Here is a 72,089-nt window from a genome sequence, read left to right on the forward strand (position 1 = left end):
GTTGCCTGACTTTTATAAATAGCTCTACAGGTCGCTACAGGTGGATGAGTTCCCTTTGTCCAAGCATCTTGAACGCTTACGTCATAGAGCTGCGCCAGCGTTCCAAGTCAGCCGTCTTTCTTTCTGACGTCATACTAAGGCTGCAACAGTATCCCGGATCTGTCGTCTCGTATTCTGATGCCTGCATACCCTGGTCGCCATGTTGGATCGCCATGTTGGATTTTTGAATTTCCCACCAGTTTATACTTAGGGCAACAACTCTACATCCATAGGAGTAGGTAGGAAAAATCATAATTGGAATTTCCCACGAAAATTTGAATTTTCGGCTTTTTATACATAGGGCAGTTTGCCTTTGTCGGGGTGGGACGAAGAAATCCCCTGACTCTTTGATGTCGTCATTGGTGACCTAAATGCATCTGAACTCCCACTGTTATACACTAAAGCCATGTCATTTGCCGTCTTCATGACGAGGTAACATCGAAAGTCATTTGGCTGTGATTCTTATGAGTCAGAAAAACTTAACAAGAGTGGTGAGGGAGAACAGAGGAATGTTCTCGGTGACAGAGAACAAATGGAACACATAGGTAAGGACAAGTATTTGAAACCTCTGCTTGATATTGACCATGGAGCGAGGACAGAGTTAGGAAATAGGGACATGCAAGACGAGTTCTCAGAAGAAATTCAAAAAGGCGTGTAGTGGCGACTTACGACGAATTAGCTAAGAGATTTGCGAAAAGAGTAAACAAAATGTAGAAAAACGAGTTCACAAATATGTAATTGGTACACCTGTTCACGAGTGAGCTCGTCAGAGGACGCAGTAAATGTTGTGCATGATTTAACTGAAAATGAGAACCAAAAAACTAAGGATAGTCAAGCCATTTTCTGAATATGGCGAAAGAAACAATGGCTTGGAGCACGGCACAGGATAAGGAACTAAGAGTAGTGTCAGAACCAAGGAATCGTGATGGAAATACATCGATCGAATTGCTGAACAAGCAATCTCGGAGTTAAATTTGATGAACGAAAATTTGAAATTTGGAGAGGCAAGATGGACTCGGGCGTAGTACTGTGACGCAGCTTGAGCAGGAGAACCAAAAAGGTTGAAAAGGAGAAACAAGAATCTAAGGACAGTAAAAACCATTTATCACGTTTTGCTGAAGAAACAATGGTATAAAGCATTGAACAGGGTAGGGAACTAACAGAACTACTTGAACAAATGAATCGTGATGGAACTAGAATGATCTAACTGCTGGACAAGTAACGTCGGGAGTTTAATGTGAGGAAAAAGAATTTGGAGGGGCAACACGCACACGGGCATTGTATGTGACGCAGCTTGAGCAGGTGCCGATGGTATCAAGTCAGTTCATGACCGCAGAATTTCAACCGGAAAGACAAAAAAGGTGCATTGGCGGGATGGAGAGACGTGTTGAGGAGGTGGAGAAGGAGATAAAGAACCGACTGAAGGCTATAGCGAAACAGTTAGCTAGCGAAAATTGCGAAATGATGTGGTAGGGAAGTCGGCTATCATTTCCAACAGTGTCGGTCACCAAGTCTGCGGAATTTCAGTAGCTTGCCGCCTTTAAGGAGCAACAGGGGCACTTCAATAGACTTGAAAGCGGGAGGAATGAACACCTGTGCAGTGGTATGTCGAAATTTAAGGCAGAAGAAAAGCATCGCCTACAGACGACGGTGCACGAAATAGCATGCAAGTCGTGGATTATAACGTGCCCCTAACTGTCAGTATAAAATCTGCATTTAATAGTGCAAGAGATCGCTTTCCAGTTATCAGAAATTGAAGACAGGATAAAAGTAGCATGAGAGATACTAAATAGAGCACTATGGAAGGGGAGGAGTTCGATTATGAGTTTTGTCTGTTCAAGGATTCCGAGTCTTCAGCAGTACATCGTTGCACCCAAATGTTTGCGTTCAGCAGTTTCACAACTCCCTTCCCCCAAAGTGGTCAGCTCATCACTACCTAGATTGAGTGAGCGGTTACCCAGACAGTGAAGTCTTGAAACGATTACTATCTGTAATCGACATGTTCTTGATATGCAGAATTTAGGAAGGACTTTCTTGGCTGCGTACTACGACACGCTGTGAAAGATCAGGTTAAACAGAGAATGATAGGACTATAGGCCAATTAGGGAACGCTCTCATGAATCATTGTCTATTTATTTAAAGAATTCATGAGGCAAAATATGTAACTCGATGATCCGATCACTCATCTGTCAAGTAGCAGTGTCAGTTAATCGTAAAAAGGGAAGATAATCTGGTTAAGATTCCAGGACATTAGAAAAACGGCAGCACTTAAATTGTCTAAAATAGGAACGATGAAGAGAAGGAAGGGGCTGTAAAAAGTGAAATGAATTTTTTGCTGAATGCTTGTAAGATTTTCGTGAAATTTCCTGCTCTGGGTGAGATGGTTAAGCTACTTTAGGATTTATCCAGGAAGCTTAGCATTTTTGTGTGCCTTTTTGTCAGTGTGACCCACGTATGTGAGATGATTTGGTTGTTAACTTCTCCAGTGCTGAGATAGGTTGATGTTTCAAATGTGTTGTTCAAAAATGGCTCTGAGCACTATGGGACTCAACTGCTGAGGTCATTAGTCCCCTAGAACTTAGAACTAGTTAAACCTAACTAACCTAAGGACAACACAAACATCCATGCCCGAGGCAGGATTCGAACCTGCGACCGTAGCGGTCTTGCGGTTCCAGACTGCAGCGCCTTTAACCGCACGGCCACTTCGGCCGGGCCAAATGTGTTGTGATGTGAACAAAACCCTCAGGAGCATGTGCGTGAGTTATACATCATGGGCGTGGTAGAGCAAGGGTCCCTAGCTGCAAAAGTGCATATTTCATTTTAATATTCTGTGCTATTTACTGTTCTCATTCTGTCCTATGTCCAGATGTTTGTGGATTCTTTAGGTATTCATATGCTTGACTTGAAAATGCTATGGCATTTGTCATCTGTGCATAAAACCCTGTAGGGACATATGTTTCTGTCAGTGTCACATGCTTAGCTAACACGAAGTAACCTAGCTGAAACAGAATATATTTCGTATTTATTTTTTGCACTACTTTTATTCAGTTCTAGACATGTCAGTGTGCATATTTTACTGTCGTATGCTTTGTGTGAAAGTGGCTTGAGGCACTGCCATTAAGTGTGTGTCCACTTCAGTGTTTAGAAAGTTTCAACATTTTGTGTTTTCTTATGAATCTGTTTATGCAATTGAGAAATTTCAGGAATTAATTAGCTCCCAGATTCATGTCATGAGGATTTCTAAAATACTCTCTGAGGAAATATTTGGTTAATAAGATCTGAAGAAGTAGTCTTTTCATTCGAAGATTTTCTCTTAAGTGTCATGGGTGGTTCTGTACTGACGTAAAGTATCAACTAATTATTTGTGATGTAGTTATTAACTGTGCTTTTTATTCTTATTGATTCCTTCTCGGTGAGGATGATGTAGCGATATTTGTTGGTTTCATTAATTCACTCTTAGTGATGAGGACATAGTGATTTTTGGTAGTGGTTTTATTGATACCCTCTCAGTGAAGACGGCACTGACTTTTTTTGATGTTCTGGTGATTGTGTTATTTGAGTTTGTTGAATCTTCTTCGTGCAGAGGTTGTTGTGAGATGATTTTGAGAATTAATGTTAGGGGATATAGTTGGACGCTAACCGAGAGGGCTATATAGGACATACACTTGTACTGCATTTTATTGTGAGTGATAATGTATGGATAATTTTGCCCAACTAAAAAAGAAGATCATGCTGATACTGAGGATTTTATTGTCAGTTAGCGCTGATGACAGCCTATGCCTGAAATGAGAGGACTGAGCGAAGCGAAGCGAAGTTTATGATTAGTTCATTCTGCCTGAACTAAGAGCAACGTGGCTTTTGTTGAAGATTTAATAGGTTATTCGCTGGTGCAAGAAACGTTGCAGCTATTTGAGAGAAAAAGAAAGGAAAATGTAACCCCAGATAAACGAAGAAACTCACTAATTCACCTAGACTTGGATGAGATGTTGATTTTTATGCACTTGTAAATGAAAAGATATTACTGAGCTGTGATTTTCAGATGGAGGTCACTTTATAATGAGTTTATTGAAGAACATGAGATGGGATGGAGATAGAAATAAGGCGGATTATTGGACTACAGGTATGGGTATGTAACTTACCATACTGCCTAACACAAACACAAATTTATAGCGCTATCTTTAACTCTATTAATATAACTTTGTAATGATTCTTGATATCTTAGCACCCCAAAAGTAGCCCTTGCTGATTACCTCACGTCGAGTGCGGACGTATGGATACTTTCGACAATTAACTCCCGGAATTCTTTAAAAGGCAGTATGCACCACATGTCTCAGCCAATACATTCTCCAACAGCCCGCCCACAGTGGGGCTCAGCAACTAACAGTAATGTTCTATACTTAACCCAAATAATTCCCCTCGAACCTTCAATCCCAAGAAAAAAAAAATACGCGGTCCTCTGCACTTTCTTAGTAGAATTTACGAACATTAACAAATAACAGTAACGCTTATGGGTTAGGTAACTTCACAACTAAATCAGCTATAGCTATAGAAGGGGAACCATGAGAAATTTGCTCTCAGAGAGGTTGCCTTAAGTGGTGCTTAATTCACATTGGGCAATCATTCCCACCTGAGCTAACGTAAGCTCCGTTCATACCAGTAAATCACTCAGTTGTTCAGACAGTAATTTAGACACAGAGTCAGATGGTCTGATGCTGCACAAATCCTGTGCCCTGTTAATATGTATAATGATTAATCTGGGCTATAATTATATTAAACTGCGAACAAGGTGATTCGTTAACTTCAGAAAAGGAGCTTAATGTTGTAGGCGGAGTTACTCACGTTTGTCTTCTGTGGCCGTGGCAGGGCGAAGGGACGAGCAGTAACATCCCACACACGGCACGAAAACTCAGCCGCACCACCAAACGGAGCACCACGAATCTTTAGCTCAGTTATAAGCTCGTCTTTTCCCAACTCTGCCACTCTGGGCACCTCCCTGATTGTCATGCTGAAACTGAGCAGTAGCCATTAGTATCCACTAAACAAAACACAAGACAAACTATGTCAGTCATGAAAATAATGAATTTTCACCCACACAAAATATCTGTTTATGTCGCGCACACACAGCTCACCGCAAAAAAAAAATGGTTCAAATGGCTCTGAGCACTATGGGACTCAACATCTGAGGTCTTCAGTCCCCTAGAACTTAGAACTACTTAAACCTAACTAACCTAAGGACATCACACACATCCATGCCCGAGGCAGAATTCGAACCTGCCACCCTAGCGGTCGCGCGGTTCCAGACTGTAGCGCCTAGAACCGCTCGGCCACCTCGGCCGGCTAGCTCACCGCACCCTAACCACACTTTGCTATGACAGTAATATGCAATATGTGAGGGGAATGGTTATGTTGAGGTGGATGCGACAACTTTCTTCAAAATACATTAAACTCTTATTTCATAAAGAGAAACTCCCTTTAAAAGATACCAACAATATTCATAGCTATCATTCAAACTGCTTCACACTAGATATAATTTTGTACAGTTAAATGGATATACCTCCACAACTTACGGAGCAATTACAAAATGCAGCCAGAACAACTTATGAAACAGTGTCCTTGTTATTCGAACTTAACTTTATGAAATTTATTGTAATAAAACAATAGAGTAGAGCCAATAATTTTTAAACCCCATTAGCCATGCATGGGAAGAGCTACTGTGACATTAATGACGTGAAACCTCAGTAAAGCAAAAAATACTTTTACATAAACAGGCACCCACATTTATGAACACTGTTAATTAAAGTTAAACAGCATTACTTGGTGCTTCTTGTGTGACTGAGTTCCAAACAAATAAACCAGCCATCAAGACTGGAGCCACCACACTTACAAACTTTTAAAGAGAATCGACTTATCTTAGGACAGTCACAGCAACGGTTTTCTGACTCATACCCAGAACCTACCTGGATAATAATCAAAGTAACGAGCACTTTCTTCACTTGTAAGAAAGTAAAACATGCTTCAAAACCCCGAACAGACACGTTTACCATGTGGGATCACCTGATAGCAACCAGCGCCGTCAATGGTACTGAGCCCAGAAAACAAGCATGTCCATGTCATGGAGACAGTGTCCTCTTTCGGTAGTATTTACAGGTTCGAAGCTGGTGATGGAAGAGGATTGCTGTTGTCACCCCAAAGCAGACGGCAGGCAGCTCAGTTTTGGAGCCACGAGAGTCGCACTGTCTACAGCACTGTCCAACACCTTGCGTTGCAGAAGCACGCGACGGAGTTCCTGTACATCACAACAGTGGTGACTACTGAGTCGGCATACCCTCTCCACAGAAACTGAAAGCCTCTGGAGAGGGGAGGGGGTGTAGCGTAATACGTACCACTTGCGCAATAGAACGCCATGTCAAACGCTAAGGGTCCACAATAAAGAAAAGGCAAGAATGCATAGATTAAGGTATCCAACTTCAATATTTTTTTAAAAACAATGCCCTTAGTACTTGGGCCTGCCCTTAATACCACCCAGCTGCTAAAGATGCGGAAGGTCCTCATACTACCTGCGACAGTTTTACACAAAACATTAGAGCTAGAGTCGTGGAATAACAATCTTTACTGAAATGCATTCCCTTCAAAACATATCTTGTGATAATCCTTTTAATTTGGGGTTTCGTGACCCACAAAATGACAGGGAACACAAAGCTTAAAACCTGAGTAGATCTCAAAAACCTCGGTAAGAGATTTCGCATAACCTTGTTAGCACCGCGGCTAATTGCTCGAATTTGTCACCCTAACCCTATCTCCCTGTCTAAGTGGGATCTGCCACCTCCAAGCATTTTAACGCCACTTCATTGTTTCATGGGCTACCATTATATTATTTTGGAGCGCTTTCAATTAGCACAGATCTGTGTAGCGTGTCTGTGGTCCAGTAGCATATCGTTTAACGACCATAAACTGGCAAGTGGGGAGTTGAGTTTAAAGGTAAACGTAAGGCGAGCAGCTATTGCCTTGTGCGTTTCCTATTCCACAATGTTTAAGGCATACCCCAGTCACGACAAAGAACTATCCCATCTGATGTTGAAACGTCCCCTTTGAACAATTATACAAGACTGTGCTTAAACTGACACGCAATATTTTGTTAGCGCAACGCAATCTGACTTTCAAAATTCCCTACAAAAGAATGGCCCTGACTAACATTAAACTATACCTTTCACAAATCACTTACCTCACAAAAATCTTCGCTGCTCAAGCTACTGCAATACAGCGAGCGCCACTACTGCCAGCTAAATAAAAGTTTCAAACTACTGAAGGCACTAACTACTGATAGGGATAGTTAGCAAATGAAAGATATTAATAGAGAACAAACAATGTATTTACCTTGATATCATCATATATAAATATAGCAGTTCATGACAAATTTCAAAACTCCGCCATCTCTCTCCCCACATCCACCACTGCTGGCGGCTCACCTCCAACTGCGCAACGCTACGCGCTGTTCACATCCAGCTGCCGCTGCCCAACACTACAATGGCAGACAACAATGCAAACTAGCCACAGACTGCACACAGCACAGCCAGTGATTTTCATATTGAGCGCTACGTAACGTTGCTAATAAGAAAACATAAACAGCCTACTTACATAGAGAAAACATAAACAGCCTACTTACAATGTGCTGTATCGACTTCAGTTTCACGATCTTCGCATGGAACGTCGCGATACCACCCTTGTGTACACTGATGGCTCTCGGACTGACAGTGGTGTCGGGTGTGCCTTCGACATTGGCGCCGACGTTTTTCGGTTTCGGCTTGCGGCACACTGCTCAGTATTTACAGCAGAGCTCTTCGTCCTGTATCAGGCCACGGAGTACGTCCGGCGACATAGGGGTTTCAGTTGTGTCCTCTGCTCAGACTCTCTTAGCGCCCTTCAGAGCCTCTGTGCGATGTACACCGTCCATCCCTTACTGCACCGGGTCCAGGAAAACTGTCACTTGCTCACTCCTGATGGAGCCGCTGCGGTGTTTATGTGGGTTGCTGGTCATGTCGGTCTGCCAGGAAACGAGGCTGCTGACGCTGCTGCCAAGGCTGCAGTCCTCGTACCTCAGCCGACTAGTTCTTATATTCCCTTCGATGATCTCTGCGTTGTCGTCTGTCAGGAGTTGGTGTCACTTCGGTATCGCCACTGGTCCTCCCTTCAAGGGAATAAGGCGTGTCCCCGCGGATTGGACTACCTCCTCTCGGCCTTCACGCCGCGAAGAGGTCATTTTAACTGGGTTTCGTATGGGGCACTGCCTTTTTAACCATCGCCATTACTTTAAGTGGTGCTCACCAATCACTTTGTGCACATTGCTCCCAAGTTTTAACCGTCCACCATTTCCTGGCTGAATGCCCGTTTTTTAACCGTTTAAGTTCCCGCTTGGGTTTGCCGTCAGAGTTATCGGCCGTTTTAGCGAATGACGCGCCGGCTGTCGACCATGTTTTACTTCTTATCCGTCGTAGCAATATGGGGAACGCCATATGATTTTTAGTTCTGGACCTCTTCATCTCTATGATGTATTTCTCCACGTTCCTGTTTTTAACTTTCTTCTCCTATGTCGACTGGTATTGACGTGTAGCCGTTTTTTAGCTTCCCTCTGTCTTCGTGTTCTATAGTTTTGACAGGGGCGCGTATGATCCTAGTTGCTTTTGCACCCTAAAACAAAAAGAAACAATACTGCCTGGAAATTAAAGCAGTAGATTTAAACGGCATTGCATTACCGGAAACTAAAGCGCACCACTGCCTAAAGGTCCCAAATATCACCTGCAAACACTTGATTGACACTTGATGAGAGACACTGTAACCAGCAAAAGCGAGTAAACGCTTCTACACACTCAAAGACTGACCGGTTAGAACCCACGTAATCCACATATAACTTCTGCGTAGGCTCATTATCCATGTTAGACGTCCTTGCTGCGTACTTAATGCAGCTTTGCTCACACCGAAATTTATACGCCGCAATGCCATTGGCTTGTCCTAATATGATTATCCATCCCCTTTCAAATGAAATTCTATTTAACCTTTTTCGCGTTTTGAACATTCTCAAATGACTGCCCGCCAATATTTCATGATATTAATGTTTCCATAAGGCGTGGCTCAACAGCCGTAAAGTATTTTATAAGATGTACTCGTATCTTAATGATCCGCTGTTTATTTGTCCCATTACTCATGTACCCATTTCGGCTATTAACAATCATCGAGGACGTCTATCATCGTCAAGATTAAAAATTATGAAAGTACAGTGCATACAAAAATAGCTATAGTCAATAATTATACGGGTGCAAAGTCCCATTCGTAAACTTACAAAGTATAATAGATCAGTTAAAAGTGTCCCATTATCCTTTTAAGCTGAACAGTATCGAAATTATCCAGTGAAATTGTACAAACCTCTGACATAATTTGTCTTAGAATACTGACAGTCATCTCCCATGTCAAATAGGCAAACATCACAGTAAAACCAAGACGAACAATTACTGGAAGAATCTCTCAGCAGTCAAGCTATATCAAAGACAGTACATTTGTACTGCATAGGTAACTTAACAACACACTTTTGCATCAGTCGTAAAGTGAAGGAACAGAACATCTTTACCAACATCTTAGACTGGAAAAACCGAGAAACACTAATACTGAAAGCTGCAGTAAAAACAGTCGAAAAATAAAAGTGGAGCTGCGTATCAGTGAAACGATATATGTTTACAACATCAAACGTGTACAACTGGGTCAGGGTGCAAAACAAATTACATAATAAAAGCAATAATGTTAATCTAAAGTGCAACATAGAATTTTGAGTGGTACTTCACTTGCAGCACCACTCTTTTTGCAATAACACATGTCAGACACGTTATAAATTCAGAAACTTCTAGTCTCTTTTTCTTTACTAAACGATATATTTCATTCAGAAACTTCTAGTCTCTTTTTCTTTACTAAACGATATATTTCAAAAGAGGCTATATCTAACGTATTAAATTAAAATAAAAAGTGTTATACAATTGCGAGTTGCGAACATCATTTCAAGATAATCAGTTATATTGTAATAACAAACCTCAATATTTAATTATCTAGTGACAACCCATAAATCACCTATGCCTCATACTGCAAGGGCTATTCTGAAATGTCAGAAGACAGTCATCAGACAAGTAGCTTCTCGAGAGCCAACAAAACTGTCATTGCCTCCAGCTCGTATGTAGAATATTTAGCTTTTTCCAGTGGGAACAGGCTAGAGGCAGACATTATACGCTCTCTTCTGAGCACTCTTTCCTGTGAAAAGACGGCCGCGACTCCTGACATAGAGGAGTCAGTTTGGAGAATGTATTCTTTAATAAAGTTAGCCGTGACCAATACACATAAGCTCACTAGGGTTTACTTTAGAGCTTCAAAGGATGCTTGTTGAGATGGACCCGACTCGAATGTCCTCCCTTTCTTCCGAAGATCATTTAAAGTGGTGCTAGTTGTGAAAATTTAGTAGTAAATTTCAAGAAGTAATTTATCAGTCCCATGAAACTACCCACCACTTTTAAATTTTTGGGTACGTAGCAAGAGTAAATAGCCTCTGTACGACTATGATCAGTTATAATAACTTGATCAGAAATAATATGACCGAAAAACAAAGAAAAACTTCAGGCTGAGCAAATTTAACTTTTGAAGAAATAACCACAAATCTAGTCCTACGCAACCGCAGATGCACTTCTCTAATGTCGCCTACATGTTTCTGTAAATTCTCACTGAACATCACGAGATCATCAAGGTAATGGCAGACGCACTTGCATTTAGGGACAGAAAAAACTCTGAAATATTCTGGTCACTTCAGCTGCCCTGTTGTTGTGAACAACTTCGTACACAATGACAGGGAGAGGTGAACTACAGAGTGGTTGCAGTAACTGTCGTCGTAAAACGCTGGACAGGAGTAGAAATGATTAGCGATCAAGTTAATGCAGTAACTTGTATTCCTCCAAGCGTACAAAGACTCATTACAAATAATGCAGCAAGACATAGAGACCTGTTCGTACTATAGCAACAAGGATAAGGCTCTTTGAACAAAAGCACAAACGATGATGTTGAAACCACGTCTAGGTGGCACCTGCGTAGTGCTATGTAGCAAAGAGGTTCCAAGTGCGAGTGGGTTACGTTGCTGCCGTCAGCGAGCCTATACTATGTGATCAAAAGTACCCGGACACCGCCAAAAACATACGTTTTCCATATTACGAGCATTGTGCTGCCACCTATAGCCATGTCCTCCACATCAGCGACCTCAGTAGTCATTAGACATCGTGAGACAGAAGAATGGGATGCTCTGCGGAACCCACGGGTAAATGGGTGCCACTTGTGTCACACGTCTGTACACGAGATTGACACATTTCTAAACATCCCTAGGTCCACTGTTTCCGATGTGATGGTGAAAGATGGAAACGTGAAGGGACACGTACAGCACAAAATCGTACAGGCCGATCTCATCTGTTGACTGACATAGACAGCCGAGGGTCGTAATGTGTAATAGGGAGACATCTATCCAGACCATCACACAGGAATTCCAAACTGCATCAAGGTCCTCTGCAAGTAATGTGACAGTTAGGCGGGAGGTGAGAAAACTTGGAATTCATGGTCGAGCGGCTGCTCATAAGCCACGCATCACGCCAGTAAATGCAAAACGACGCCTCGCTTGGTGTAAGGAGCGTAAACATGGGATGATTGAACAGTGTAAAAACATTGTATGGAGTGACGAATCACGGTACACAATGTGGCGATCCAGTGGCAGGGTGTGGGTATGGCGAAAGCCCGGTGAACGTCCTCTGGCAGCGTGTGTAGTGCCGACAGTAAAATTCGGAGGCGGTGATGTTATGGTCTGGTCGTGTTTTTCATGGAGGGGGTTTGCACCCCTTGTTGTTTTGCGTGGCACTATCACAGCACAGGCTTACATTGATGTTTTAAGCACCTTCTTGCTTCCCCTGTTGAAGAGAAATTCGAGAATGGCGATTACATCTTTCAACACGATCGAGCGCCTGTTCATTATGTACAGACCGTGACGGAGTGGTTACACGACAATAACATCCCTGTAATGGACTGTCCTGTACCGAGTCCTGATCTTAATCCTACAGAATACCTTTTGGGAGTTGTGGAACGCCGACTTCATGCCAGGCCTCACCGACCGACATCGATACCTCTCCTCAGTTCAGCATTCCGTGAAGAATGGGCTACCTTTCTCCAAGAAACCTTCCAGCACCTGATTGAACGTATGCCTGCGAGAGTGGAAGTTGTCATCAGTACTAAGGCTGGGCCAACACTATATTGAATTCCAGCATTACCGATGGAGGGCGCCACGATCTTGTAAGTCTCTTTCAGCCCGATGTCCGGATAGTTTTGATCACAGCGTGTATATTGTGGCAGCAGAGTGCGCTCATGGTGCCGATCCGCTGGAGGCATTGCTCAGTGGGTGTGCTATATTTTGTCCGTCGGATCCCACATGACCATTATCAGCATCTAACGGAAATTTGTAATTCCTTTGCGAACATTGATGCCCATGGGGTGGTACTGATATGTGTTACCACACCTGTAGACAGTTCAGATGTCACTCTATTATAGACAGAAAGTGAAAAATCAGTTGGAAAGGCTTTAACTGTATTAGACTCTTCAGCTAGCGGAATTCATAATATGCTTGATTTAGGTCAAAGGTGGTAAATAACTTTTCCCCTTTGAATCATGAGAAGCACAAATGAAAAATCAGGAGGCACAGACTGAAGCACTGCCTTCTTATTCAGGACCCAATAGTCGACATCTGGTCTCATCCCACCCTGTGGGTTAGGTACTACAAACATAATAAAGGAGTACTGGTATTTGGATGGACTAACAACTTCCCACATAATGTCTTATCTATAGTGCTTTTATCTGCCTTATCCCAGGTGGCGACAGTATTTACTGGGGATGCCTTAGAGGAATGTTAGCAGTTAATTTAGTTTTATACTGTGCTCGTTCAACCTCACCTAATCTGTCAGTAAGCATATCCTCATCTTCAGCCATAAATCCACGGTCTGTTTCTTCTGTTCAGCTGGTAAGAGTTCAAGATCATAAGTCAGAACATCGGTATCGACTGAATTAATAACTTGGATTTTACCCACTGCCCCTCAATTCGCCACATGCTTACAAAATTTTGAGGACGTAACCCAGTCTTATTGATGAAGTCAGTCCCTATAATGGCTGACACATAAAAAATGAACAGTGCAGATCTTAACTTTAACAGGTCCAAAATCTCTGCAATTGTTGGCCAGCGTACAAGATTCAGCGTCGCCTGACAATCCCGGGAATTTACACCGCATATGAAAAGTGGCAATCCAATCTTCACTTATCAAAGAAACAGAACTTCCAGAATCAAGAAGGCCACAAACTGGCTCCTCATTATAGTCAAACATACAAGATTCTACCACTAGGAATAGCAATAACACTTCTGAAAAGCCGCCTTCTTCGTGAAACCCCCTAAATTCAGCTACTACTTAAGCTTCCCTACCTTGTACAACTCCTTCCTATCTGCCCACCCCCATAACACTTAAAATATTTTATTTTTAGCATCTTTCTGCCATCTAGGATTAAAAAACACTTCTCGTTTTCGGTCATCTTACTCCACGGCTTGCACAAGAATCTCCAACTCTTGTAACTCATACAAGCTTTGTGACTGATCGCAAAAAATTCACTCCTGATTGGCTAATAGGAAGAGGCTCTTCAAGGGTATTTTCAACTATTTGCCTTTCGCTATGATCCACTTCTAGTGCTATCTTTATATCTCTTAATATAATTTTCTAACGGGTCATCATATCGTAGCACCTCAATACAGCCCTTGACGATTAGTTCATGTAGAGTGCGGCCACTTGGGTAATTTCGATGAATTAGCCCTCAGAATTCATTAAAAGACAATTTTCACTGCATGTCATCAGACACGCCTAATCCAGCAATCCATCCATCATAGGGCTCGTAACTTACAGCAATGTTCACTACTTAATAATTCTTTAAAAAAAAAAGTTTTAAAGAAATCAAAATTACGGTCCTTTGCACTTCCTCAGTAGAATCTACCAAGTATTCGCCACCATCACGTAACATTCCCGTTTATAATTTACACTCCTGGAAATTGAAATAAGAACACCGTGAATTCATTGTCCCAGGAAGGGGAAACTTTATTGACACATTCCTGGGGTCAGATACATCACATGATCACACTGACAGAACCACAGGCACATAGACACAGGCAACAGAGCATGCACAATGTCGGCACTAGTACAGTGTATATCCACCTTTTGCAGCAATGCAGGCTGCTATTCTGCCATGGAGACGATCGTAGAGATGCTGGATGTAGTCCTGTGGAACGGCTTGCCATGCCATTTCCACCTGGCGCCTCAGTTGGACCAGCGTTCGTGCTGGACGTGCAGACCGCGTGAGACGACGCTTCATCCAGTCCCAAACATGCTCAATGGGGGACAGATCCGGAGATCTTGCTGGCCAGGGTAGTTGACTTACACCTTCTAGAGCACGTTGAGTGGCACGGGATACATGCAGACGTGCATTGTCCTGTTGGAACAGCAAGTTCCCTTGCCGGTCTAGGAATGGTAGAACGATGGGTTCGATGACGGTTTGGATGTACCGTGCACTATTCAGTGTCCCCTCGACGATCACCAGTGGTGTACGGCCAGTGTAGGAGATCGCTCCCCACACCACGATGCCGGGTGTTGGCCCTGTGTGCCTCGGTCGTATGCAGTCCTGATTGTGGCGCTCACCTGCACGGCGCCAAACACGCATACGACCATCATTGGCACCAAGGCAGAAGCGACTCTCATCGCTGAAGACGACACGTCTCCATTCGTCCCTCCATTCACGCCTGTCGCGACACCACTGGAGGCTGGCTGCACGATGTTGGGGCGTGAGCGGAAGACGGCCTAACGGTGTGCGGGACCGTAGCCCAGCTTCATGGAGACGGTTGCGAATGGTCCTCGCCGATACCCCAGGAGCAACAGTGTCCCTAATTTGCTGGGAAGTGGCGGTTCGGTCCCCTACGGCACTGCGTAGGATCCTACGGTCTTAGCGTGCATCCGTGCGTCGCTGTGGTCCGGTCCAAGGTCGACGGGCACGTGCACCTTCCGCCGACCACTGGCGACAACATCGATGTACTGTGGAGACCTCACGCCCCACGTGTTGAGCAATTCGGCGGTACGTCCATCCAGCCTCCCACATGCCCACTATACGCCCTCGCTCAAAGTCCGTCAACTGCACATACGGTTCACGTCCACGCTGTCGCGGCATGCTACCAGTGTTAAAGACTGCGATGGAGCTCAGTATGCCACGGCAAACTGGCTGACACTGACGGCGGCGGTGCACAAATGCTGCGCAGCTAGCGCCATTCGACGGCCAACCCCGCGGTTCCTGGTGTGTCCGCTGTGCCGTGCGTGTGATCATTGCTTGTACAGACCTCTCGCAGTGTCCGGAGCAAGTATGGTGGGTCTGACACACCGGTGTCAATGTGTTCTTTTTTCCATTTCCAGGAGTGTAGATAACTTGACAAACAGAACAACCATAGAAAAAGAAGGGTTCCCACGAGGAATTTGCTCTCCGATCTGTTGACTTAAAGGTGTGCTTAATTCATTTTGGCCAGTTTCCCCCATCCAGGCTAACATACACTATGTGATCAAAAGTCTTCGGACACCCCCAAAAACATACGTTTTTCATATTAGATGCATTTTGATGCCACTTACTGCCAGGAACTCCATATCAGCGACCTCAGTAGTCATTAGACATCGTGAGAGAGCAGAATGGGGCTAACCGCGGAACTCGCGGACTTCGAACGTGGTCAGGATTGTGTGCCATTTGTGTCATACGTCTGTGCGCGAGATTGACACACTTCTGAACATGCCTACATCCACTGTTTCCGATGTGATAGTGAAAAACAGAAAGGTGAAGGGACTAGTACAGCACAAAAGCGTACAGGCCGACCTCGTCTGTTGACTGACAGAGACAGCCGACAGTTGAAGAAGGTCGTAATGTGTAATAGGCAGACATCTATCCAGACCATCACACAGCAATTCCAAACTGCATCCAGATCCACTGGAAGTACTATGATAGTTAGGCGGGAGGTGAGAAAACTTGGATTTCATGGTCGAGCGGCTGCTCATGAGCCACATATTGCGCCAGTAAATGCCAAACGACCTCTTGCTTGGTATAAGGAGCGTAAACATTGGACGATTGAACAGTGGTAAAACGTTGTGTGGAGTGACGAATCACGGTACACAATGTGGCGATCCGATGGCAGGGTGTGGGTATGAAGAATGCCCCGTGAACGTCATCTGCCAGCGTTTTAGTGCGAACAGTAAAATTCGGAGGCGGTAGTGTTATGGTGTGGTCGTTTTTTTCAGGGAGGGGGCTTACACCTCTTGTTGTTTTGCGTGGCACTATCACAGCACAGGCTTACATTGATGTTTTAAGCACCTTCTTGCTTCACACTGTTGAAAAGCAATTCGGGGATGGCGACTGCATCTTTCAACACGATCAAGCACCTGTTCAATACGTACAGCCAGTGTCGGAGTGGTTACACGAGAATAACATCCCTGTAATGGGCTGCCCTGCACAGAGTCCTGATCTGATCCTATAGAATGACTGGTGTACCCTTTCGAACGCCGACTTCGTGCCAGGCCTCACCGACCGACATCGACATCGCTCCTCAGGGCAGCACTCTGTGAAGAATGGGCTGCCATTCCTCAAGAAGCCTTTTCAACACCTGATTGAACGTATGCCTGCGAGAGTGAAAGCTGTTGTCAAGGCTAATGGTGGGCCAACACCACACTGAATTCCAACATTACGGATGAGAACGCCACGATCTTGTAAGTCATTTTCAGCCAAGTGTCCGGATACTTTTGATGACATAATGTACCTTGGGTTGATATCAGTAAATCGCCCAGTTTATCAGAAAGTAATTTGGGACACAGTGTCAGGTGGTCTGATGCTGCACAAATCCTGTTCCCTGTTAACATAATCAATAACTCAGGCTCTAATTTTGTTAACCTGCGAACAAGATGGTCCACTACGTTCCGTGAATGAGATAGACAACTAATATTGAAAAAGGAGAGATTTAGTTCTAATTCTGCAGCTTAATTCTGGATAGGACGTTACCCACCTTTTCTCCCTGCAGGCCCAGCAGGGCCACAAAATGTTCCAATGTGTGTGAATTCTTAGGGGACCAAACTACTGAGGTCATCGGTCCCGAGACTTACACACTACTTAAACTAACTTAAACTGAATTATGCTAAGAACAACACACACACCCATGGCCGAGGGAGGTCTCGAACCTCCGACGGGAGGGGCCGCGCAATCCGTGACACGGCGCCCTAGACCCCACGGCCACTCCGCGCGGGGAGCATGGCTACAGGACGAGCAACATCTCAAAGATGGCATGCTAAACCGGCTACACTACCGAAGGTATCAGAACCGCAAATATTGAACTCATACAGAAGCTCATCTTCCCTCATCTCCACAACCTGGGCACCTCCATGGCTGCCATGCTGAAACAGAGCAGTAACCAGTAGTACCCGCTAAACAAAATACCAGGCCAAATATATCAGTCAGCAAAATAATGAATATTCTCCCAGACGGTTACATACTTTGCCCTAACAACACTCTGCGACGGTAGTGCTATAGAATAAGTGATTGGATAGGCTAGTTTGAGGTGTGTGCGATACTTTTCTTCTAAATGCATTAGACTTTTATTTCATAAAGAAAAAGGAACAAGCAGTGTACGTAACTATCATTCAAACAGGCTTGATTCCGATCGGAAGCAGTGTGCCCACTGACTCAGGTGGGAAAGGGTACACCAGTCAGTCTCAAATAATATTTATTGCATTTCCATATTTTAGTCACTGTGTGGCAATCTTCAATACACTGAATGTAAGTTAAAATATCAAAAACACTTATTTATGCACGAAGACCCACTTGAATAATCATTTCAAATGTTAAGTACACACTCATCAATCGTCGAGCTACGGGCACGTATAAGTTGATTTAAAGTTTTAATTTTCATTCACTGCACTGAAGATGGACATATAGTGATCGAAATCTGAATAAGCAATAAACATTATTTGGGACTGATTGCTGCACCCTTTACTACTTGATATTACACAAAAATTTTAAGGCAACATATAATTTTGTGCAGTTAAATCGATATACCTACACAACTTTCTCAGGAATTATGAAATGTAACCACAATAATTAATGAAAAGGTAACATAATAAAACAATATGTGTAAAAGGAATAATTTATAAAAATATCTTAGCCGTTCATGGGACTGAATAAAGCTTCAATGAAGCAAAAAGTATTATTTCACAAACAACAATCCCCATTTTCCAACTGAGTTAGTTAAGGTTACACAGAATAACTGCAGGCTTCTTCTGTGACTAAACTCCGATTAAATAAAGCAGAAGGCGTGCCTGGAACCACCACACTTATAAACTTTTAAGAGAATCAACTTGCCTTAGGCCAGTTTACAGCAACGGTTTTCTGGATTATGACCAGACACTATCTGGATAGTATTCGAGACGCCCAGCAATTTCTTCGCTTGTAACGAGGTACACCACGGTTAATAATATCAAAGAGACAAGCTAACTTGATAGTAAGCCGGCGCAGTCGACGATACAGAACCCGGAAAACAGGCCTGACCAGACCGCGGGAACACCTCCGTCGATGGTAGTTACGGGTTCAGAGTTGGCGGTGGAAGAGAAGTGGCGTTGTCGTCCTACAGCAGACAGCAGGCAGCTTCGTTTGGAAGGCGTCACAGTCGCGCTGCCCACAGTACTGCTCAACACCTTGAGCGGCAGAGGCGCGTGCAGGGGTTCGAATGCGTCGCAGTATTGGCAACTTTTCAGTAGGCCCAAATATTTAGCCAGGACTAAACGCAGTTTTAGTTCAATAATTCTCTGATCATATGGAATGGGTTTTACATCACAACTTCGCTCTGTTTGGTTTTTATTATGGTATTTTTTGTGATTTTGTGGTATGTTTTTAGTCTTTCCACCGCTCTTTCACTTGCTGCAACCAATTTACTATAAATACGGTTGGCATGTAAACGAAACCGGCATTTTATGATGGACTCTCGGTGCCATTTGGATGCACTGAATTATCTGTATAATTGGTCCCGCATGTAACGTACAATTATATTAAACTTAACCGACCGGGGTGGCCGAGCGGTTCTTGGCGCTTCAGTCTGGAACCGCGCGACCGCTGCGGTGGCAGGTTCGAATCCTGCCTCGGGCATGGATGTGTGTGATGTCCTTAGGTTCGTTAGGTTTAAGTAGTTCTAAGTTCTAGGGGACTGATGATCTCAGATGTTAAGTCCCATAGCGCTCAGAGCCATTTGAACCATTTCTTATTAAACTTAATTTGATTCATTTACACGCATCGTTATTCTTACGTATGGTTTTTTTTTTTTTTTTTTTTTTTTTGACGCTTTGAAAATGACGTTAGAAGACACCTGAATAAAAGAAGCTTCAGCTGAAGGGATGCAGGATGTTGTAGTTGTGGGGCGTTTCGACACAATACCGACGAGTGTACCTAGCAGACGCTTGGACAGCTACAAATAAGCGTATTTTCGGGTTGTTGCTGTATAGTTTTTGCCAAGTACCGAGGTGGCAAAATTGACGCAGCTAGATGTTTAAATGCATCATATTCACGCTACTGTTTTCGTACAGAATAATAAGAAACAAAAATTATCAAAAGTTTCTGTTTGTTATTTATAAAGCCCAGATCACCTCGGTGATGAAATGGTGTTGTGGATCTGCAGCCCTGGGCAACCAACGACAACAAGATGAATATAGCAACTGGAATTGTGTATTTGGGAATATTTTAAGCAGGCCGGGGTGGCCGAGCGGTTCTAGGCGCTACAGTCTGGAACCGGGCGTCCGCTACGGACGCAGGTTCGAATCCTGCCTCGGGCATGGATGTGTGTGATGTCCTTAGGTTAGTTAGGTTTAAGTAGTTCTTAGTTCTAGGGGACTGATGTCCTCAGACATTAAGTCCCATAGTGCTCAGAACCATTTTTTAATCTTTTAATAGGACTCGCATTAATGACATTACAAATAAATCATTTGCGGACCTCACTGTTTTGATTGTAATACAGATCTGTAATGCGAAAAATTTACTTCACGTTCCACAGGCTCTGAATGTTCCATGTCCATTGGTATTGCAACGTGTATCTGCGTTTTGATGCACTGATGAATGAAATCTCGCTACTCGATATCCTGCTGCGAAGTACGTCGCAATTAGCCGTGCAGTTCCCCCCTGTCCCTCCCACCCTTCGTCCATGGAGCGACACCTTCCCGATAGGATGCAGCAGGAGGGGGCTCCGATCTCGATGGAACTCCTTAATTGTGCAACTTTACTGCTACGATGTGCATTTGCTATCCGTCGACCTGCTCGTTTTTCCAAGGGAGCTAAAACTTGAAGCGGCGGCGCCAGACGGATTTAATGGGACAATGATTAATGGTCGAACTTGTCCAGACGTCTGTAAAGTTGGCTCCCCCGGCATTCGGTGTGACCCACTTGAGGGGCGGCGGTGGCGGCGGAGGCGGCGGCGAGCGCGGGGGCGGCCCTGACGGCCAGTGGCCCCCGCGCGCAGCCGACAGCCGCCAGCCGCCGCCCCGCTCCCTAACGAGGGCGTTCTCCCAGCCCAGCCCGGCAAACAAAAAGGCCCGCTCCGTTGCAGCAGAAGGGAACAGCGAGCGACTAAGTTCCAGCGGGCGTCCTTTCCCGTCAGCAGGCGCTCGCTGCATCGCCAGGCTGCAATTAAGGGCTGCAGCCGACGTGCCGGCGCCGGCCAACTTGCTCTGCACTCGCTAAGTGAGATGAATGCGCCGGTGCACCGACTTCAAAACGAAGCTGAAGTTGCTATCGGGAGTTAAAGAAATGAAATCCATTCCATTATAGCACGCTCTCAAATCGGACGTTTTCCCGACGCGTTCTATGTAAACTAATCTACACAGTAGTCTATAGAAATACGAACGTCAAAGGAGCTCTTTTAACGAATATGACAATGTTTTAATGCGATGAAACAGGGCGGAATTCTCTCTTAAAGCTATACATATCTGATGCTTATTCTCTTGGACATCTCCGAAAGAACAAGCACACACACACACACACACACACACACACACACACACACATATATATATATATATATATATATATATATATATATATATATATATATATATATAATTAGTGACGACCAATGATCCCTTCTACGCAGATGCACACAAAGCTCGAATTCTTATGGGAATTGGCGAAATAAGGAGGGCCACTATATGAGTAGTGTGTGGTATAAGCTGCGAATTTGGATCTGATAGAAGACGTGGTTGGGGTAGCCCTTGCGGTTGCGGTGACCCATGTGTCTGGCTGGCACATTGGTCAACGCATCTGCCTAGAAAGCAGGAGACCTGCGTTCGAATCCCAGTCTGGAACGAATTTTCAACTTGCCGCATTTATATACACTGAAGCGCCAAAGAAACTGGTATAGGCACGCGTAATCAAATACGGAGATATGTAAACATGCAGAATGAGGTTCTGCAGTCGGCAACGCCTATATAAGACAACAACTGTCTGGCGCAGTTCTTAAAAATGTTCAAATGTTTGTGAAATCTTATGGGACTTAGCTGCTAAGGTCATCAGTCCCTAAGCTTACACACTACTGAACCTAAATTATCCTAAGGACAAACACACACACCCATGCCCGAGGGAGGACTCGGTTACTGCTGCAGGCAGGTTATCAAGATTTAAGTGAGTTTCAGCGTGGTGATATAGTCGGCACACGAGCGACGGGCGCAGCATCTCCGAGGTAGCGATGAAGTGGGGATTTTCCAATAGGACCATTTCACGAGTGTACCGTGAATATCACGAATCCGGTAAAACATCAAATCTCCGACATCGCTGCCGCAAGAAAAAGAACCTGCATGAATGGGACCAACGACGATTGAACAGAGTCGTTCAACGTGACAGAAGTGCAACCTTCCGCAAATTGCTGCAGATTTCAATCCTGGGCCATCAACAAGTGTCAACGTTGAGAACCATGCAACGAAACATCATCGATATAGGCTTTCGGAACCTAAAGACCACTTTTGTATCCTTGATGACTGGAAAAAAGCGCAGGTGACGCCTGTATATAAGAAGGGTAGAAGGACGGATCCTCAAAATTACAGACCAATAACCTTAGTTTAGAATTAGAACTAAAACTCTCCTTTTTCAATGTTAGTTGATCATATCATTCACGGAAGTTGGAGAACCATCTCGTTCGCAGGTCAACTCGCCATTTTTTCACATGATATATTGCAAACCATGGATGAAGGGAATCAGACGGATGCCATATTCCTTGACTTCTGGAAAGCGTTTGACTCGGTGCCCCACTGCTGACTCCTAACTAAGGTACAAGCATATGGGATTGGTTCCCAAATATGCGAGTGGCTCGAAGACGTCTTAAGTAATAGAACCCAGTACGTTGCCCTCGATGGTGAGTGTTCATAGGAGGTGAGGGTATCATCTGGAGTGCCCCAGGGAAGTGTGGTAGATCCGCTGTTGTTTTCTATCTACATAAATGATCTTTTGAATCGGGTGGATAGCAATGTGCGGCTGTTTGCTGATGATGCTGTGGTGTACGGGAAGGTGTCGTCGTTGAGTGACTGTAGTGATTTGATTTGTGATTGGTGTAAAGAATGGCAGCTAACTCTAAATATAGATAAATGTAAATTAATGCAGATGAATAGGAAAAAGAATCCCGTAATGTTTGAATACTCCGTTAGTAGTGTAGCGCTTGACACAGTCACGTCGATTAAATATTTGGGCGTAACATTGCAGAGCGATATGAAGTGGGACAAGCATGTAATGGCAGTTGTGGGGAAGGCGGATAGTCGTCTTCGGTTAAGTGGTAGAATTTTGGGAAGATGTGGCTCATCTGTAAAGGAGACCGCTTACAAAACACTAATACGACCCATTCTTGAGTACTGCTCGACCGTTTGGGATCCCTAACAGGTCGGATTGAGGGAGGACATAGAAGCAATTCAGAGGCGGGCTGGTAGATTTGTTACTGGTAGGTTTGATCATCACGCAAGTGTTACGGAAATGCTTCAGGAATTCGGGTGGAAGTCTCTGGAGGAAAGGAGGCGTTCTTTTCGTGAATCGCTACTGAGGAAATTTAAGAGAACCAACTTCTGAGGCTGACTGCAGTACAGAGGCATATAGGCAGTCATATTTCCCTCGTTCTGTTTGGAAGTGGAACAGGGAGAGAAGATGTGGTACGAGGTACCCTCCACCACGCACCGTATGGTGGATTGCGGAGTATGTATGTAGATGTAGATGCAGACGATACAAAACTTTACGCCTCACCTGGGCCCGTCAACAGCAACATTCGACTGTTGATGACTGGAATCATGTCGCCGGTTGGACGAGTCTCGTTTCAGATTGTATCGAGTAGATGGACGTGTGCGGGTATGGACACAACCACATGTATCCATGGACCCTGCATGTCATCAGGGGACTTTTCAAGCTGGTGTAAGCTTTGTAACGGTGTAAGGGGTGCGCAGTTGGAGTGATATTGGATCCCGGATACCTCAAGATGACTCCGACAGGTGACACGTACGTAAGCATCCTCTCTGATCACCTGAACCCCTTCATGACCATTGTGCAAGCCGACGGACTTGTTCAATTCATGCAGGACAATGCGATTCCCCACACGTCCATAACTGCTACAGAGTGACTCCTTGAACACTCCTCAGAGTTTAAACACTACCGCTCTCCACGAAACTCCCCAGGCACGAAAATTATTGAGCATGTCTGGGATATCATGCAACGTGCTGTTCAGAAGAGATCTCCATCCCCTCATGCTCTTACGGATTTACGGACAACTCTGCATTATTCGTGGCGTCAATTCCCTCTACTTCCCTCCAGCACTACTTCAGACATTAGTCGATCTCATGCCACGTCATGTTGCCGCTATTCTGTGTGCATGCGGGGGCCCTATAGATATTACGCAGGTGTAACAGTTTCTTTGGCTCTTCAGTGTAAATCAATATGCAATGGGAGCTAACGTCTTTAATTCTTTTGTGTCTTGTTTCATAGTGCCTGCGGGATCAAAATTTTGTCTGTTCTTTTGGAGATTTTTGAAAGAGCAGACACCATACACTGACCAGCCAAAACATTATGACCACTTGCTTAACAGCTTGTTTGTCCGTCTTTGGAACGAAACATGACATTGATTCTGCGTATCAGGGATCTGACAGTTTGTCGGTATGTTTAGGGAAATCGAGGCATTACATGTCTATGCATAAGTAAAGTAACTGGCGCAAATAAGGGCCGCTGATCTGCCTACGTGGTAATGGCGCAAGATAGCGAACCAGATGGGTTCCATAGGATTTACATCAGGTAAATTTGTCGCGAGGCATCAACATGAGTTCACTACAAAGCTCCTCAAACTACTGTAGCGCGGTTCTGTCTCCGAGACACGGACAGTTGTGTTGCTGAAAGATGACATCGCCGTCGGGGAAGACATCAAGTGTGCAGGGATGCAGGCGGTTTGCAACTGTCAGCGTGTCATCGATTACTACCACACGTCCCATGTAAGCGCAGGAGAATGTATACCTTAGCAAAATACTGCCTTCCCAGCGCTCTGCATGTTACGAGCCGCCGTTCATCTCGATGACGGCGTCTGCGAAAGCCATAGTGTAGCAAAAATGCTATTCACCCGTAGAACCAGCGTGTTCCATTGATTGGCAGTCGGACCCCGATGGTACCGTGCCCACAGTAATCGTAATCGACGATGTAATGTAACTGGATCAACATGTGAACACATAGGGGTGGTCTACTGTGGAGCCCCATGTTCAACAATGTACGATGAACGGCGCACTCCGAAACACTTGGGCGTGCACCAGCATTGTGCTCTTTCGACAGAGATGCCACAGATCACCATCTATCCTACTTCACAGAGCAAACAAGCCATCAAACTCCACGTTCTGTGAAGAGTCGTGGACGTCCAATGATTTAGCACCTAATAGTAATTTCACTTTTCTTCTACCTCTTTCCGCAGATGCTCATTGTGGCAGTAGTAAATGAACATTCAATCAGTTTCGCCGTTTCCGAGATACTCGTTCATGGGCTCTGGGTAATAATAATTTGCCCTTTGTCAGCTCGCTTGTCTCACCAAGTGGTAATAATGCTTCGGCTCATCAGAGTATATACGATTAAGGCGGTGACAACCAGTGATCTCTTCAGTATAAGTGTACACAAAGCTCGAGCTCTCTAGGGAATCGGAGAGACACCGAGAGGAATGAGGCTAATGAGGAGGGGCACCACATCAGTAATGTGTGGTGTAAGTTGGGTCTGATGGGAGGCACGGTAGGGTAGTCTGTTCGTTTGTGGTGACTACTGTGTCCTGATGGCGTATCTTCTACGCACTATTTTTTATGGCTGCCCGGGCGTGGCGACCATAATTTGGATATGGAGTAGGACGCGACCAGGTTGTGACTAAAATCTGGTGGCAGGAAAACGATTAGTGACAAATAAGGGCCAGCTAGCGTAAAACAGTTACTTAGCTTTATTGACTGCGAAGAATGTACCGTAGATACAGTTCCAATTAGTGTCCAAAGAATATTCCTGATTCATGGCCTAAGTCGTTATACGATAGTGAATCACACAGCGAGCTAGCTAACCAGACAACGAATGACGGCACTTACGACTGCAACGAGCTGTCTGCAAGACCCCCTGACTCGGGGCCAGCGCTCCTGCTATATCGTGTAGCCAGAGGTCGCTGTAGGCCCCAGCTCATCAATGGCGCGACGTCTTCGGTCGGCGGCAACGCCATGCGCCGCCGGAGGTCGCGACGGGTAACTGTAGCAAGGATGCGCCGACAGGGCGCGCGCACTATTCGGTTGGGTCCGCTGATACAACAATTTTAAAGTGTCTTTGTGTCCCCAATCACTTACGGCTCGCCTTTTTGCCTGTCTCAGACCTGCTAGCTTAACCCCTTCAGTAGAGGTTAGTAGGATAAATAACAAATTTTTATATCGATGTCAGTCATTTGGGGGTTGATATCCTTTCCAAGTCGCCTCTCTCTTTCAAAGACCCCGATATGTCTCTGGACGTTTCCAAATCGCGTTTCCTCTGTGGAGCCCCTGACTCCAGAGACAGGCTGGAACGTTGTGTTGTCCATTGCCAGCCAACTTATTTTTCCGATGGAAGTGGCATTCTCATGGCACCAACTCTTTCATAACTTTATCCCCAACAATGTTCGACTTTTTCACATTGGCTTTAGTGATACAGACCTATGCAGTCGTACCCATGAGACAGATCGATTACTTCATCGCTTGGTCACTTGCAGACACAGGCAATGGCATCGTGGACAGGCCTCGAAATTCGACCTCTGTCCACCTTGTCTCCCTGTGTCCACCCAGCCTGAAGCTGACTGTGTCCGTTCTCTCCTGCCGCAAGAAAACCGGGGGGGCGGGGGGGTGGGGGGGGGGGGGAATAAGCAGGAGATTCCGGTTTCGAGCCTCGTAAAATAAAAAGAGGCGTAAGCACCTAGTTACACAATCACATCCCCAGCCACGCACGGGTCCAGTGTTCGATTCCCTCCCAGGTCGAAGATTTACAACTTGTCCCATTGACATAAATCAGTGAACACCGCCATCTAATGTCTTTTCAACTCCTTTGTTTCCATCTTAAAGAGTCTGGCTTTCGACATTTGACGTTGTAATCATGACAATCTATAACTTTGCTTGGTAGAAGCGGCAAATGTTCGCGCAGGTGGAAGATCGTAGGAGTCATACAATTAGCTTAGGCATTTGTAAACAAAACGCCATCAAAATATTAGTCGATTTGTGATTGCTTCATAAAGCTAGTCTCGATTGACTACGACAACTTATGTGCTCAGTTCCCGTCACTTGCGGGAAATTTTAATTTTCTGCTTTAAAGTGGAAGTCTGCGACTGAAGCTCATAAAATGCTGGGTAAGACCATTGGTAAGACAACTGTTAATGAACTAACGTGCAGAGGAAGGTTTCAGTGATTCAAGAACGCTGGTTTTGACGTTGAAGACCGGCATGGCGGTGGAAGAGAGGTTTCCATAGTTACTGAAACCAACTGAAACGATTACAGATCATTATCGAAAGAAATTGACGGGTTTGAGCCCCCGCACTAAAAGATAGATGGCCACAATGCAGCGACAGAGATGGAAACGTGGTTTTGCAGCATAACAGTGCTCGACCCAATGTCGCAAAATTTGTCAAAAAATACCTGGAAACGTTGAAATGGAAGTCCTAGCCCACCCACAGTATTCTCTAGGCATTGCTCCCTGTACCTACGATCTTTTGCTTTCAATGGCACACAACCCGACTGACCAGCACCTTCAGTCATATGAGTACCTGTAAAATTGGATCGATTGGTGGATCTCCTCAAAAGACGCCTAATGTTTTTTTTTTCACTTATGGGACTTAACTGCTAAAGTCATCAGTCCCTAAGCTTACACACTACTTAAACTAAATTATCATAATGATAAACACGCACACCCATGCCCGAGGGAGGACTCGAATCTCCGCCAGGACCAGCCGCGCAGTCCATGAGATGCCTAATTCTTCCGCCGCGGAATTGGTGTGGAACCCGAAAGATGAGAGAGGGTAGTGGCCAGCGAAGGCCAATACTTGTAAGTTTTTCATAATGAAGTCTGGAATTTAGAGAATAAATGGCGAAAGTGAAGCTATAAACCTACTATATCTTACGATATATGTCTGCTATAGAACAATGTGGCCTATATAACGTCATATTCTACTGGAAACTTTCCAAAGATTTGCTGTTCTTTTATATATTTTATTTTGTATGAAGGGGTAAATTATGAGTCGATTTCTTAAGATTGTATCTTCACTAACGTTGAATACAAATGCATTCCCAACATCTCTGTCAAGGAATGTATATATATGTATATATGTATATATATATATATATATATATATATATATAATTAAAGATAAAAGAGCTGTAATTATACTCAAAAATACAGATCAAAAATGTTTTCTTTATTGAATAAAACCAGCTTTACATCAAGCAGATCGTGTTGAAGAGGGAGTTAGTAAAAATAAAAATATTGAATTACAATATATATTGTCACCATTCAGTTACTCTAGTCTCCATGTAGACAGATGCACAAAACGTCATATGTCACAGAAATGACAAGTGATAAAAGTAGCCATAGATACGTGACTGTTTGAGTGATGACATGAAGGAACTCTAAGTATTATTAGAAAATTGTGAGTTAGACTTATGTATTAACCGCTCATAAACTACTTTCAGTCTACTAACACACAACTATATATATTTACATATTAAGTTTATTTGTCTTTGCTGGTGGTCCGTCACCTAGCTAAGTAAATGGACCACTTGTTTACATAGTACATCTTGAAACAATATGTACAGAAAAAGGACACATTTTTGTTGATGTTTCTTAGAATACGGTGTATATGCTAATAGCTTATAAGCTAATTATTGCTATCTTATTTATTTATTTTGGCGCTAGAAAACATTAACCACACAACAACAAACCATCATTACAAAGTTGTTGTAAGATTTGATTTAAAACGATAGAGTAAGCTTAACTTTAAGATAAACACTATACTAAGGACATTACATTATGTACCAGTGTATTCTTACAGTGAATATACTGAGATGGATAAGAAGTAGTAGAAACAATGTTATAATTCACACCACACTTTATTCACTGGCATTCACCAAGTTATGTGCACTCTATATAATCGTCCCACATTTCGATTCCCTTCCCTCATACAGATGGAAGGTGTTGTAAATCGTCAGCACGTCCATCTCTTTCGATGTCTCGGAAGGATGGCCCTATGGCTTGAAATGATGTTGACTGTTGTGTTGTAGTGCATGTCATGGAAAGGTTCCTTCACTTTTGGCGAATAGGTCGTAACCTCATGGATCGATATCAGGTGAATACAGTGGATGTTCCAGTACCTCCCACCCCCTTGTACGCAAGAGTTCCTGCATCGGTTTGCCATGTCGCATCACGCATTTTCATGAAACATGATGGAATGCAGTCCATTGGCAATCCACGTGCAACTAGGAAGCAAGGAACTCAACTGTCATGATGTGCTTGGGGGGCATCCCAAAAGGGGTCGATCTTGAATGACATTCCTTCTATCCTGAAACAGTTTCACAAATCTCCGCACTGTATGATATGACAATGCTGCATCACCATATGCCTCACACTGTCTCTGAAAACAATGTTGTTTGTTTCGACGAAGTGCCACTTAAATCTTGATCGTGGTTCTTAAACATACTGTTCATGTGTCTGAACTGGCCTACCACACTACCAGGCAGTACACATTGCAATGGACTCAAACACAGATGTTGCTGCTCACTGAACTACTTCAACTAGCCCTCTGCTGTCAGCTACTGACAGAGTGCATGTCACTGGGTGCACATCCTTAGTGTTATGGCAGTGTTGCCGCTACTTATTATCCTATTCTAGACAGTTTCAGTCTATATATAAACATACCATCTCGTATTTTAACATTATACAAAGGAATAACAATTTGGTTTTTCATGTACACATATAATTCTTATTTTAGAATATATATATATATATATATATATATATATATATATATATATATATATATTTCTATCTGGGCTGTCACCATAACAGTACTTGGCCTATGAGGATGCATAATACAAAGATTAAGTTTGTACACCAGCTTCCTTCAAGTATTCTGCTTACTTACATCGAATCATGTGAGTACAAAGCTAACACTTTAAAGCACAGTACTTCTTGTGCTTCCTTGTACACAGTGCATATGACTGTTACATCAATCATATCTGCCATGTCCTCATAACCATTTCCACACACTAAGACTTTTATTTGATGTAAATGGGGGCAGTAACATCTGTGTCTCAACCTCATGGCATAATGGACATTATGTGAGAATTGAGTACCTTCACCGGAGAATAATGAAGCAGTACAAGTTGCTGTACAGAGAAGTCCTAGGAAATTGTGTAGAAAGACAGCAGTGCAACTGGGAATATCCAGACGCTCCGTTCAGGACATTCTTAAAAGTGACCTCCATATGGACCCATACAAGATGACCTGAGCACAGAAGCTCACTGAAGAACACAAGAAGCAGAGACTACTGTTTGCTCAGTGGGCAGAGGATAGGGAAGAAACTCTCAACAACGTTTGGTTTTCAGACGAGGCGCATTTTTATTTAGACGGTGCGGTTAACAAACAAAATTTAAGCTTTTGGGCCACTGAAAACCCACAAGTGCTTCATGAACAACAACATTATGCTCCGAGGAATACAGCGTGGGAAGCAATTTCCAGTCACAGACTTATTGGACCCTTTTTCTTTGAAGAAACTGCGAACAGCGAGCGGTATTTGAGTATGCTTCGCAATAGCTTCATTTCACAGCTTCTTGCTACTGCCTTGCCCTTCAACACGCAGTGGATCATGCAAGATGGAGCAAGGCCACATACTGCAAACATTGTCTTGGAGTTTTTACACGAGCATTTCGACATGCGAATCAATTCACTCAGGTTTCCAGGTCGCTTCAGTGACAGACAAAATTGATCCCCCATTAGTCTAGACCTCAATCCATGTGACTTTTTTCTTTGGGGGTACCTAAAGGAAAAAATTTTCCCAAACCGTCAACGTGATTTAATGGAGCTCAGAAGACTTATTGCAGTGGAATTGCGGAAGACATGTGCCATAGGGTAATCACTAACTTCAGTGTTCATTTGAAGGAAGTTAGGAAACAAAATGGTGGACATATTGAGCATGTGATGTCTCCATGGACAGCTCTTCATTGTGGTATATGTTCCTTTCAGATTGTACTGACAATAAAGTTTATATTCAGAAACAAAATGGTAACACATTTCGTGTGCCACCCTGTATATTCACAAAAGAAATATCCATTTATTTAAAAAATAAAAATCTAATAAATATTTTCTTTATAAATAAGGTCTCCAAGATTGTGTTGTCTATACCAGCAAACAAAATTCCCATTTCATTTAAAAAATAAAACAATCTAATAAATTTTTTCTTTATAAATAAGTTCCACCACACCTCATCTATCTACACCAACCATTTAAATTTTCATTTTAATTTAAAAATTTAAAATCTAGTAACTTTTTTCTACATGAATAATTTCTGTCAAACATTGTCTGTCTATTTCAACGACTGAAATTTTCATTAGAAACTAATAGATTCGTTTTGTCCATATGTGTTTTAGTTTTATTTAATCTAATTTTCTATAAAATAAAAGCAAAACATAAAGTACTCTTAAGCTGATCTATTTCAAAGGCTGTAAAGAGAATTATGTACTGCATTATACAGATTTAGAAAATTATTGTATTGAAAATGTTTGTTAAAATCTAACTAGACATGATCTCTTGGAACTTATTGATTGTTTTAATATGAAAGAAATGAAGAAGTGACAACAAAGATACAAAAATATAACAGAACTTTGGTCACTTTTTTGACAATATTTGTAGTAAGATAACAAATCAAATAAAAATATCTTTAAAAAAGTTTTATGAAATCGGTAAAACAAAAAATTTAAAATATTATTTTAAACTTCATTTATTGATCTTCTTGAAAGATCTGAGTGCAATATCAATAATAACAATAATGAATAGAATAAATAGTCTATAACATATCTTTGTGAAATCTGTAAAACGAAAAAATTGAAAAAATATTCTAAACTTAATAAAGAATAATTAAACCAACTTATCAATACATCTTAGGGCAATATTAATAATATCGTTAATCAGAGTTACTTTCAAAGTAATCTAATAGATAAATACAAACAAAAAACTTTCTCAAAAATATTTCTGCTCACAATTTTCTAGATGATCATGATTTTTTAAAATCATCTAGACCAATTCATAGAAAGGACTCTGCTTTTAAATCTAGAATACTAACTTCTGAAATTAATGATACAGATAACATTGTTAAACCATGTGTATTTTCTAATCAAATTAAAGAAGAAATAATCACTAAATTTAAGAATATTCTAATACAAAGAAGTGCAATTAAAGCCAACATGAAATTTTATTATACTTTTGAAAGATAACACGGAATATAAGAATCTAATTACGAAATGAGCTATGAATGTTTATGAAGAACAACTAATTTAGAAGATTATCATCAAAAATCATCAAATAAACTATTAACTGAAATGGAGAAAATACAAAGGAAAAAATCTAGTTAGTTTTTATTTTATATAAATGGTTCAGGATTAAGTGCTAATCCACACAAATCAGTGTCTGGTTCTCCTTATATCGATTTACCAAAAGTAATTAAAGATAAAAGAGCTGTAATTATACTCAAAAATACAGATCAAAAATGTTTTCTTTATTGAATAAAACCAGCTTTACATCAAGCAGATCGTGATGAAGAAAGAGTTAGTAAATATAAAAATATTGAATTACAATTAGATGAAATTTTTGAAAAAGGGAAAATAATATTCCTGTTCATTTAACAGATATTCCAAAAGTTGAAAATATGTCAAATATTTCATTTAATGCTTATGCTTACAATGAAAAATATATTATATATCCTATTTACAGTACAAAAAATAAGCAAGCACTATTGTTGGATAAAGATTCCATCCAATTTTAAATAGTTCACAAGCAAGTGAACACAGCTGAAAACATTATCTTTATGGTCGATGTTTAAGATATTTCCATTCACAAGAAAAATTTAAAAAGTGATGAAAACGATTATAAGGACAAAAAGACATAAAAATAGGTATGCCCGTAGAAGGCAATGAAATTGAATTTGAAAATTATAATAATTCATTAAGAGTAACTTTTCGAATGTCTTTTGAAAGATAGTAACATTTGTCAACCAAATCCATAAAAAGCTTATATTAGGAAATATCAAAAACATACACCATTTGCATATAGTTGTGTTAAATATTCGTATGATATTATAAACTACTTGTAACATAATCTGGTAAAGATCCAGTGAAAAAATTCGTTCAAATGTTAAAACAATTCTCTAAAGAAATTCCTGAAATATATAACCAAAATATTTGAATGATAATGACAAACGAAGATCAAATAAATTTTAAAAATTTTAAAATTTATTTAATTTCTGAGAAGATAGTTGCTATAGGACGAAAAAATAAAATATCTAACAGGAAAATACCGAGGAAATGTTCACAAAGACTGTAATCTTAATTATCAAAATCCTAACTTTCTCCCACTTTGTATTCATAATTCAGCAAATTACGATGTCCATTTTTATCAGAGAATTAGCAGTAGATAATCTAGAGGTTAATGCTATTCCATATAATGAATAAAAATATATTTCTTTTAGTAATGAGACTGCACATGAATTAACATTGAATTTTTATATACTTTTAAATTTATAGCTTCAGGTATCATTACATTATCTTCTCATCTTACAGAAGGACAACTTAGAGAAGCAGTGAAATGTTTTAAAGACAAACAATTAAATTTAATGATTAAAATAGGAGTTTACCATTGTGAATATGTGAGTTGTGAAGTAAAATCACAAGAAACAAAATTATCTAATAAAGAATATTTTTTTCCAATTTCAATAAATCAAATATTTCTAATGAAAATTGCAAACATGCAAAATTAGTTTGGACTAGATAAAATATTAAGAATTTAAATGAATAAACAAAATTATATTATAAATCTGAAGTTTTATTAGTAGCAGACAATTTTAAAGATTTAGAGATACATGTATTAAATCTTATACACTCAATCCATCTTGGTATTTTATTGCACCTGGTTTATCTTGGTATTCTATGCTAAAACTTTCAAAACTGAGTTTTATTTACTAGACAGTAATGATATTATTGTAATTCTTGAAAAAAGAATTCCTGGTGGAATAGAGCAAATAATAAATTTGCTAAAAATTATGAAGCAGAAAAGCAGTCAAATTATATTTAGTATTTGGGCGAAAACAATTTATATGGTTATGCAATGTTTCAGTTTTTACCATGTATAAAGTTGGAGTGGTTAGGCCTAAAATATTTTAATTAACAATTTTTTTTAAAAAATATCATATGCTAATAAATATGGTTATATTACAGAACTACATTTAGAAGATCCTAAAAAATTACAAAATTTAGGCAGAGATTTACCATTAGCACCAGAAGGAGGAAATAAATTACTAACAAAAATAAATAATTTAGAACATTATGTTTGACATTACAGAAATCTTAAATGATGTTTAAATCTTGGTTTAAAGTAACAAAAATTCATAGAATATTATCATTTGAACACTCAGATTGGTTGGAAAAGGATATCGATCTTAACATGGATATGAGAAAAAATGCAGGTAATGAATTTGAATGAGATCTCTATAAGCTGATGAAAAACTCAATATTTCGAAAAACCATGTAAATCATTGGAGAGAGAGAAAATATTAATATAATTGCTGATCCAGAAAAATATATGAAATATATATCAAAATAAAATAACGATCATACTACTGTATTTTCAGGAAATCTAGCTGCAATCCATCTGAGAAAATTCAATAAACCAATTTATATTGGAATGTGAAATATAGAAATTCGGAAAATAAAAATTTATGGTTTTCAGTATAATGTAATAAACTGAAAACATGGTGAAAATATTGAATTATGTTATATGGATACAGTTGCATAATTCATGATATACAAATTGGCAGTTTTTATAAAAATATGAAATCGATGATACATGAATTAGACACAAACTATTATTCAAAAAATAATAATTATTAAACTCCAAAATTAAACAAGAAAGCTATAGGAAAATGATAGATGAAAACTGTGGAAAAAATATAATAGAGTATGTTGGCTTAAGATTGAAAATGTATGCCTGTAAAATAGAAGATAAAAAATATAATATACAGGGTGATTCAAAAAGAATACCACAACTTTAAAAAATGTGTATTTAATGAAAGAAACATTATATAACCTTCTGTTATACATCATTAGAAAGAGTATTTAAAAAGGTTTGTTTTCACTCAAAAACAAGTTCAGAGATGTTCAATATGGCCCCCACCAGACACTCGAGCAATATCAACCCGATACTCCAACTCGTTCCACACTCTCTGTAGCATATCAGGCGTAACAGTTTGGATAGCTGCTGTTATTTCTCGTTTCAAATCATCAATGGTGGCTGGGAGAGGTGGCCGAAACACCATATCCTTAACATACCCCCATAAGAAAAAATCGCAGGGGGTAAGATCAGGGCTTCTTGGAGGCCAGTGATGAAGTGCTCTGTCACGGGCTGCCTGGCGGCCGATCCATCGCCTCGGGTAGTTGACGTTCAGGTAGTTACGGACAGATAAGTGCCAATGTGGTGGCGCTCCATCCTGCTGAAATATGAATTGTTGTGCTTCTTGTTCGAGCTGAGGGAACAGCCAATTCTCTAACATCTCCAGATACTGTAGTCCAGTTACAGTAGCACCTTCGAAGAAAAAGGGACCAAAAACTTTATTGGCTGAAATGGCACAGAAAACGTTCACCTTAGGCGAGTCACGTTCATACTGAGTTGTTTCCTGCGAATTCTCAGTGCCCCATATACAGACATTGTGACGGTTGACTTTCCCGTTAGTGTGGAAAGTTGCTTCATCACTAAACACAATCTTTGAAACGAAAGATTCATCTGTTTCCATTTGAGCAAGGATAAAATCACAGAAATCGATTCGTTTAATCTTATCAGCTGCAGACAGTGCTTGAACCAATTTCAGACGATAAGGTTTCATAACTAACCTTTTTCGTAGGACTCTCCATACAGTTGATTGTGGAATTTACAGCTCTCTGCTAGCTCTGCGAGTCGATTTTCCTGGGCTGCGAACAAATGCTTGCTGGATGCGTGCTACATTTTCATCTTTCGTTCTCGGCCGTCCAGAACTTTTCCCTTTGCACAAACGCCCATTCTCTGTAAACTGTTTATACCAACGTTTAATACACCACCTATCAGGAGGTTTGACACCATACTTCATTCGAAATGCACGCTGAACAACTGTCGTCGATTCTCTTCTGCCGTACTCAATAACACAAAAAGCTTTCTGTTGAGCGGTCGCCATCTTAGCATCAACTGACGCTGACGCCTAGTCAACAGCGCCTCAAGCGAACAAATGTACAACTAAATGAAACTTTATAGCTCCCTTAATTCGCCGACAGATAGTGCTTAGCTCTGCCTTTTGTCGTTGCAGAGTTTTAAATTCCTAAAGTTGTGGTATTCTTTTTGAATCACCCTGTATGTAAGGGGTTAAAACATCTGTTGTAAACTATGAAAATATGTCATTCCAAATTATGTCTGGTGTTTGTTTAGAAAAAATGCTCATGGCACTGGAACATTCTTAAGAAATATTATGTTATTTTGCTTGCGCAATGAGATTCGTTCCTTGTTTATTAAAAAAGCCTACTTAAATAGGGAGCTATATATGGCTCATCTATGTTTAGCTGGCATGTTAAAGGGACAACAATTCCAATGGGTTCCGGGTCACATCAATGCATACCTGGATTCGTTTAAGCAAAGTCCCACGGAAAATCAGGGAAAAAAATTGCGGAAGCTTCAAAATTTGAAGCAAAGTGGTCATAATCGTTCAGTCACTGAAAGCGATTTTAAATTTTTTCTAAAGACGTGTAACTTAACCAACATTGTGTTCGATCGGAGAGAGCAACAGTTATTTTATAAGGGTTTAACCTATAATACATCACTCAAAATATCGCAGCAGCAACTGGATCAGTTGGTCTCCCATACTGTTTCTGCTTTGGATGGAAAACTGATGATGGCTCAGCGTAATGAAGTGGCTATAGGGGTAAACAAAATACTAGAGAATTACTCTAAGAGCTTAAGTCATGCAAGTCGTAGTTCTCTTACAGGGTCTGAGGGGAATATTGCAGTACGTAGGATCCATGAAAAGCTCCAGGATAATGTTGCAGTTATAGTGCAAGCGGATAAGTTCAAATCGGTCGTAGTTATTTCGGAGGAACGGTACGTTGAAAAGGTCGAGCATTTTATTGACACCAACCACATTGAGAAAAATAGGTATGACTGAACAGCTAAATACGTAGCGAGTATTAAAAAGCTGACTAGGAATACAAGTAGTTTTCTCAGACTTTTTAATACGAGGCCAATTATTCCCATGAACCCATCGGCTCCAAGACTTCGTGGTGTATAAAGCTCCATAAGGAAGGTCTGCCTATCCGGTCCATCATTAATTCCGGAAATGGCCCAGGTGTTCAACTTGAGAAACATTTGGCTGAATATTTGAATAGGAACCTCAAGCATCCGGTAAATTTCAGTATCTCAAATAGGAATTGATTAGCAAACTTTTAGCCTTGACAATCCCAAAGGGTACTTCTCTGGTTTCATTTGATGTAAAAAATATGCATGCAAGCATCCCAATCGACCAGCTCCACGAAATAATTAGTGAAAATTTAAAGAAAAATAGTGAAGAGATAGAAAAGGTATTGCAGCTTCTCAAATTGGTATTAAGCTATAACTACTTTAAATTTGGGGATAGTACATACATCACAAAACAGGGCTTGGCAATGGGATCTCCACTGTCTTATGGCCTTGCCAACATTTTTATGACGTTTTTTGAGCATATAATGATGGTCGACTTAAGCACGTACTCTGAAAGGATAAATTTTTGGGCTAGATATGTGGATGACATAATTTTGTTGTATAACGTTTCTTTCCAGGATTGTAACGCTTTCCTAGGTGAAGTAAAGAAACTACACGAGAGGATCCAATTTACTATGGAACAGAGCATTAATGGCACCCTTCCCTTCTTAGATCTATTGGCCAAAATCAATGGGAACTCGGTTAATTTTGATATTTTCAGAAAGCCCACCACTTCTGACGTCGCGATACGTAGGTCGTTTAATCATCCTTTGCAATTCAAAAAGGCCACTTTCAGGGCTTTACTACACAGGATGCATACGGTCCCATTACCTCAAGAGGCCAGAGATCGGGAATTTAAAGTAATACAGTTTGTCGCCTATTCGAATGGATACGACGCGGATTTTGTTGGAAAGATTAACAGGGGTGTATTACGGAAGATTAACATGAAACATAACACTGCTCGCAGCCCACTCACACCCGGAACATTCACTTCCCTGCAGCCAGCAAATAGCGGATTAGCTATTGGGCGGAAATTCTACAGGATACCTTGCTATGGTAACATTTCAAGCAGAATCGGCAAATGCTTAAGTTCTAAGGAAATAAATCCGGCTTTTTATATTGCTAAAAACAATAGACAGAAGTTCAGGCACAAGGAGGCTGCAGCATGAAATAGTTTCAAGTCGTCGGGGGTATAAAGTACCGCCTGTGATTATTGTGATGCGGAGTATATAGACCAGACAGGAAGAAGTCTGAGACCCGCTTTAAGGAGCACATCAGCGACCCAGGCACAAAATCGGCCTTAGGTGCGCATTTGCGGGAAACGGATCACCATATCACCGGTACCAGAACAACATGCGGGTGTTACACTTGGAAAGTAAGGGCAACACCCTTAATGTTTTGGAAGGGGTTGAAATCTACAGAGTTCTGAAGAAATCCTCTCGCTCCTCCCTTAATCCCCAGACTGATCTGAGGCACAAGGGTCTTTTAAAAAATTTTGATTACTTAAACAGGTAGCCTTACCACTATAGCTTACTTGTAGGTTCTGTCCAATATATTTTTATGCGTACTCCGGGCCTTACGGTTACAGAACCACCACATTTATTATTCTTATGGTTTTAAATATCTGCTCATTTGTTTTTATATTGGACACCTAGCATGATATTAGACTTTTTTAAAAAAATAGACATAAGGAACTGTTTATGAAATGTACAGCACTTCCAACTCTTCCCACCCTATACACGTCATCCGGCCACTGGGGATTCTCGCGCCACTGCGTGAGCGCTTTCCGGGTTTCGGCCAGTCAGTCAGGCCGTGTCCAGTGCCGCGCCGCTCCTCTCAACGGGCACGGTATGTTTTGATATGTTTACATGGCCCTAATTCAGCTGTTTGTTCATGATGATGTTCTGCTCTTTGTCGTTCTTGTTTAGAGGAGTTTTATCAACATCGTATTTTATTTTTATTTCTAGCTCATTGCCGCTCCCAACACTTAAAAAAAAATTGAAAAAAGATTTTTAAATTTTAACTACCACTGTCACCAGATGACGGTATATTGGACGTGAATGGTGGGGAGTGGCTACCGGGCAATGTTCAACGTTACTATGTCATAAATATTGTATGTGAGTACTTTCTTGTTACATTCAAAAATCTGCCTATTTAAAAGTTTAATTTACACCTCAGAATTGGGGGATCGAATAGTTTATATTAGCTCTTATTATATTATTTTTTGTACAGATTTCCTGAGGATGTACCGATAAGTGATGCGAAACCGGTCGCAGATTTAATAAAAATCATTCATACAGCCAGTATGGAATTTTCTTTGAAAAAACATTAGGAAAGCCACCAATTTTCGCTGCCACATGGTAGTTACAGCCCACTTGGGATCTCTGTGAGAATTGCTCTTTAATTATTGCTATCCGTATTTTCTGGGAACTCCACAAAGCAATAGTCCATTGTTCGACACCAAGTAAAATGAATAACACACAATGGAGGGCTCTGCAAAAGCATAACAAGAGGAGAGCCCCAGCTCCCCCGATAGCTAACCACCTTGGTAGTGAGAGGCAGCTGCCCAGCTGGTATAGTTTCAATCTTTTACTCCTATCATACAGCTACAGCCCCACATATGAAATACATCCAAGGTATAATCTCATATTCTCTAATCTCCTATTCTCTAACTCATCACAGTATACGAAATGGCAGCATTTTTCCTCTCCTGTCACAGCAGAAGCGAGGCGAAAGGTGTGATTGTTGGGCAGTCAAGATACCACTACCTCAGTGTTACAATATTTCTGCAAATGTCAGTGGTGTCATAGCCTCGCCTGCTCCATGACGGTGTGGCAGCTTCACTTTCCCGAGACCAGGGATGACTTCCTCATTATCAGCATAGTCTTGCGCAAGAGTACACAGCGGCCCCTGCTAGCTAAGCGAAGTTGTGGCGCAACATGTGGGGACAAGTAAACTATGTTAAAATTGAATTAAAAACAGTGAACTGCAATAAAATGTTTACGGCAGTAGTAACCGATTTCGGTCAAAATGTGAACATCTTCATGTCATACGGAGCAGGTATCGTGAATATGATGTTTTTGGATCCGTCATACATACTCTGTATACCGCCACCGCCTACAATCATGGTGTATTATGGTCCGAAGATGGTCACATTTTAATCGAAACCGGTTACCATTGCCTATAAATATTTTGTTGCGGTCAAGACTGTTCTTAATTGAATTTTAAAACATTTTATCAATACCGCTAATATTCTTCACTAGAAATGTTCTCAAAAACTATCAAATAAATTATGTCCAACATAAATGTATCTATGATCATATAACCTGCCGACAATTGATTGCTAAACTAAATAACGTGTTTTCTGTTACCGATGTTCGACTAGCCCTTTGTAAGATATATGCGGTTTAGGTTTCCCAAACATTTAGATGCAAATGTGACGGGAACCATCCTTTTGTAAAATAAAATTGTCCGCCATAATTGTGCCACTGAAGAATGTTCCAAACATGTCGAGCTACAGGAATTCTGTGATTTCTCTGCTTTGTAAATTGACCCAAACGATTGTCATTTGAAAGTAGACTGAACATGTCACCCTTTGGCTGCCACAAAAATTGTGTGGTTAGACACTGGACTCGCACTTGGGAGGACGACGGTTCAATCCCGCGTCGGGCCATCCTGATTTAGGTTTTCCGTGATTTCCCTAAATCACTCCAGGCAAATCCCGGGATGCTTTCTCTGATAGGGCACGGCCGACGTCCTTCCTCATCCTTCCCTAATCCGATGAGACCGATGACCACGCTGTCTGGTCTCCTTCCCCAAACAACCAACCAACCACCCATAAATTTTGAATGGTAGAGGAAGTTTGTTGGGTTCCAGAAATTGCACCTGTTGTTATTTCCATAAAAAAGATCGACTAATTCATTCCTGTTAACCACCATCGTGTTTGGTGATGTTCATTAAGGTCTCGCAAGAGGCAACGCCTGCCTCCTTGCAGAATCACAAGGGTTCATTTGCAGCTGCGTTGAAGTTTTGTCTGAATCCTTATTTCGTTGGGCAGGCTGATCTTATCATGTGCGGATATTAAAATTGAAACATGTTCCAGTTTATAGATACAAAAAATTAAGCTTGTCGTCCTTACACACCCTCGAAATGAGAGTTTTAATATTTAAAAAAATGTTCCTCTCTTTACAGAAAGAAAGAAATAACTAGTGGCATATATTTCCTGCATATAAGGCAGCTATTTTTGTTTTTCAAGGTCCGATCAGTCACTAAGTGGAAACCATAGCGAAAATCAAAACTGTTTTACTTGCGATATTTAGCTGCACCTTCCAGCTACTTCTCTACATAGTCGCCGCACCGACTTAGACATTCATCGCAGCGCGATACCGACTTATAATACCCTCATCATAGAAGGCAGCCACCTGTGCTTTCTGATAAATCTCTACACTTGTCTGCAACCCGTTGTCTGAGCCAAAGTGCTGTCCTCATAGGCAGCGGTTCATGTGAGCAAAGAGATGAAAGTCAGAGGAAGCCAAATCCGGGCAATATGGTGGGTGATCAAACACTTCCCTTCGAAAATGCCACGGGAGCGCCTTTGTTGTAACTCCATCGTGTGGTCGACCATTGCTACGAACAAAGACGATGCCTGGAGACAGCATTCCTCTTTTATTGTTCTGAATTGTCCTTCGCAGAGGATTTTCTCGAATAACCTAAACCACTCGCTGAAAGAGAATGTAGGTTGACAGTAGCTTCCTTCCCTGACCGCTTGCATCGTGAACATGTGTATGTCCTGATTCAAAGTCTTTGCACCACCGCTCTTTGCTGTCATGCATGTGTTATGCGTGCTGCATGACATCAGGCGAAAGCCCTCAGCAAGGAAAAATCGAATCGCAGCATGCAATTCATACTTGGCGGTAGGCTATTCTTCTAGGCATCTTTACGTGCTCACTGTGCGCTCAGAATTGGAAAACTCCGCGTGACACGATACACGGGCTTACCAGAGACATTGGATCTTGAACAAAAATAGTCCTCCTAATTGTTGGTGGCCAATTACTCCTAATCTACTGACGAATTTACTATCAGAATCGGTCGATGTATACTTTATTAATAATGTCAAATAATGTAACTGAATCTGACTCCACAAATCTTTAGAGCAATATTATCAATGTAATAAGTGTTCTACACTGATTTTTTGTTTGACGATGTGTGCCTACAATGACCTAAGAATCATCATATGTGCCTCAGAGTTTTGTGCACAGAAATGTCCGGTGGTTTTTATTATATCTTGAATGAACCTATTTTTGAGATTTTTTGTCTTATCCCGTATCCTTGAGGACGATTTCAGTTAGGCTCTAGGGAAGGAAGATATGCATACCTATTTCTTTTGTTATTTATTACATACCGATTTTCTACGACAAATTTTACATTATTATTTCCTCACTGTGGATCTATGAAACAAGAAGTATTTTTAATCTAATCTAACAGAAAACAAAATCAGAGCAAAAGACAACTTGTCCCCAGCTTTTGTCCTAATCACTGGCAGTACAACGATTTCCCGTGTTTATTTCTATTTGGATTCAGGTTCATAAAACAATAGGACTTGAAATTGAACGAGTTGATGAATTATGCCTCAGACAATAAAAATAAAACATCCATTCACATTCTACTTGTGAGTAGTTTGCAGATTTCGTGCCGAGACTCAATATGTTACCCAAGGCGGCCGTGGTATTTTCAGTTAACATCTGGAGTCTATTTTTGTGTTACATTGGAAGAAGCAGCGAGGGTCTCACGCTGTTCGTGAACCCAGCTATTAGTCATAGTGCTGAACTGTCACAGCGCTATTACTCCAGAAATCAACTGCCACTGGCCCACGACTGGTAGTTAGACTCACAAGAAAAGAAGCAGAGGACATCGATCATATGTAACACAAAAGAGGGGAAGTTAACAGCAAGTACATTCCAATTGCGTATACCATGACATTATTTTTACTAACGGTGCTTGTTAACATATTCATTGGTCGCCATGGCAAAGGTGAGGAATACGTTTTGAGTACTAGTGGGTTAGAGTGGGAAGATCATTTACAAACGATATGAAAACAGCAGGATGGAAATGGAAGCCGACGAACAGGTCGGCGAAATAAGCAGAATAAAACTAAGTCTGTTTGAGATAAAAATGTGAAGAAATTGAAAATTAAATGGGCTGCACGAGAAGTGTCGACGAAACACACAAAGTTCAAATGTAGTTTTCTGGAATGACAAGGGTAGAAATAAGGGTCAAAACTGCGGACGGAAAAACTGCGTTAAGGAAGTAGTCCTCTTTGAATGCATGTAAAATACGCGATTTTCGCATTTTTTCCAAGTAAAATAAAAATAGCGTTAAATATGATGGTTAAATTATATTTTTCACACTTTGGTTCTGAAGAGATTATTTTTGTGTCCACATCGGACGCTTCCTGTAACCAAAGCAGTAGATGTATGGGCGCCTTGCAGCCGGAACACCGGTTAACACTCCTATTGGACCTGTAACAATATAATGTGTGTCAGGATGCATAGTATAATTGAAAAATATTAAGTTCTAACAAAATGGTGACCTGTTGAACGACTGTTATTTTCTTCTCCCAAATATATAGTGACAAAGGGTTAACCGAAGATAAACTTTTGAAGATTTCGCAAAACAGACAGACAGTTCAATTTGTAATTCCAGCAACAAATTCCGATAAAACTCATACGTACCGTTCTCGTGTTATGTTTCGCGCCAATCTGAAAAATACGTTTTCGCGAAAAACGAGTCTAAAGATTTGGGTTAAATTTCTTGTATTTAAATTAAACATACTTCCAGTCAATGACCCCTGGAACATACAGCAGTCCTTCCAGATCCAAAAGGAGATCCTTTTCCATCTTATTGGCGGCAATGGTGGTTTTCATAACTTCCATAACACCTGTTAGGCCGTCGTTGAAATTACGTGCTGCCACATTGGCTGTGATCGCGACTATTGTTTTTTCACCCTGAGTGATTTTCAGAGACAATTTTTCAAAAATCATTAAGTAACTCGATGACTGAGTTCCTGGAGAACTTGCAGTGAACATTATAACAAAGTAGGCATCCAAGAGAACATTCTGTCACAATAAGCAACTTTTCAAATAGAAAGTGAAAAGGAAGTAATACATGGATACGGAGTAAAAAAAGAAAATAAACCTAACTACGGCCTGAGAATGCTAAAATTTCAAAGCCAAACTAGAAGAAGACACAGTGAAGTGAAAGAAATGGATCGTATTAGTCCAAATTCAAGGTATTACGGCCAGTTTAACTGGTAGCCCAATTAAATAACAATTTGGAATTTTAGACGGCTAGAAGGTGTTTGATTTGATGTTCTGAACTGAACAGCCGAGGTCCCCCATTCACCTCTGAAAAGATGGACATACAGAGACATTTAAAGATTGTTTTCGAAACATCGTACCAGCTTATGAAGAACTTGGTTACAGGAGATAGAGGATTAGTCAGTCCGACATTCTGTTCATCTCAAACAGCGGAGGAAACGAAAATTTTCAACATAAGCATTATCTTGGTACTGGAAAACAAAACAGACATGAATGTCAGGACAATAAAATGGTTGACTCAACGTTACACACTTAAAAGTCACTAACTATAGTAATAACCAGAAGAGTATACATAAGTATTGTAAATTTACTTGGACGACCATAGTGTGATAAAAATAAGAAACCTCGGGTGAACATTGGACGATACAACTGGTACTGGAAAAAAAAAAAATTCTACACTGCCGCCTGGCGTGAGCTTCGAAAAACGCTTCGAAGATGTGAACTTCCATTGGACGTTTAGAATACTGAAAAAAAATAAATGGCTAGAATGATATATGAAATACAATAAAGATATTATTAAGTTATAAAGTAAGTAGATATAACACCCGTTTATAATCGTTGATATTTTGACTGCTGTCTAAAAGAAAGATTTCAAATAAAAGACAGAAAAATAATAAAAGGCAAAGGTAACGAAAATGCATATACTAAAGTTATCCGGTTATGGTAGAACAGGTTGAAAATCAGAATATCTGCACCGTATTTCCTTATAAGCTGGATCGATTAATTTGACAATTTTGTTGCGGTTGAGCGTTTTCCCGTGTCAACACTCATTCACTACCTACCTACATGTACGTTACTTACTATCCCGTAATCAGCAAGCCGTTTACGGCGTAAATCAGACGAGAATCTGGATCGTGTCTATGCATACACTACGTCATTACATGGATAAAGCGCTGCCGAAATAGATGGCACATTATTTCTTGAACATTTAGTCCAGTTAAAGCTACTGTATTTTGCAAGTTAGTCACCTTAAGCCATCAGTTACTGCCTATGCAGAAAGGTGAAACGTTTCGATCCGTACCATGTCAAGCTTCTCTCTTTACAGCTGCGAACTGAAAGTCTAAAATCTTAACAGTGGTGCTACAGTGGAATATAGATTTGTAAGATATTCTACACTGTACAGTCACATTAATGTGATTACCTGTCAGAACTCTGAATAATACCTTTTGCAGCATAGAGCACTGCGAGACGCGCAGGAAGAGATTAATGACGTTCTGGTAGGTACCGACAGGGATACTGAGCCATGCCGACACCACTGCCGCGGCCAGCTGCGTTAGTTTTCTTGGCTGAGGATCCACGGCTCGAACAGTCCCAGTGAGGTGGTCCCACAAATTCCCGACTGGATTTACGTGCCACTCAGACTACGTACACACACTGAGAGCTGCATGACGCCTTGCATTGTCCTGATGGTAGATGTCACTGGGCAGAGGAAAAAGAAACTCCATGTAGGGGTGGGTAGATGTAGGATGGATGCATACTTGTGTTAACTCACTCTGCCTACTAGAATGACGAGATCACCCACGGAATACCACCAAAACGTTCCCCGATCATAGCGCTCCCTCCTTGTTTGCTTTTACGCATGTTTCACGCCGTACACGCCAACGGCGAATCGTCCAAAGTAGCATAAAACGTGACTCATGTGAAAGGGCCACCTGTCGCCACACATTGGATTTCCTGCTGCTGTACTGGAGTGTACATTCCAGGTTTTCTTGCCGATGAACAGAGGTCAGCATGGGTGCAGGAACGAGGCGCCTACTGCGAAGGCCCCTAGGCAGCAACTGAGCAATTATCACTGAGGAATCTGCGGCGGTAAGGCCTTGGTGCATCTGGGTGGTCAGTTACTCAACAATTGTAAGTCTGTTCGCCCGTACACATCTCCGTAGACATTGTTCATCCCTGGTATCTATGGACGTGGAGCACCATAGTTTCCTCGGCACCCGTTTTGGATAACTACATTTTGCCGTGCATGATACACTTTATCCTCGGCGGCACGCGAACAGTTTCAGAAATGCTATCACCCTTGTCCCGAAAGAAAATGAGCTCATCTTTTAAGTATGATCATTTCTTTTTATACATCACATAAATTGCTCCGCTTCCGCACTACAACAACACACTGTTTTCACCGGAAACCCTTTAAATAGCCTCCTGCCATCTACAAGTGATTATTGCACGTTGACGAAGAACGCAGGGAATGGTCACGTGACTGGGTCATGTATATACAGGGGGAGGGGGTGGAGCGATTAAAACTGTTTGTAGAAATATTTGAGACACTACAACCCAAATGAAAAAAAGGTTGCAATAAAAGCTGTTCGTCTCGAAAGGGGACATCCACTGACACCAAACATGCCCCCCCTGCCCCACCCCCGGGGTTGAGAGGGGGTCCACTTTGAAATCTTCAATATGAACTCCCGGCTTTTATTGTGGAATTTTTATTCCGAAAAAGAACTCGTAACTTTTGTATGGAACAATTTTATCGTTGCGTGATGGATGGCGTTGTAATCGACACAAATCAAAACAGGTTACAAACCACTGAAAAGTGATAGAGGGATGTTCTATATGTTAACCATTGTCTCCAATGTATTTTGTACAATTCAAATAACCGTCTATGATGCACAGACGGCGACCGTGTGTCGCAAGACCTCTAGGTGCCAGGATGTAGTTCCACTGTGGCGAGCGCGACTATGGCGGTACAGCGAACGACGGACAACGAAACCGCGGAGCGAAACGGTCGAGGTTCATTTTACAGCAAACATTCGAAGCGCAAACATCTCTTCCCACATGCGCAGTGATGTTGACGATTGGAGTGAGGTAGATATCACTGCTTCGTATTTTGTGTAGGTGAAGCGCGTCGACGGTATGCGAAACTGTTAACTGAGTCCAATGTTCTTTCTGCAGTGATATATCGCAGTATTATCCAACTGTTTATTACAACTGGGAGCTTTTAACCAACATGAAGAAACCGACCACGGCCTGCAACGACCAGAGAAGCCGCAGTGGATATTTTAGCTGTAACTGCTGCACATGCTCACATTAGTTCGCGGCAAATCGCTCCAGGCGCAGGAATTTCGCGACGAAGTGTTCTGCGCGTACTGCAAGAACACAAATACCACCCATATCATATGCCGCCGCATCAAGGTCTATGTGGGGGCGACATTCAAAGCCACTTGAACATTAGGAATTGGATAAGACAGTAACTAGAAACCAATAATGATTTTCATTCACAGTCGAGCTTCAACGCCCTTGGAGTGTCAGTCTTTAGTGCAGTGTGTTAGGTACCTCGATAATTTGCCCATACTTCATACACTGAATCGCCAAAGAAACTACTATAGGCATGCGTATTCAAATACAGAAAGATGTAATCAGGCAGAATACCGTGCTGCTGTCGGCAACGCCTATATAAGACAACAAGTGTCTGGCGCAGTTCTTACATCTGTTACTGCTGATATAGTAGCCAGTTACCAAGATTTAAGTTAGTTTGAACGTGGTGTTACAGTCGGCGAAGAGCGATTAAGCCCTGTATCTCCGAGGTAGCGATGAAGTGGGGATTTTCCCATACGACCATTTCACGAGTCTACCGTGAATTTCAGGAATCCGGTAAAAGATCAAATCTCCGACGTCGCACCGGCCGGAAAAAGATCTTGCAAGAACGCGACGAACGACGACTGAAGAGAATCGATCAATATGACAGAATTACAACCCTTACGTAAATTGATTGCTGCAGATTTCAGCCGGCCGAAGTGGCCGTGCGGTTAAAGGCGCTGCAGTCTGGAGCCGCAAGACCGCTACGGTCGCAGGTTCGAATGATGCCTCGGGCATGGATGTTTGTGATGTCCTTAGGTTAGTTAGGTTTAACTAGTTCTAAGTTCTAGGGGACTAATGACCTCAGCAGTTGAGTCCCATAGTGGTCAGAGCCATTTTTTTTGCAGATTTCAATGCTTGGCCATCATCAAGCGTCAGCTTGGGAACCATTCAACGAAATCATCGATATGGACTTAAGGAGCCAAAGGCCCACTCGTGTACCCTTGATGACAGCACGACACAAAGCTTCACGCCTCACCTGGGCCCGTCAGCACTGACATTGGACTGTTGATGACTGAAAGATGTTGCCTTGTCAGAGGAGTCTCTTTTGGAATTGTATCAAGCGGATGGACTTGTACAAGTGTGGAGACCCCCTCAAGAATTCGTGGACTCTGTATGTCAGCAGGTGACTGTTCAAGCTGGTGGGGGCTCTATAATGGCGTTGGGCATGTGCAGTTCAAGTGATATGGGACCCTGACACGTCTAGATACCGCTCTGACAGGTGACAGTTACATAAAAATTCTGTCTGATCACCTTCATCCATTTATGTCCATTGTGCATTCCCACGGACTTGGGTAATTCTAGCAGGACAATGTGACACCTCACACGTCCAGAATTGTTACAGAGTACCTCCAGGAACACTCTTCTAAGCTTAAATACTTCCGCTGGCCACCAAACTCCCGAGGCATGAGCATTATTGAGCATATCTGGGATGCCTTGCAACTTGCTGTTCAGGAGAGAGTTCCACCCCCTCCTACTCTTATGGATTTATGGACAGCCCTACAGAATTCATGGTGTCAGGGTTCCCTCCAGCACTACTTTAGTCCATGCCACGTCGTGTTGAGGTATTTATGGGTGCTCGCGGGGGCCCTACAAGGCATTAGGCAGGCGTACCAGTTTCTCTGAGTCTTCAGTGTAGACGGTAATGTGAATCGTCAAATGTATAGTGACTCTTTAGATAAAATTTTGCCAATAGTACTGGAAGATGTCCATAAGAATGCAAGAATAGATACGTGGTTTCAATACGATGGCTGTCCAGCACATCATACGTGGACATCTCGTATTCTGCAGCGGCTCTATCCTCGCCGATGAATTGGTCGATGATGTCCTCATGAGTGAACTGCGCGTTCACTCGAATGGCACCTCCCGGTTTTTTCCTGCTAGTAACGCAAAAAGTGAAATGTTATATGAACGCACGAACAACCTCTGCAAATATGCGGCAGTGAATTATCACCGAATACACATATACTAGCGAAGAGACGCTTAGAGACGTAGAAATGTCTTTCAGAAATAGGTTTACAATGTGTATTGCAGCAAATGGGCACCGTTTCAAACACTTGCTTCAGTAAAATATAAAGATTTGTGAGAGACAAGGCGCAGACGTAAGACAATCACCCAGCAGGTGTAAGGCAAGGAGACTCATCTAAAAGAAGAACCCCGATTGTGAGGGGCAAGAGGACCCGCCTAGAACAAGCACCCTTATGGCGAGAGGCAAGGTGACTCACATTAAAAAAAAAAAACACTCCGAACGGAGTCAAGCGCTACTACGTCCACGTATTTGTTCCTGGGCAACGCTAAGTGTAGTTTTCACTGCACTGATAAACAAACCAACGACTTATTAGAACCGCTTGTCACTTTGGCGACATCTGTGTAGATACGTAATTACACCAATAATATCGGCACTGTAATGTATTATCATGATTGCCACAAGTTTCCCCAAGTGAAACTCCCTGATATTTCCCTGATTCCCAGATAAGTTTTAGGATTTTTTCCTAACAATTTTTGAAATCTTGAAGGTAAGTTGACACGTAAGTTGACAATGTCTTTGCAGCTACGGTAAAGTGATCGTCGCTCTCAACGGAGTAAACTCGACAGACGTAGATGTAATTTTGCGGAGTATCCCAATGAAGTGTCGTAGGACCGTTACCGTTTACAGTTTAATGGATAATAGTGTGAAAGAAAATAAGGGAAAAAGTCCAGTAAAAATGGCCCCTAAAGGGAATACTTCATAAGTTTTCAGCAATTGTTCAGTAGAATAAATGTCCTTCACAGTAGTGAAAACGAATAAGTGCTCATAACATTTAAGGTATGCACTTCAGAGCCCATTTTTTGGATATGTTTTCTTCTTTTGGTCCATATAACATCCTCTCCCAAAATATGGAAAGAGCATGCAGATCAAGAGATATGTTTCACGTATCGAAAATGAACAAGTCCTCATAACACTTAACCCTGACGCTATTGTAGACGTTTTTATACGTCGTGCTACGCCTTCCCCAGGTGCTGTAGACATGTATATGCGTGCCGCTTGGGTTTTTCTACAGTCGTATGGATATATGTACGTGTCCTGAGCAACCAAACTCTCACTGCTGCAGACGAGTTACTTCTATATCTCAGTGAATGAAACAGTTTCGAGTACTTATCACACAACATATTTGCGTCATTGCGTGCCATCATTTGCAAAAAATCTCGTTTCGATATCTTCAGTCGTTTGTGAGATATAACAATTGTTACGGCCACATGATTCACGATGCACAACTCTTTGAATGGGCCCGTGGCGTATAACCGTCCGTCGGATATAAAACCCAATGACTTGAGAAAAAATGACATTTCGTTCAGCTCTCAATTATATAAATTTCGATATCATACCTATATTCCACTCTCTGCAACGTATGAGTTAAAATAAATCATATGCAAAGTTTGCGCCATACGTTTTTACCTCTGCAAACTCTTTAAAATAACATGCAGTCTTTCACTTAAATTGATATAGGATAATAAGTATGAGTGATAAAGGAAAGAAATTTAATTCTTTTTTAGGGTGAAGCTACCGCACTGTAAGATGTGCAAACAACAAATTTTTCTATCTAATAGTTTTCGAAAAATCGGATGATAAGTATTTCGCATCGTTCGAAACGTTGACTTCCAACACAAGCACCAGCTTTTGGCGAGGAGTACAGCCTTAACAAAAGCCGTCCTCACACAGAGAGCAGCGAAGGGGTTTGGTACGCATTTTGGAGTCCATGTTGACTAAACGTCTTTTCTTGTTTTGGTCAATGCTACCGCCTCTGAAAGTTTGACTGTGGAGTTCTGGTTCTCCCTGTATATAAATTATCTACAGTGCGCAACAGAGCTAAAAGATCACTTTTGAGAAACCCACTAAATCCTAAACATTGCAACGCTGAAATCTGCAGTTTATTATTGGGTTATTCTGTTTGGCTTAAAAAAAGCTGTGAGGACGGGTCGTGAGTCGTGCTTGGGTAGCTCAGTTGGTAGAGCACTTATCTGCGAAATGCAAAGGTCCCGAGTTCGAGTTACGGTCCGGCACACAGTTTTCATTTGCCAGGAAGTTTCATATCAGCGTACACTCCGCTGCAGAGCGAATATCTCATTCTGGACTCTTTAAGGTACTTCGTAAATAGCCGAACAAGCATCAATCAGAAATGTTCCTAGTTAAACCACTGCTATTCAGAAATACCTGTCTCAATTCATCTCTTATCCAAAATAATGTCAGCAATTATCTATACCTCTAAAATTCATGACCAACTTCACAAAATACCTATCTACAAAAAAATGTCACCTCAAGCTCTTTCCTCAAAACTGACACAGTATTGTTTTTGGTAAAGGCGAAACAAGAATCCACAAGCTACCACAAGTCAAAAACCTTCCTTATATGTGCAAATAATTTTTTGAAGAAGAAAAAGCTTATCTTAGAATTCAAAACCAAATCTACTCTGCTATGCCAAAATCTCAAACGTTCCAAACTCATGACACAAGATAACAGTGTTGTATTTGAAGCAGATACTTCACCAATAAATTCAGAGCAATATCAGCTGAGTACAAGTTGTTCACAGATGAGTTACCATTCTATATTGGCATAGTGCAAATGTACACTACTGGCCATTAAAATTGCTACACCAAGAAGAAATTCAGATGATAAACGGGTATTCATTGGACAAATATATTATACTAGAACTGACATGTGATTACATTTTCACACAATTTGGGTGCATAGATCCTGAGAAATCAGTACCCAGAATAATCACCTCTGGCCGTAATAACGGCTTTGATACGCCTGGGCATTGAGTCAAGCAGAGCTTGGATGGCGTGTACAGGTACAGCTGCCCATGCAGCTTCAACACGATATCACAGTTCATCAAGAGTAGTGACTGGCGTATTGTGCAAGGGCAGCAGTCGAACATTTTCTGTATCCAGAAAGGCCCGTACAGGACCTGCAACATGCGGTCGTCCATTATCCTGCTGAAATAAAGGGTTTCGCAGGGATCGAATGAAGGGTAGAGCCACGGGTCGTAACACATCTGAAATGTAATGTCCACTGTTCAAAGTGCGGGCAGTGCGAACAAGAGGTGACCGAGATGTGTAACCAATGGCACCCCATACCATCACGCCAGGTGATACGCCAGTATGGCGATGACGAATACACGCTTCCAATGTGCGTACACCGCGATGTCGCCAAACACGGATGCGACCATCATAATGCTGTAAACAGAATCTGGATTCATCCGAAAAAATGACGTTTTGCCATTCGTTCACCCAGGTTCGTCGTTGAGTACACCATCGCAGGCGCTCCTGTCTGTGATGCAGCGTCAAGGGTAACAGCAGCCATGGTCTCCGAGCTGATAGTCCATGCTGCTGCAAACGTTGTCGAACCGTTCGTGCAGATGGTTGTTGTCTTGCAAATGTCCCCATCTGTTGACTCAGGGATCTAGACGTGGCTGCACGATCCATTACAGTCATGCGGATAAGATGCCTGTCATCTCGACTGCTAGTGATACGAGTCCGTTGGGATCCAGCACGGCGTTCCATATTACCCTCCTGAACCCACCGATTCCTTATTCTGCCAACAGTCACTTTCCTCATGTCAGCACGTTGTAAGTGTCGCCACCGGCGCCAACCGTGTGTGAAAGCTCTGAAAAGCTAATCATTTGCATATCACAGCATCTTCTTCCTGTCGGTTAAATTTCGAGTCTGTAGCGCATCATCTTCGTAGGGTAGCAATTTTAATGGCCAGTAGTGTAGATGCAAGAAAAAAAAAAAAAAAAGAAAACATTGTCCACTACCACTGTATTATTACCTAGTCAGAGTATGCTTAGCAAATTCAAAGTACTTTTCTTCAGACAACACATAGAAAACATCACCACTATTCATTAAAATTCCCTATTAAGAAGATTGACAGTGAAACATACATTAATAGATTAGTTGAGGAATATGAAACAGTGCTGAAAGCTGAAGTAAGAAAATGCACTGTTTGTACATTTTAATGTTCGACACATGACAAACACCTCCTGATCTGCGCGTGCGTATAGTTCCAAGTTCCACAATATTCGCATGTCGGATTCATCGTAAGCAAAAAGGATCTTTATACACCAAGAAAAACTTGCTACTTGTGAGATAACCGATGCGAAAGCAACACTTTCTGGCCTATCTGTAAGCTCTTGCTGTTCTCTCGTTAGTTTCTGTAGCTTTTTCCTTTTCTCTGCGGATTTCTTGATGTTTTCCAATGCTTAATTGATTACTTCACGGTCTCTTAAACGTTGCAGTGTAAGGAAGACTCTTAACTGTATTATACGCTGTTGTGGTGATTTATTCTTTAATACAAGGAGTGGAGGCAAAGTTGTAGAATCATTGGTAGTTCGTTAATGATATTTTGAAAACCCGACAAATGTAAATCCCAGTTTTTGTGCCGACGGAAACAATACAATCTGCAAAGATTACCTAATTCCTTCGTAATGCGTCCCAAAGGTTGCATGGTGACATAGAACGTGATATAAATATTCTATAATTTTTCTACGTCTCAAAGTTTTTCGCCATGTATAAGAACGAAACTGTGGCTTATTATCAGAAATTACTTTGTCAACATGCCCTACTTCTTGCAGAAAGTACTTTCTTTACGAATGCTGTAGAAACAGATTTTGTAGCTGCTTAATTAAACGGCACAAATTTAAATGTAAGCTCAACTGCTACTAAAACGAATGAATCACCAAGTTTAGTTCTCGTAAAATGGCCGAAAATGTCAACAGCTGCTAATACTCTTACTTTCACAGGAATGATCGGAAATAGTGGCTTTCTGTGCGCAACGGTAGGTGGTTTTGTCTTTTGGCACAGTTTGTATTTTGCCAAGACAGTGCGAATTCGCTTTTTCTTATTGTTGAAGTAAAATGTATCCCGTAATTTCAGAAAAGAAATCAGCATTTCCAAAGTTAGTGAGTTGATTGTGATTTCCAACACGACAATTATTGAACCTACTGTTATCGTTATCGCAATAGATGTTTTCTTCAATACTGACAAGCTGTTTCTGTATCTTTCTCACGTTACGTTTATTTTGTTAATGAATTGTCATTTGCCCTTCTTCGAAACGTTGCAAAGACTGTAATTGTTTGGTGTCACCGAACGGAACCGGTTGAGCATTGTCTGACATTTTATCTGAATCATTGTTAATTTGCGAGCGGAAATTCTTCGACTCGTTTTGCAACAGTCATCAATATATTTTATGTCAGTGTAAATTCAGAGTTAATCTGTACCTTTAATGACTCGAACTTTTGTGCTAATTCCTCTATTTGCAGTTCTTGTTGCGACGTCTGTTGTCTCAACAATATCAGCATACTGCACACGGTCAAGTCTGGACTCACGATTATTAATATCAGACTTGAGTTCCTGACGTACCTACATTTTCTACCGTTCTGATACATCCTGGAATTTACGATTTGAATTGTGATTAATGTCATCCAAAGCTCCTTTGATCTCTCCAAGAAGTTCGTCATTAGACTTATAATTTCGTTATTAAAATTGTCTAACTTGATTATTCGATTTCCTAATATCATTTCGTAGTATCAATTTGTAACATTGTTATTGAAGGAGGGAAAGACAAAATTATTTTGCTCTGCAGAAGTAGAAGTCATACCTGAATCTCTCATAACAAAATCGGATTGTGTCAAGGTATTTTGATCTCCTGAATTGCATGTAGTTCCCTGCAGTTCATCATGCGTTATTGTCAAATAATAGCCTATAGTCTGATTATTCACAGTATTGTTCGAAAGTACGCTGACTTAATCATCCTGAGAAGAATTTTCTACACCGGTCTGAAATTTTCCGAAACTTTGTTTACCAGCTACTTCTACAGTCTTATTCATTCCTGCCTGTCCTCTAGTTTTCATTGCCGTTGTGACGATAAAGAAAATTACATAAAAATATAAAACAAATATCTTAACACAAAATTCTTAACTTGCTGTTACAAAATCTGAACAAGAAAATTGCTGCAATGAAAAATTTTGAATTAATGTGAAGCAGTGCGCAAGCAACAAAAATGTTATACACAAACTACTGACCAACCAACTACTACTGCATAAAATTTTGCAAATGTAGTTGCCAGACGAAGCATCCCTAGCTGCAAAATCATCCAACGAAATGAAACCCTGGCAGGATCGCCAGGTGAAAATTGTTTAATCCTTATATTTTGGTGAACGAAATAAGAACAAACAGAAATTTATTAGTATTCCTATAAATCATGAAAAAAATCGAATTCTCTCCTGACTGCGATTATGAAAAATATTCTCTTAGATCTCCTAACATTTAACACAATAATGCTCGTGTGTACAAGAGACAACTTATGTCATCTTGCTGCTGCAACGGCACGAATATTCTGCTTCCAGCAAGATGCTAAATTAATTCAAAAGAGATGTTGCGATCCATGCAGAGTGAAATGCTTGGTCACAACTATTGATAAAACTACTGCAATATTCTTTTTACATAGATATAGAATGATCGGCTGGAGTTTGGTCGACAAGCTTTAAAAGGTAAAAAAATGAGACAAACCAATAAAAACTTTTAATTTACTATATTATGAAAACTGAAAATTTAAACACTGATAAACTTCACTCAGACCTTTCCTTTTCTTCGCAAATATGATGAACAACAACATTAATTACTCCACAACGTCTATAATTAACTATCACATATCTGATCACAACAAAGATACGCATATTACTCTCAATGTATGCATACACAAATATACCAAAATCCCTCCAGTGCGTAACCAAGCATCAAGTATGTGCAGCAAAATGGCAAATTACCAAAAATTCTGAATTAAAGTCTTATCCGGTGCTACTAGCATCGACACGGAAGGTTGTATCCTCATCAGTCGTGCAGCTTCTCACCATAGCTGGCTGCTTCCGACTATTCTCAACAACCGTTCGTTCGCTATCATTCGCGATAATAATATCTCAGACACAGAGTTCGTGTGTACACACCACAACAAACTCAGTTGCCAACTTCAGAAAGAAATATCAACTTCCAGCTTTCAGTAGGGTTAACCATTGCATTAATCACGCTGTACATTCATGTTGACAATCTGTTACACAGTATGTAATGTGGGAGCTTGGAGGGTGGATGAGGGAAAGATAGATGAAAGGGGAAGTGGAAGACGAGATCGAAGCGTCGACTTGTCCCCATACTAGGATAAAGGACACACACAGGAATTGTCCTATTGGACAAGGTAGTTTTTAGCTTTATTTTGTGCTGCACATGATGGTGTTTCTGAATGGAGACACGTGAAGAGTCTATAAAGCTCTTCCAGGCGGTGGCCCACAGCCCACACATGGGCGGGGTGCTGACACGCAGGCTGTGGCGTATGATATCGCACTACACCAATTGGGAACTTGATGGGAGTGGCGATTAAGTGGCTAGTGCACGCATAGAATGCGTTCAACAAGGCCGCCTAGCAGCTAATCTACTCAATCATCGCTTACAGGCAAACATAGCTAAGGACGTCCGGCAGTGTGTGAGTGCTACGGGCAGCATTGGAACAACTTACAACCCAGGACAATCCAAGAGCCGTGTAATTGGAATCAGGCCTTTGATCAAAGTGTAAGTAATTATGTCGAACAAGTTAAGATAAATGACAGAGTGTTTCGCCTACCTTATAAGGAAAGTGAAACTGTCCAACACATAGAGGACAGGCTATGGTCAATTGATAAAACCAAGGCTGTACATTTTCCGCGACAGCACAAGTTTATCGAACTAGGTCAGCTTATTACGTAGCTTCAAGCCATCACATACACCCAAAAATTCCGCTGGATGAAGTTCAAGGAATAGAGAAGCGGTCATGGGACTGGTAGTTTTGCAATCATAACTAAAGGATAGACCAGGGCCCAACTATCCTTCGTTTGTTGTAAAGTCAACAACGAACCTATGTGTGTACCGACTGATACCGGCAGTATAACAACGGTTATGAGTTGAAAAAGATTGCTTAGGGGTAGATTTGTAAGTCGGTTGGATTGGACCAATGACATAATATCTGTAGAGCAGTATGTTCTACATCTACACCTACATTCACATGATTACTCCGTAAATCACAATTAAGTATGTGGCAGAGGGTTCATCGAACCACCTTCATGCTATTTCTAAGCCGACCAACACTCGAACCACGCGTGAGAAGAACGAACATTTAAATATTTCCGTGCGGTCTCTGATTTCTCTTTTTCTTATTATGAAGATCATTTCTCCCCACGTAGGTGGCCTCAATAACATATTCGGAGGAGAAAGTTTGCAATCGCAACTTTATCAGAAAATCCTGCAGCAACGAAAAACGCCATTGTATTATTGACTGCCAGCCCAATTCGCATGTCACATCCGTAGCACTCTCTCCCCTATTTCCCGATAATACAAAACGTAGTGCCTTTCATTGAACTTTTTCGAGTCCTCCATCACTCCTCTATGACGTGGATTCCACACTGCATGGCAACATTCCAGAAGAGGACGAACACGTATATTGTACACAGTCTCTTTAGTACACCTGTTGCATTTTCTAAGTGTTCTTCCGATAAATCTTGTTCTCCTGATTAATAGAAATCTTTGGTTGGCTTTTCCCACATCATTATCAACGTGATCGTTCAAATTTAAGTTATTCGTAATTTTGATCACTAAGTATTGAGTTGAATTCACATCATTTCGTTCTGTGTGATTTATCGTGTCACCTAAAATTGAACAGATTTCTTTTACTATTCATTTGCATGACTTCACACATTTCACTACTTAGAATCACTTACCACATTTAACATCGTACAGATATCTGAAAAGTAAAATGAAGCAGTCTATATTTTGAATGTTATTTACACAACCAGTTTCGGCGTTTCATTGCGCCATCTTCAGGCTCCAGTGTAAAGACGACAAAAAAAGGGCGATGTAAAATTTAAAAAATCAGTAATATATATACCTACTGGTCATATGTCTTAAATATTTAACAAAAATCAAACCGTACAGGTTGAGGCATCAAATTCAACGCTAAATTAAGGAATAAAACGAGTGAACAGCTATACATTGTATGAATATAAATTAGGAAACAAAATATATCTATGCTATATAACAGTAAAGTGAACCTATTGATCAGAGGTCAAAATTACATGACATAGTTAACTACGTTGTTACGTAATGACTAATAACTAGTTCGTAATGCTAATGAAAGTGCCCGTTAATCAGTTGGAACAAAAGAAATCGCAGTTGTCAATTTATGAGTGCAATCAGAATGTAAAATATTCATTTATTTATTGTCATAAAATAATAAACTGTAAAACAATTTATTGGAGATCAATTCCACGTTAATTAACTGTATCGTCATGTATCATATAATTTACAAAATCTAATAAAAACCAGAATTTTACATTAGCTCAAAATAATACATCAATAACAGCTTCTTAAGGTAACACCTATTTAACAAAAACATTTTAATGAAACAAACTTTGAAGCAATGTAATACATCGTCATAAATTCCCACTACGTGGGAAGGTTAAAATATCATATGTAATAGGTCATGACCAACACTATCAAGAAGTGGGAAGTCTGCTGGTAGGCAAGCGTGTGGCTACGTGATACATTGAACTGTGAAGTATGTAGTACATGTAGAGAAATGCACTGGAATATATACACAGCATATCAGAAAGACATTCAGATCAATCAGTGACCCAATGACACGTACCACTCTATAGCACATAGCTCTTATTCAGCCTAAGACAGTATGAGCTATGACCAGCAAAACAACCTGGCAAAGTTGACTAAAAATGAAGAACGAATCCACTTATCGCATGGTTGGTTGGGTTAGTTGGATTGTTTTGGGGAAGGAGACAAAACAACGAGGTCATCGGTCTCATCGGATTAGGGAAGGGCGGGGAAATAAGTCGGCCGTGTCTTTTTCAAAGGAACCATCCCGGCATTTGCCTGAAGAGGTTTAGGGAAATCACGGAAAACCTAAGTCAGGATGGCAGGACGCGGGATTGAACCGTCGTCCTCCCTAATGCGAGTCCAGTGTGCTAACCACTGCGCCACCTCGCTCGGTTTATCGCGTGGTAAATACAGGATTAAGCAGACAAAAAGGAATACAAACGTCTCAAAAATGAGGTCGACAGGAAGTGCAGGGATGGCTAGAGGACAAATGTAAGAATGTAGAGGCTTATCTCACGAGGGGTAAGATAGATACTGCCTACAGGAAAATTAAAGAGACCTTTGGAGAAAAGAGAGCCACTTGTATGAATATCAACAGCTCAGATGGAAACCCAGTTCTAAGCAAAGAGGGGAAAACAGAAAGGTGGAAGGAGCATATAGAGGGTCTATACAAGGGAGATGTACTTGAGGGCAGTATTATGGAAATGGAAGAGGATGTAGATGAAGATGAAATGGAGATATGATACTGCGTGAAGAGTTGACAGAGCACTGAGCCGGCCGGTGTGGCCGTGCATTTCTAGGAGCTTCAGTCTGGAACCGCGTGACCGCTACGGTCGCAGGTTCGAATCCTGCCTCGGGCATGGATGTGTGTGATGTCCTTAGGTTAGTTAGGTTTAAGTAGTTCTAAGTTCTATGGGACTGATGACCACAGATGTTAAGTCCCATAGTGCTCAGAGCCATTTGAGCAGAGCACTGAAAGACCTGAGTCGAAACAAGGCCCCGGGAGTAGACAACATTCCATTAGAACTACTGTCGGCCTTGGCAGAGCCAGTCATGACAAAATTCTACCATCTGGTGAGAAAAATGTATGAGACAGGCGAAATACCCTCAGACTTCAAGAAGAATATAGTAATTCAAATCCCAAAGAAAGCAGGTGTTGGAAATTACCGACCTATCAGTTTAATAAGCCACAGCTGCAAAACACTAACGCGAATTCTTTACAGACGAATGGAAAAACTGGTAGAAGTCGACCACGTGGAAGATCAGTTTGGATTCCGTAGAAATGTTGGAACGCGTGAGGCAATACTGACACTACGCCTTATCTTAGATGAAAGATTAAGGAAAGGCAAACCTACGTTTCTAGCATTTGTAGACTTAGAGAAAGCTTTTGACAATGTTAACTGGAATACTCTCTTTCAAATTCTAAAGGTGGCAGGGGTAAAATACAGGGAGCGAAAGGCGATTTACAATTTGTACAGAAACCAGATGGCAGTCATAAGAGTTGAGGGGCATAAAAGGGAAGCAGTGGTCGGGAAGGGAGTGAGACATCTCCCCGATGTTATTCAATCTGTATATTGAGCAAGCAGTAAAGGAAACAAAAGAAAAATACGTGATCTCCCGAGGAGATCACGAATGTAAAATTAGAGAGATTAGAGTGCGCACGGAGGCTTTCAGACAGTCGTTCTTCCCGCGAACCATACGCGACTGGAACAGGAAAGGGAGGTAATGACAGTGGCACGTAAAGTGCTCTCCGCCACACACCGTTGGGTGGCTTGCGGAGTATAAATGTAGATGTAGATGTAAAATCCATGGAGAAGAAATAAAAACTTTGAGGTTCGCCGATGACATTGTAATTCTGTCAGAGACAGCAAAGGACTTGGAATAGCAGTTGATCAGAAGGGACAGTGTGTTAAAAAAGGATAGAAATGAATCTCAACAAAAGCAAAACGAGGATCATGGAATGTCGTCGAATTAAGTCGGGTGATGCTGAGGGAATTGGATTAGGAAATGAGACACTTAAAGTAGTAAAGCAGTTTTCCTATTTGGGGAGCAAAATAACTGATGGTGGTCGAAGTAGAGAGGATATAAAATGTAGACTGGCAATGACAAGGAAAGCGTTTATGAAGAAGGAAAATGTTAACATCGAGTATAGATTTAAGTGTCAGGAATTCGTCTCTGAAAGTATTTGTATGGAGTGTAGCCATGTATGGAAGTGAAACATGGACGATAAATAGTTTGGACAAGAAGAGAATAGAAGCTTTCGAAATGTGGTGCTACAGAAGAATGCTGAAGATTAGATGGGTAGATCACGTAACTAATGAGGAGGTATTGAATAGAATAGGGGAGAAGAGGAGTTTGTGGCACAACTTGACAAGAAGAAGGGACCGGCTGGTAGGGCATGTTCTGAAGCATCAAGGGATCACAAATTTAGCATTCGAGGACAGCGTGGAGGGTAAAGAGATAAATGCATTAAGTAGATTCAGAAGGATGTAGGTTGCAGTAAGTACTGGGAGATGAAGAAGCTTGCACAGGATACAGCAGCATGGAGAGCTGCCCAGTCTCAGGACTGAAGACCACAGCAACAACAACAAATACAGGATTATGGTGGGGGAATATCAAGACTCTCATCAAGTTATGACGTGAGTATCTATAGATGTGATACAGAACTGGATATGTGTGATTCTCTATGTCGTACTTTACCCAAAATATATAAGAAACATCTCAAAAGCCAATGTCAGTAAAGGTTGACAAACGAATTATCTAGTACATGTAAAAGTACGTATAGTGAATACACAGAGGCCGTAAACCTACTTCGCATAAAATCAAGAATTATATAGAAAAAGATATACGTCATGCAATAAAACAGAATACAAGGGAACGCTCAAGGTGGTAACGAGGACACCCAATGGGTCATATATTCCCCAAATATATCAACACGAATTCCTCTCCTACGCCAAACTTTTCATCTCAGAATAGCACTTGCAAACTCCGTCCTCAGTTATTTGCTGGATGTATTCCAGTCTCTGCTTTTGTCTACAGTTTTTACCCTCTTCAGCTCTCTCAAGTACCACGGAAGTTATTCCCTGATGTCTTAACAGATGTCTTACTGTCCTGTCTCTTCTTGTTGCCAATGTTTTCCATGTATTCGTTTCCTGGCAAATTATGCGGACTATCTCCTCAATCCTTAACTTATCAGTCCACCTAATTTTCAACATTCACCGCATATCAAATTCCTCTGCTCTCTTCTACGGTTTTCCCACAATCCGTATTTCACTACCACATAACGCTGTGCTCCAGACGTACATTCTCAGAAATTTCGGCCTCTAATTAGGGCCTATGTTTGACATTAGTAGACTTTTCCTGGCCAGGAATGTCCTTTTTGTCAGAGCTAGTCTGCCTTTTATGTCCTCCTTGCACCGTCCATCAAGATTATTTTGCTGCCTTGGTAGCAAAATCCCTTAACTTCATCTCCTTCGTGATCACAAATTCTGATGTTAAGTTTCTTACTTTTCTCATTTCTGCTACTTCGCATTACTTGCTTCTTTCTTCGGTTTACTCTCAATCCACATCCATTCAGCTCACCTTCACTGAGGATAATAATGACAGTAGTGAATCTTATCATTGATAATCTTTCGCCGTGAATTTCAATATCACTCTTTTATTCCCGCCATTACTTCTTCGATCTGTAGATTGCCCTGTAGGGGCGAAAGTCTACATTCCTGTCTCACACACTTTTTAATCCGAACACTTAGTTCTTGGTCTTTTACTTGTTGCCGCTTGGTTCTTGTGCACACTGAACCTGTATACCATCCGTCTTTTCCTATATCTTACATCTATTTTCCTTAGAATTTACATCTTGTACCATTTTACTGTATTGAACGGTTTTTCCAGGCCGACAAATCCTATGAACGTGTCTTGATTCTTTTTTAGTTTTGCTTCAAATGCCAGCCGCAACTTCAGAACTGCCTTTCAGGATCCCTTACCTTCCCTAATGCCAAACTGATCTTCATCTAACATATTCTCAATTTTCTTTTCCTTTCCGTGTATTATTCTTGTCAGCAACTTGGAAGCACGACCTGTTAAGCTGATTGTGCGATTGTTCTCGAACTTTTCGGTTTTTACAGTTTTTGTAAACGTGAATGATGATCTTCCGAAGGTCACATGGTATATCGCCAGACTCATACAATCTACACATCAATGTGAACAGCAATTTTGCTGCTACTTCCCCTCGTGATTTTAGAAATTCTGATGGAGTGTTAGCTATCTCTTCTGCCTCATCCGATCTTAAATCATCGAAAGTTATTTTAACTTCTACTTCTGGATCCCTTATCTCTTCCACTTGGCCTCCTGTTTCTTCTTCTATCACGTCATCAATCAAGTCTTCCCCCCCATAGAGGCCTTCAGCGTACCCTTTCCACCTAATCGCTCATTCCTCAGCATTTAACACTGTAGCTCCCACTGCACACTTAACGTTACCACCCTTGCTTTTAGTTTCATTGAAGGTTGTTTTGACTTTTCTGTAAGCTGTGCGTTCATGAGTTGGTGGTTAAACGAGAACGAGGATGTCAAGGAATATACCAGAAATGATACGTCGAGTTTAAGGCATAAGAAGCACTGTTGCGTAATCCGAAACAACATAACCACGTCAACTAATAAAAGTGTAGACGCGTGCAAACAAACACCCGTTATGTATTATCAAGACAGCCTAAGGAAGAAAGAACTCACAACATTGATACCGTAAAGCCAACAAATGTAGTGTAGCAACCATCATTTACCCATTGAAGAACAAAAGTAAGCAAGTAAGTAGGTCAAGGCAATGTTAATTTACGTCATACAAGACTTCTGAATGCCTGAAAGATACTAAAAAAATTAAACATGAAACTTCTATGCTATACCGTGAATAGTAAACCCGCGCGGTTGTAGTGCACCTTAAAAGCTAAGAAACCACCCAATTCCCTTCACAAAGCCCCCATTACCCGTGTAACCGCTTGTTGTGTGTAGTGGACCCCTAATCAATTAAGCTGAAACCGAAAACCCACCAGCCTACAGCACAAGTCGAGGTTCAAATGGCTCTGAGCACTATGGGACCTAACATCTGTGGTCATCAGTCCCCTAGAACTTAGAACTAATTAAACCTAACTAACCTAAAGACATCACACAAGTCGAGGAATCTGCAGCCTACACGGTTGCACAATAGCCGAGTCCTTGATTCAGACGCTCCACTTGGCATTGTACTAAAGGCCCGTAGTCGGTCCTGTCGACCACGTTACATCTACATCTACATCTACATCCATACTCCGCAAGCCACCTGACGGTGTGTGGCGGAGGGTACCTCGAATACCTCTATCTGTTCTCCCTTCTATTCTAGTCTCGTATTGTTCGTGGAAAGAAAGATTGTCGGTATCCCTCTGTGTGGGCTCTAATCTCTCTGATTTTATCCTCATGGTCTCTTCGCGAGATATACGTACGAGGGAGCAATATACTGCTTGACTCCTCGGTGAAGGTACGTTCTCGGAACTTAAACAAAAGCCCGTACAGAGCTACTGAGCGTCGCTCTTGCAGAGTCTTCCACTGGAGTTTATCTGTCATCTCCGTAACGCTATCGCGATTACTGAATGATCCTGTAACGAAGCGAGCTGCTCTCCGTTGGATCTTCTCTGTCTCTTCTGTCAACCCTATCTGGTACGGATCCCACACCGGTGAGCAGTATTCAAGCAGTGGACGAACAAGTGTACTGTAACCTACTTCCTTTGTTTTCGGACAGCATTTCCTTAGGATTCTTTCAATGAATCTCAGTCTGGCATCTGCTTTGCCGACGATAAATTTTACATGGTTATTCCATTTTAAATCACTCCTAATGCCTACTCCCAGATAATTTATGGAATTAACTGCCTCCAGTTGCTGACCTACTATATTTTAGCTAAATGATAAAGGATCTTTCTTTCTATGGATTCGCAGCACATTGCACTTGTCTACATTGAGATTAAATTGCCATTCCCTGCGCCATGCGTCAATTCGTTGCAGATCCTCCTGCATTTCAGTACAATTTTCCACTGTTACAACCTCTCGATATACTACAGCATCATCCGCAAGAAGCTTCAGTGAACTTCCGATGTTATCCACAAGGTCATTTATACATATTATGAATAGCAACGGTCCTACGACACTCCCCTGCGGCACACCTGAAATCACTCTTACTACGGAAGTCTTCTCTCCATTGAGAATGACATGCTGCGTTCTGTTATCTAGGAACTCTTCAATCCAATCACACAATTGGTCTGATAGTCTTGATCTGAGAATTCCTGTAGTCCTTTATATGCTCTTACTTTGTTCATTAAACGACTGTGGGGAACTGTATCAAACGCCTTGCGGAAGTCAAGGGACACGGCATCTACCTGGGAACCCGTGTCAGTGGCCCTCTGTCTCGTGGACGAATAGCGCGAGCTGGGTTTCACACGATCGTCTTTTTCGAAACCCATGCTGATTCCTACAGAGTAGATTTCTAGTCTCCAGAAAATTGATTACAGATGGTAAGCTCCGCCTTAATCTCACAAGCAGTCCTTACCTCTTCAGCTAGCTGCCCGAAACCAGAGAGAATCTCTTCCCGTCCACAGCGATACACATCATTAGTCACCTGCTGTGACATCATCTTGTTCTCTTCGTGACATCCTGAAGCACCCGTTCCACATCTGGAATGCCTCCTCCCGGTATGCACACAAATCACACACCAGATTTCTTCCCCTACTTGGCAGCCATTCATTACACGTCTAACCTAACATTGGAGCTCCCAGCTGCCAGTAATCCCACTTTCCGTGGATGCCCAGATTTTGCAAGCCGAGAGACCTGAAACTCAGATATGCATTGCATGTACCAAATATAAACTTATGAGATCATGGTCACTGTGCTATTTTGACTGTCACTCCCAGCCAGAATCCCTTCAAATAGTGCTACATATTCCTAGATGTGCCTTGCGATGATATCTTGACACTTGGATAAACCGTAAATAAAATTTACATAATCAATAGTATTTCATGCAGATCACACAGCTGTTGTTATCTGTAGCTATTTTATTTGACCTCTGCATTATGTTTAGCTCTATATATGTTAACTGATGTATTCTTGAGCTATATCTATAGCGACCTGATGAACGTAAGGTAGATGATCACGTGTGTTCTTTGTATCGCATAGGTACCTGAAGCCCTGACATTATTATCTTGAAGTCGGTAGTACTATCACGAGAAGAGCATCATAATAAAATACAGAAGATACAACTGCAACGATACTGCCTTTCATTGGAATAAACAGATGACTATTAAACTGTGAACAATATCCTCAATAATTTATTTAAATAGAAAGGTTAACTAGTGTTAATTGACGTAATATCTGTTCCCTGAAACTGACAGATAACTACAGGCGCAAGAGAAAAACCAGAGAGATAGCAGGATAAATAAAAATTTTCTAGCAACTGATCTTATCTGACTGTAACCTGGCTACAGAACAAGGTAATATCAGATTGTCTGAAACACAGACATAGCAGAAAAAATTGGAAGAGTCTCATGTCAGGCGATCTCCTTTCAAGGCTAACGGCGGAGAGTGAAGGGAGAGAGAGAGAGAGAGAGAGAGAGAGAGAGAGAGAGAGAGACAGAGAGAGAGAGAGAGAGAGACAGAGACAGAGAGAGAAGGTAGTAACTCGGCTGGTCTGGTGGGCCTCAGTACGCACAGCAGACAGCTGCGACAACGCAGCCAGACATTAATTGAACGTCGCGGGCGCTGGCCGTCTTTTTCCAATTTACTTGTCACGCCAGTGTTGGGCTGCCCTCCTGCTCCTGTGTAATTATGCACGTTTGTAACTGTGTACCGGCAATTTAGATGCGCAGTCCGATCCACGTTGCACCGCGGAGGTGGCGCGTTCAGAGCACGGCCGTGGAGCAGAGGACAGAGATCTGATCTCGTAAGAGCGTTCGCCAGGCGATATTAATATCGGCGTCCGAACTCATAAATAGCCTCCCAAGGTCGTTCGTGTTCTTATACTTCCTTGCAGATATGTTAAGCCTATGAACTATTAAAGTGAGATCGCGCCAGGAGACAACGAACGAATCATAGTCCATCAGTGCGGAATTTTAAACCGACTCTACCTGGAAACTACGTTTCTGCGATTTCGAGCGAGAACGAAAACAAGAAATTTCCACTCTGTCCAGTCACATTAACGAGGCAATCTACCAAAGGCCTGAGAAATCGTTACGGCGATCATCAAGCGCCTGCACGTCGGCCTGGAACATTACAGCAGAGAGGGCTGCCAGACGACGTCAGTCAGTAGTACGCTGACTAGGACGACACCAAGACAGGAGCGGCCTCTGTATTTTAGAGAATATAAGAGCTGCTGCAGCGAGCCACGGCCGCACTAGAAGACGAGCCGTCATCCAAACGCTTTAGCCGTGACTTGTGAACTGTATTAATTGCTTGCGTGGAAATCGTATATATCGAAGGACATTGATTATTTGCATGTCGCCAATGGCTTGTGTGGTGTGCGTACTGTAAGGCCTTCGGTATACACACCATCAGATTATTTGACTTGTCGCTCTAGCGAAGTAGGCGAGTGTCAGCAATATGTCTCGTGGTCTTATCGTGGCGTGTTTGTCTTCTGCCGTTAGGTCAGACGATAGAAATGCCACTTGCACGCTTAGAGTTGCAGATTGACGGCGACCAACTTTAAACAGAACTTGATTAATTTTCACGCACATTTATTAAAATAATAACAAGCATAAAAATAACTTAACTTGCTTGTGGATGCTATTTACAATTGACAATCAGAAGTTCCTTTGGTCTTGGTACGTTAATCTTATTCTCACATATTTCTGACAATTGACAAAAGTGTCTATACATTTATGTTCATGGCTATGTACAGGAATATGATAATCTTACTAGGCACAGACTGAAACTTGAATATACACTGGTACAGACAAATGCAGACTAATCCAGACTCACTAATCGGAGGTCTGTACACTCATTATAATACCTCGCGCGTTCAGGTATCACTGCGCGAGTGTGATCCGCGAGGAGAAAAGGTTCTACGTTAGCAGCAATCTCATTAGGTGCGTTACATAGTAATACGCGGATCGGCGGAAGCAGAATTTGGTCCGTCTCTAAGACAGCGCCATCTCGTAGTGCGGAGACGGACGAGCGCTGCGCTTGCGCGTTGCGCTTAGCGGGGCGTGCTCTATTGGGAAAGTTGTGTACGCGCTGACTACGCGGAATCGTTGCCATAATCTTGAAATCACACTTTGGAGGGCCCGTGCTACGACCTGCTGTGTTCTTTGAGCCATTTTCAACACACAGTCACCATTAACACGTGCGAAAATGTTTGCACACTTACTCGCTGCACCGTACTCTGACATGCACCAACACACATCTGTGTATGTGGACTGCTGCCAGCGCCACTGTGCGGCGACCGCAGGTCAAATGCACCACATGGTCATACTCCGAGGTGATTTAAACCTACAAACCGCCCACCAGAGCGTTGTTTCACCGTGTATCAGCATTATCCCTAATTTATGAGCATGAGTGTAGCTACCCGAGAAAACAGCTTCCTAGGCACACTATATTAGACGAGTGGGTCGGACACGACAGAAACCACATTTTTCAGTGTGTCTCGTTGTGAGGTGTGCAGCTGGAAAGTCTGTGAAGTTGTGGAAGGTACCGACATGGGTGTGGTGCCGTGTCGACTCCTGCGCCATGGCATCCAGCTCTAGGTTTCTCTGTTGGGAATCCATGGCGCAAATAATACGATCAATGTTGACCATAGAGTCACGACTGGGCTTAAATCCGGGGAGTTTGGTGGCCTGGGACTACGTTAAACTGATCCTGGTGCTCTTCGAACCAGGCACATACACTGCAAGGTTAGTGACACGTTGCTTTGTCCTGTTAGTAGATACCAACATGCCGAGGAAAGACAAACTGCATTTGGGGGACGAAATGGTCCCCAAGGATAGATGCATACTTGTGTTGATTCACTGTGCCTTCCTGAAACACGATATTATCCATGGAATGACACAAAAACATTTCCCAGATCATAACGCTCGCTCCTCCCCCTGCAACCTTTGCTTTCAGACTTTTCACGCTGTACACACCTACGGCGATCTGTCTGACTGAGCATTAAACGTGATTCATCTAAAAAGATCACTTGTCAGTATTCAGTGGACGTCCATTGTATTGTCATACTAATTCCAGCCTTCGTCACTGATGAACAGCAGTCAGCGGGCTGACTGAAGCAGGTGCCTGTTGTTGAGACCATATACAGCATAACATTCACTGAAGGGTCGTTAAGAAGACCCCGTTGGTGGCCTCTTGGTTCATCTGGCGATTTAGTTGCTCAACAGTTGCCCTCAATTTCTTGTGAATATCTCCACAGCCATCGTTCACACTTGTCATCTATGTCCCATGGTGCACCACAGTTTTTATTGTTTTTTCTTTATTGTATTTCAATTCACGATCGGGGCTGGCTGGCACCAGCATATGTGCTCCTCATCAACCGAAAGACATAGATCACACGATAGCAGACATTAAAAATAACAAAGGAGACAATACGTGTACAGAGATATAAAAAGGGGGAATCTTATGAAGACAATAGACAAAAAGGGGGCGATTGCAAAACAGAGATAACAACCATAAAAAAGTAGCACACACATGAAAACCATACACTGGGACAATTAAAAGAACACAAGGCGAAGCATGACTAGAGCATAAAAGTATCGGTGTAGCACATAACAATCACTGACAGTAACACTATGTACAAGTCCAGCACACAATTAAAATCACAGCTCTCAACACACAGGAGAACAGCACCGAACACAACAATGACGTAGCACACTGATGATGATGATGAGCAAACAGAGGATCTGCCAGGTGCATGTAGATGAGGGAGAAGGGAAGAAGGGTGGGAGGGAAGGAGAGGGAGGAGACAGGTGGGGGATGCGCTGAAAAGGGCCAGGGAGGGAAGGATGTGGGAGGGAAAGAGTTGAGGATGGGGCACAGGGACTCGAGGGGGGGCGGGGGGAAGGTCCGCTCTGGGAGAAGAAGGGAAAAGGAAAAGGGTGACCCTAGAGGGGGGGGGAGGGGAACAAGGCCAGGTTACAGTTGGAAGGAAGGGTATATGTCATAGAAAAGTTCATCAACCGGGAAGGGAGATGCTGGAAACTGCCCTGATGAAGGAGATGGAGGATGTGGAGGTGGAGACAGGGAGGAATACAACAATAGAGCCAGGACAATGGGTGGGGAGTGGAGAGAAAAGAGGAAGCCAGGGGTGAGGGGATCAAGCCTGCAGACAGTGTAAAGGATGCAGAGATGTTGGGGGAAATGGAGGAGGTGGGGGAAGAGGATGAGGTCCTACAGGAGCCGTGTGGGGGAAGGAAGGCGGATGCAGAAGACAAGGCGGAGCACATGGCGTTCGAGGATTTGGAGGGCCTTGTAAAAGCGGGTGGGTACAGAGATCCAGGTAATGCTGGCATAACAGAGGATGCACCACAAGTGCCTCAGCTCCGGTTTTGAATGATGCCATTTTGTCACTTTAACAACAGCAGCATGTGTACAGTTTACAAACTAAGCCGTTTCAGAAATGCTTCCACGCTTGGTCCGAAATCCGAAGATCATATCCTTTTGTACATCAGATAAATCACTCCGTTTTTGCATTACGACGACTGCACTGTTTTCTGCGTTCGCATGACACGCTTTATGTACTCTTCACTGCTAGTGCTGCCATCTGACGTTGTTTTTGCAAGTTGACATCTAACATAGAAGCTGCTTGCATCAATGTAGCTTGCATTAATGTGGCTTGGTCAAAACATTCACAGTTACTAAGCACAAATTAAGGAATCTTGAAGTCCACACCGAATTTATTAGGACGTAAACTAATTGTGGTAGAGAGAAATGGGAGTTGGGATCGGCCAAAGCCTGCAACAAAGCTAACTCGTTACGACTTAGGCAAGCCACTACGTAAGTCTACACAGCTTCCCGCTTCCAGAAACAACTTTCTGCAGCTTCTACATCATCCAGCGCCATTTGCAATCAAGACGAAGTTGGAGTACTATCTATTATTTCCGCATTAACTTCGTTATGATAGCGGCGGTAATGGATTTTCTGAACGATCAACCGCTAACCACTTCACTTTAGTTTGTTGATTGTCCTTTATTTTTTCTCATCCTCTTAAGCATGATTTTTCTCCTTTGTGTTCATTTTCATGTCTACTACTGTTGTAGCACATACATCAAACATCGTATTATTCTTATTCTTATTATTATTATTATTATTATTATTATTATTATTTTAGGAATTTTCTTTTCAATTCATGCATACTGTGTGACTTTTCGAAATTTTATTATTACTTAAACAGTAGACTCTATGATCTTACAGTCATTACCGTGAATGCTTTACTATACATTTTATTATTACTGTTTGTCAGAAGATTACGTATATTAAAAGTGTAGGTTAAAGCTAAATGCAGGAGCCTATTTGGATTTTTTATTTTTTTTAGTAAAATGTGAATGTTGGGTCTCCTACATCTGCCCAGTATGACATACATCTGTGACTGCGACGCATGTATGTTTTGTAAACTACTGCAGATACACGTCTGGGACATGTTTTATTAGATTTACCAGACCAATAATAACAAAATAAATGGGAATCGTGCTCTACGTTAACCTCGCACAGTTTTGCGATGGCTTCCTATTAGCGAAGTTGCGAAATTTC

Source organism: Schistocerca serialis, chromosome 6 (assembly GCF_023864345.2).
Source record: "Schistocerca serialis cubense isolate TAMUIC-IGC-003099 chromosome 6, iqSchSeri2.2, whole genome shotgun sequence".
Classification (NCBI taxonomy): domain Eukaryota; kingdom Metazoa; phylum Arthropoda; class Insecta; order Orthoptera; family Acrididae; genus Schistocerca; species Schistocerca serialis.